General features: G+C 50.1%; 1 protein-coding gene across 1 annotated transcript; it reads left to right on the top strand.

Moving 5' to 3' along the window:
- The first annotated feature begins 26,395 nt into the window (after positions 1-26,395).
- VSIG2 (V-set and immunoglobulin domain containing 2) lies at positions 26,396-63,696 on the top strand. The gene is made up of 7 exons (XM_063943739.1): positions 26,396-26,644; positions 44,579-44,742; positions 54,702-54,909; positions 55,321-55,473; positions 60,839-60,958; positions 62,400-62,547; positions 63,391-63,696. Exons 1-7 carry the CDS (start codon positions 26,593-26,595, stop codon positions 63,491-63,493), a joined length of 948 nt encoding a protein of 315 aa, XP_063799809.1. The 5' UTR covers positions 26,396-26,592; the 3' UTR covers positions 63,494-63,696.
- The last annotated feature ends 8,393 nt before the right edge of the window (positions 63,697-72,089 follow it).

The raw sequence follows: 72,089 nt of genomic DNA, 5'->3' as shown, positions 1-72,089 counted from the left end.
GATAATGATGGCTGTAGTCGGTTGCGCTGATAATGATGGCTGTAGCCAGCTGCGCTGATAATGATGGTTGTAGCCGGCCGCGCTGATAATGATGGCTGTAGCCGGCTGCGCTGATAATGATTGCTGTAGCCGGCTGCGCTGATAATGATGGCTGTAGCCGGCTGCGCTGATAATGATTGCTGTAGCCGGCTGCACTGATAATGATGGCTGCAGCCGGCTGCGCTGATAATGATGGCTGTAGCCGGCTGCGCTGATAATGATGGTTGTAGCCGGCTGCGCTGATAATGATGGTTGTAGCCGGCTGCGCTGATAATGATGGCTGTAGCCGGCTGCACTGATAATGATGGCTGTAGCCAGCTGCGCTGATGATGACTCTAGCCGACTGCGCTGATAATGATGGCTGTAGCCAGCTGCGCTGATAATGATGGCTGTAGCCAGCTGCGCTGATGATGACTCTAGCCGACTGCGCTGATAATGATGGCTGTAGCCAGCTGCGCTGATAATGATGACTGTAGCCAGCCGCGCTGATAATGATTGCTGTAGCCGGCTGCGCCGATAATGATGGCTGTAGCCGGCTGCGCCGATAATGATGGTTGTAGCCGGCTGCACTGATAATGATGGTTGTAGCCGGCTGCGCTGATAATGATGACTGTAGCCAGCCGCGCTGATAATGATTGCTGTAGCCGGCTGCACTGATAATGATGGTTGTAGCCGGCTGCGCTGATAGTAGCCGGCTGCACTGATAATGATGGCTGTAGCCAGCTGCGCTGATGATGACTCTAGCCGACTGCGCTGATAATGATGGCTGTAGCCAGCTGCGCTGATAATGACGGCTGTAGTCGGTTGCGCTGATAATGATGGCTGTAGCCGGCTGCGCTGATAATGATGGCTGTAGCCGGCTGCGCTGATAATGATGGCTGTAGCCGGCTGCGCTGATAATGATGGTTGTAGCCGGCTGCGCTGATAATGATGGCTTTAGCCGGCTGCGCTGATAGAAGCCGGCTGCGCTGATAATGATGGTTGTAGCCGGCTGCGCTGATAATGATGGTTGTAGCCGGCTGCGCTGATAATGATGGTTGTAGCCGGCTGCGCTGATAATGATGGCTGTAGTCGGTTGCGCTGATAATGATGGCTGTAGCCGGCTGCGCTGATAATGATGGCTGTAGCCGGCTGCGCTGATAATGATGGCTGTAGCCGGCTGCGCTGATAATGATGGCTGTAGCCGGCTGCGCTGATAATGATGGCTGTAGCCGGCTGCGCTGATAATGATGGCTGTAGCCAGCTGCGCTGATAATGATGGCTGTAGCCGGCTGCGCTGATAATGATGGTTGTAGCCGGCTGCGCTGATAATGATTGCTTTAGCCGGCTGCGCTGATAATGATGGCTGTAGCCGGCTGCGCTGATAATGATGGCTGTAGCCGGCTGCGCTGATAATGATGGTTGTAGCCGGCTGCACTGATAATGATGGCTGTAGCCGGCTGCGCTGATAATGATGGCTGTAGCCGGCTGCGCTGATAATGATGGCTGTAGCCGGCTGCGCTGATAATGATGGCTGTAGCCGGCTGCGCTGATAATGATGGCTGTAGCCGGCTGCGCTGATAATGATGGCTGTAGCCGGCTGCGCTGATAATGATGGCTGTAGCCGGCTGCGCTGATAATGATGGCTGTAGCCGGCTGCGCTGATAATGATGGCTGTAGCCGGCTGCGCTGATAATGATGGCTGTAGCCGGCTGCGCTGATAATGATGGCTGTAGCCGGCTGCGCTGATAATGATGGCTGTAGCCGGCTGCGCTGATAATGATGGCTGTAGCCGGCTGCGCTGATAATGATGGCTGTAGCCGGCTGCGCTGATAATGATGGCTGTAGCCGGCTGCGCTGATAATGATGATGACAATAGTCAGGTGTATGGATAGGCATGATCTGACCACAGATTACGGGCGCATATGCATTTTAGTCCCATGCACGCAATGCAGGAGCCATTGCGGCAGAGGACAGACTGACTAGTAATAGGGAGGAGCCAGTGCAATGTAGGAAACACCCCAGACTTTTATTGCCATCCATAGCCACCCAGCCTTTCCCACAGGATCTGTGTTGCTATGGGAACAGGTTACACTGAGCCAGTAACCGGGAATATTTCCTTCCTGGGTGTCTAAGTGCTCATCATGATTAACATTATTTCATATAAATACTTCACCGAGTCTCGCATCTTATTCACGCTCTGAAGAGGAGATGGAGAGGAATCTGCCAACACATCCGCCCCCTCACCATGTTGTATTGTCAGCGCCGGAACAAACAGCCCCTAATGGCGGCTCCTGATTACTGTACACCCTGAGAGGATTGCATCATCCCAACCAGAGCAATACCATGCCATCCGTCATAGTGCAGATCTGCGAGAGGATGTGCCAATATCACCACTACGCAGCGCCATTCTGTGTGTACTCGCCGGATAGAGCAATCACTATCATTATTATTATTATTATATATTTATTTATGTTTAAAACAAAAAAAAAATACTTTTTATCTCTTCAGATATGCAATATATTCAGTGTTAGGTGGGAGGTAGCGTAATGCTGGTATATAGGTGGTAGCTTATATCCTACATACACTGAGGGAAATACTCTCTAGGTTCAGCCGATGAAGTAGAGAAAGAGAAAAAGGTGTAAAACAAGCATTATGCCAATGCGTGTTATTTACACACGGTAATGTGCGGCATGCAACCAACCACACAGCAGCCAGGACATTGCTCAGTGCTATTTTTTGTTGGGAAGGGAGATGGCTATATAAAGGGGGTGAGTAATGGCTGAAAATGACTTACAAAATATAATCTAATACTTTATATTAGTAAATGACCCAATCACTGCAGTTTGCTCACTTCTCTGTCCGGCTAGCCCCTGCTCTGCCTCAACCCCTTTCTGCTGCTCTTCCCTGTCCCGCCCCTGCTCTGCCCTGTTCAGCCCCTGCTCTGCCCACCCCCTTTCTGCTGCTCTTCCCTGTCCCGCCCCTGCTCTGCCCTGTTCAGCCCCTGCTCTGCCCCACCCCCTTTCTGCTGCTCTTCCCTGTCCCGCCCCTGCTCTGCCCCACCCCCTTTCTGCTGCTCTGCCCCTCCCCCTTTCTGCTGCTCTGTCCTATCCCACCCCTGCTCTGCCCCGGTATCCGTTCACATGGTCGACCATGTTATGGTCGACAGTCATTAGGTCGACCACTATTGCTCGACACATGAAAGGGCGACACATGAAAAGGTCGACATGAGTTTTTTAACTTTTTTTTCTTTTGGGGAACTTTTCCATACTTTACGATCCACGTGGAGTACGATTGGAACGGTAATCTGTGCTGAGCGAAGCGGTAGCAGAGCGAAGGCACCATGCCCGAAGCATGGCGAGCGAAGCGAGCCATGCGAGGGGACGCGGTGCACTAATTGGGGTTCCCAGTCACTTTACGCAAAAAACGACACCAAAAAAAGCAAAAAAACTCATGTCGACCTTGTCATGTGTCGACCTTTCATGTGTCGACCATTTCCATGTGTCGACCATGTGCCCATGTCGACCATGTCAATGTCAACCAATAGTGGTCGACCTAATGACTGTCGACCATAACATGGTCGACCATTCATACCGGAACCCTCTGCCCCACCTTCTCTCTGCTGCACTTCCCTGTCCCACCCCTGCTCTGCCCTGTTCCGCCTTCTGCTCTACCCACCCCCTTTCTGCTGCTCTGTCCTATCCCGCCCCTGCTCTGCCCCACTCCCTCTGCAGCGCTGTCCTGTCCCACCCATGCTCTGCCCTATTCCGCCCCTGCTCTGCCCACCCCCTCTGCAGCTCAGTCCTGTACCACCCCTTTTCTGCCCCACCTCCTCTCTGCTGCTCTTCCCTGTCCCACCCCTGCTCTTCCCTGTTCCGCGCCCTGCTCTACCCTACCTCCTTTCGGCTGCTCTGTCCTATTCTGCCCCACCCTCTCTGCAGCTCTGTCCTGTCCCACCCCTGCTGTGCCCCAACCCCCTCTCTGCTGCTCTGCCCTGTCCCGCCCCTGCTTTGTCCTGTCCCACCCCTGCTCTGCCCCACCCCCCTCTCTGCTGTTCTGTCCCATCCCGCCCTAATGCTTACCCCCTTCCCGGTGGTCCAGCGAGTTTTCCTCCTCTATATCTGTCCTGTCTCTCTAGCAGTAAAATTGCCATGAATACTTCCTCACCTTTAGTTACATCCAGGGGGAGATGTATCAAGTCTTTGAAGCGATAGATGCCAAAGTGCCAACCAATGAGTTTGTCACTTTTTGAAGCCTGTAACATGACAATTAGGAGCTGATTGGTTAGTACTTAGGGCGGGATGTACTAATGCACATCGCTGCCCATTGCCACGATGCTGATTACAGAGGACAGCTCTTCCGATAAGAGCTGTCCTCCGTGATGCGCCGCGGCTGCCTGCCTTCCGGGATTCGGCTCCGGGAGTCAGTCTGCGCATGCGCAGGATGACGGGGGCAGGCGCGAGGCATCCTGGGAGGAATCTGATCCCTCACACAATGCTGCAGAGAGAAGCCCATAGGCTTCCATGGGGTATCGCCAGCTAAAGCTGGCGCACCCTGCGGTGGCGCTCACCTGCCGGCCGGGGGATAGTGCATCAGGAAAATGCAGTAAACAGGGGGGTTACCGCATTTTCCGTTTAGTACATCCCGCCCCATATCTCTTTCCACTTTATCTCTCTCCAAGGTTCGATACATCCCACCCCCTCAGACTGATGGAAATTGAGCAATTCAGTATAAATGGGTCACATATAAGGCCACATAGACTCACAGATATAATTGCAGCTTGCGGGGGGGGCACCTCAAGCCGTAGGGTTTTCTGGCGCTATGATGTGCGATTTGCAAACCGAGCGATGTAAAAAAGGAGTAGTAGTGTCTCCGGATACGTAACATGAGTAGTAGTTTTATCCGATGCCCCCGGCTTCTTAATCGATGTTCAGCCAGTCAGGAGCGGCCTCTTATCTCTGATTGGTTGAACAGTGTAGAAGACCATCTGACTGACTGCTCATTGGCCAGGGATACCAGGACGGGCCTAGTGATGCTCTGCATTCGGTTGTCATGTCTAGATGTAGGGAACGCTCTCACACGACTGGACACGATGCTGGGTAGCTCCGGATATTTCGTTTTGTTATAGTAACATCACCTAGAATACGGCAACAGCATAAAAGCCAAACACAAACATGCTAAACGTATATACATAGGTTATATATTCACCGGGGAAGTGATGATCCCAACGCAGCCTGTAACATGGCAGCTAGGAGCTGATTGGCTGGCACTTTATCTCTCTCCAAGATTTTATACATCTCCCCCTAATTGAGCGGAGTATGACCTGGCAACACGCTGCAGCCGCCTATTTTAGAGGGAATTTCTGGACCCCTTGCACATGTGGCTCCGCCCCCAGCGTGTACCGATCGCTGCTGGTCTCAGATCACTGTGGCCAGCAGTGAAAGGGACACACGGTGCAGCAGAGTCTGCGCTACCGCCCCCTTCTGGCTGTGGCAGAGTTACTGTGCACTGTGTGTGGGGCTTGGGAGTGCTGCTGCTCAGTCTGGTTCTGTGGGGCGCGGAGTGAGAGGACTCGGAACAGGCAGCATGGAGGCCCCTGGGAGGATCGGAGGAAGCCTGATCTGCTGCATTCGGTGCCAGTGGACGAGCTGAGGGCGCTGGGGCCCTGGAGATGCACTCAACAGGTGGGACACTGTATCAGGCACTGGTTCCATCATTATCCCCAGAGTGTTCTAATTAGGGGCGTTCTGCATATTAGCATATTGGGCCCATCACCCAGTGTCTGCCCCAACTCGTCCCGTCCCGCCTTCCACTCGGTCTGGTCCCCATACACACGCTTTGTCATCATCACCGCCATGTCTGGTCTCTCCCGGGTCCCTTACTTGCACTGTCCAATGTCCATCACAATAGGAGCAGCTGTAGTGCACTATGCGCCCAGGCATCATCTATGCACGCAATTAGCAGGCTGGAATTTGTCACCTGCTGCCTCCCGCATGTCACTATCTCCCCATCACCCTCTGCCTTTCCAAGACCTCACCCTTCCCCATCACCCTCTGCCTTTCCAATACCTCACCCTTCCCCATCACCCACTGCTCCTCTCTGTCACCCACTGCCTCTCCTCTGTGTCACTATCTCCCCATCACCCTCTGCCTTTCCAAGACATCACCTTTCCCCATCACCGTCTGCTTCTCTCTGTCACCCACTGCCTCTCCCCTGTGTCATTATCTCCCCATCACCCTCTGCCTTTCCAAGACATCACCTTTCCCCATCACCGTCTGCTTCTCTCTGTCACCCACTGCCTCTCCCCTGTGTCACTATCTCCCCATCACCCTCTGCCTCTCCAAGACCTCACCCTTCCCCATCACCCTCTGCTCCTCTCTGTCACCCACTGCCTCTCCTCTGTGTCACTATCTCCCCATCACCCTCTGCCTTTCCAAGACATCACCTTTCCCCATCACCGTCTGCTCCTCTCTATCACCCACTGCCTCCCGCGTGTCACTATCTCCCCATCACCCTCTGCCTTTCCAAGACCTCACCCTTCCCCATCACCCTCTGCTTCTCTCTGTCTCCCACTGCCTCTCCCCTGTGTCATTATCTCTCCATCACCCTCTGCCTTTCCAAGACATCACCCTTTCCCATCACGTCTGCTCCTCTCTGTCACCCACTGCCTCCCGTGTGTCACTATCTCCCCATCACCCTCTGCCTTTGCAAGACATCACCCTTCCCCATCACCCTCTGCTTCTCTCTGTCACCCACTGCTTCTCCCCTGTGTCACTATCTCCCAGTCACCCTCTGCCTTTCCAAGATATCACCCTTCCCCATCACCCTCTGCTCCTCTCTGTCACCCACTGCCTCTCCCCTGTGTCACTATCTCCCCATCACCCTCTGCCTTTCCAAGACATCACCCTTCCCCATCACCCTCTGCTTCTCTCTGTCACCCACTGCTTCTCCCCTGTGTCACTATCTCCCAGTCACCCTCTGCCTTTCCAAGATATCACCCTTCCCCATCACCCTCTGCTCCTCTCTGTCACCCACTGCCTCTCCCCTGTGTCACTATCTCCCCATCACCCTCTGCCTTTCCAAGACATCACCCTTCCCCATCACCCTCTGCTTCTCTCTGTCACCCACTGCTTCTCCCCTCTGTCACTATCTCCCAGTCACCCTCTGCCTTTCCAAGATATCACCCTTCCCCATCACCCTCTGCTCCTCTCTGTCACCCACTGCCTCTCCCCTGTGTCACTATCTCCCCATCACCCTCTGCCTTTCCAAGACATCACCCTTCCCCATCACCATCTGCTTCTCTCTGTCACCCACTACCTCCCGCGTGTCACTATCTCCCCATCACCCTCTGCCTTTCCAAGACATCACCCTTCCCCATCACCCTCTGCTTCTCTGTCACCCACTACCTCTCCCCTGTGTCACTATCTCCCCATCACCCTCTGCCTTTCCAAGACATCACCTTTCCCCATCACCCTCTGCTTCTCTCTGTCACCCACTGCTTCTCCCCTGTGTCACTATCTCCCAATCACCCTCTGCCTTTCCAGACATCACCCTTCCCCATCACCCTCTACTTCTCTCTGTCACCCACTGCCTCCCACGTGTCACTATCTCCCCATCACCCTCTGCCTTTCTAAGACATCACCCTTCCCCATCACCCTCTGCTTCTCTGTCACCCACTGCCTCTCCCCTGTGTCACTATCTCCCCATCACCCTCTGCCTTTCCAAAACATCACCCTTCCCCATCACCCTCTGCTTCTCTCTGTCACCCACTGCTTCTCCCCTGTGTCACTATCTCCCCATCACCCTCTGCCTTTCCAAGACACCACACTTCCCCATCACCCTCTGCTTCTCTCTGTCACCCACTGCCTCTCCCCTGTGTCACTATCTCCCCATCACCCTCTGCCTTTCCAAGACACCACACTTCCCCATCACCCTCTGCTTCTCTCTGTCACAGACTGCCTCTCTGTCTCCCACTATATCTCCTCTCTCTCCTGTCACCATTTCCTTGTCATCCACTGCTTCTCCCTGTTATCACCCACTGCCTCTCCCTGTCACCTTTCCTGTTACCCACTGCCTCTCTGTCTCCCACTATCTCTCCTCTCTCTCCTGTCACCATTTCCTTGTTACCCACTGCCTCTCCCAGTCATGCTCTACATCACCCACTGCCTCCCCTGTCATCACCCCTGTCATCACCTTCCCCCCCTTTCCCCTTTGCGTCGGTCACCTACTGCCTCCCTGTCTACCACAATCTTTTCTCTCTCTCCTGTCACCATTTCCTTGTCACCCACTGCCTTTCCCTGTCCTCCTCTACATCACCCACTGCCTCCCCTGTCATCACCCTCCCCCTATCACCCTCTGGTTTCTCTGTCACCCACTGCCTCTCCCTGTCACCCTTTCCTATTACCTACTGCCTTTCTGTGTCCCATTATCTCTCATCTCTCTCCAATCACCATTTCCTTGTCACCCACTGCTTCTCCCTGTCATCACTCACTGCCTCACCCTGTCACTCATTTGCTGGAGACACCCACTGCCTCCCCATGTCACCCATTGTCTGGCATCACCCATTGCCTTTTCCTGTCACTCATTCCCTGGCATCACCCACTACCTCTCACTGTCACCCTCTCCTGTCACCCTCTGCCTCTCCGTGTCGCACTATCTCTCCTCATCATTCTCTGCCTCTCCCCTGCATCACTATCTCTCCATCACCCTCTCTCTCCTGTCACCCTCTGCCTCTCCAAGGCATCATCCTCTCCCCGTCGTACGAATATGGTATTCCCTTTGAAGCCACGCCCCTACTGCAAGGCCACACCCACTGTACCAAGCACACGCAAATAACACCCCCTTCTCCTGTCATGGTGCATGCCCTGTCCGTTTTGTTCTGGGTCCGCCCCTGCAGGCCTCCCCTGTACCTGGGGGCTACAGGGCAGGGAGGTCTAGACTAAAGGGAAGTGTTGGACCTATTAGGGGAACAGGGATGACTAGACATGGTATGGGGGTGGCACAGGGCAGGGAGGACAAGACCAAGGGGAAATGCAAGGAAGGCTGGACCTGGAAGAGCATAGGGCAGGGTACGCTGGACCTTAGTGGGGAGGCACAGGACAAGGAAGGCTGGATCTGGGGGGGTCACAGTGCAGGATGGTCTGTACCTTGGCAGGATGGCGCAGGCCATCCACTGAGGCATGTACCTTGCACAGAAAGACCGGCTAATGTAGGAGGCAGCCACCGCTGCTGCCGCTACTTCCACTGCCTGCCTCCTAGTACCCCCCAATCACCGGGAACAAGGTGTTGGTTCCATCAACCAGCAGACAGCCATGCATGGAGAGACAGCGGCAGCATGTCGAACTTGGCACAGCCGACCAGCAGCGGCCACTGCTGTCTCTTCATTCATGCATGTCTGCCGGTCCGCAATCTGCTGCCAGGCCCCCTCTCTGTTTCCCAGCAGCAGGACACGAGGACACCCCCTGAGGTTACAGGAGAGAACATTTCATACTCAACAAAGGAAAGGGTTCTTCACAGTAGGAGCAGTAAGGATTTGGAATTCTCTGCCAACGAAGGTAGTAATGGTGGACTCAATCAATATGTTTATAAGGAGAGCGAAATGACTGCATAGGAATAGAGAGAGTTAAACCTCCTGTGAGGGGTGGACCTAACTGTTAGGAAAGTACAGCCCATGGTAGAGAGGGGAGGGTTCAGTATATATAGGGACTTCTAGGCCAGCTTGGTCTCTCTTGCTGCTGAATTGCCTCTGGTGAGTGCTGCATTGCAGATTCACAGACTGTTAGCTGGTTAGCAATTTTAGCATTTGCAGTGCACCGTGTATTCTGTGTGCCACCCTCCTTTAATCCCACACTCTGTTCGTATGATGGCCGCTCGCCCCCGCCATGCCCCCAGCTCGCTACCGCTCATCAGGCGGTGAGGCTGGGCCAGAGGATGGGCCGGCTGGCCCAGCTGACGGCTGCCCGTCTTCCGGGGCCGACGTGGGCGCCGGTGCGGCGGTGGCTCGGCGGACTCGGTCCTCCTTGCCGCTGGTTTCCGGTCCGGTGTTACTGGCCGGCCGCGGGCGGCGGGGAGTCCTGGGAGCACGGGGGAGACGCCTGGAGGTGGCCGGGCATCGGCCTGCACCTCCGGCTGAAGCACCGTTGCCGGGTACGGGCGCCCGCGGGCGCGCCAGGTCGGGCGGCCGATGGAGGCTCCCAGTCCGTCTCCCCTCTCATCCCCCTTGTCGCGGCCGCGAGGTGGTGCCGGGCGAGGGGGGCGGATGGCGGCGGCGAGTCGGACGAGGCCCGTCGCGGTCCGGCGGTCACTTCAGGGCCCAGCAGTGGAGGGAGTGTGGCGGGAAGCGGCGGGCAGTGCGCACAGGGTGCGCGCGCGCCCGCGCTCTCAGACAGTGGCTTCGCGCACGTGTGCGCGCAGCAGCGCCGACAGTGTCCTCATCTCCCCTGCTGTCTCCCTTGCGGCCGGAGTCCGGCGGGGAGCGGCGGCGGGGGGGGGCGGTCCAGGGGCGAGCACGGCGGCATTGAGCCCCGCCGAGGCGCCTTCCCTGCAGACGGAGAGAGCTCCGGCCTGCGGGGGAGGGACGGTAGTAGCCGGAACAGCGCTGGTGAGGGCCTGCAGGCTCAGGTTAGAGTAGGGGACTGGTGGGGGACCACGCCACTTGTGGTCAGGGGGGCCAGCAGTTCCCCAGCGGGCCAGGCGGAGCATTGGCCGTCGGGTCCCCTGTTGGTGCCTACCGGGCGCCGGGCAGGGAGGCGTGCGCCGGCATCTGCGGGGGCTCCCGCGGGGGGCCGGCGGTGACTTTTGGGGAGGTCAGGACCCCTCCGGTCAGTTGGCGTCGGCTCTGTCGATGGTGGTGGCGGCATTGGTCCCGTTGGCCGCTGCAGCATCCCTGGGGACAGCTAGGCATTCCGGCGTGGACGCGGAAGCAAGGGCGTCCGGGGCGCGGCCCGGGTCGGCGGCTCAGCGAATTGCTCGCGCTTGCCGTGATTTGGGGGCGGCCGCGGCGCTGCTGGGACACTGTCAAGTGCGGGCCGAGCAGGCGCCGGGAGTGGTTTCCGGGTCCTTTGCTCTGTCTTCTTCTTCAGGTGATCGCGGAGAAGTTGAAGTGGTTGGGAGCGACGAGGAGGATGTCGAAGTTTCCACACCGGAGGATTCCCAGTCCGAGCAGTCGACAGCGTCAGGTGAGGTTGAGCAGTCGGCGTCTGGCTCCAGCACGCGCTCCAGTTCTCTCAGTTCCTCCTCTTCTTCATCCCTGTCGTCGCCGGCGTCCGACGTCAGTAGCACGACTAGGGCAAAAAAGCGCGCAACGAAGTGCGCAAAGAGGTCGGCGGGGCAGCAGGAGAGGCGGAAGAGACGTAAGCGGCTTAGCGAGGACGCTCGCAGGGCCAAGAAGCGCCGCGATTTGCCGGGAGTAGTACACTGCGATTACACGGCCGTGTTGAGGGGGTTGCGGGATAGCTGCCGTAGAAAGATCTGCAGGGGTGATTACGTTGATATGTTCGTCCTGACTAAGGACGCGAAGAAGGACTATAAGTCAGCGGCAGCTAAGAAGGGCATCGGAGCTGAAGCTTTCCGTACTTTCGACAACTGGCTGGCCGGTTTTTGCGTCTTTGCGGCGTGTTACCTGGAAGATAGGCCTGACGAACATATGAACGTCATATGATACCTGCACTTGATACACGATATGCAGCGCACATTGGCAGGCATCGGATGGCGGATGTATGACGAGAAATTCCGGGAGAAACAGGATTGCCTGCAGGTGATTGACTTTGGATGCAAAGACGTGGAAGTCTGGCTCCAGGTCACCCGGACTTCTCAACCCGCAAGGGAGCCCCGGAATCCGGGGGCGGACGGGCAACGCGCAGGGTCGTCCGCCCAAGGGAGCGGCGCGGACGGCGGAGCGGGCAAGACAGGTAGATTGGGCGGCCGCGGGGGAGGGCAGGCCGCCGCAAAAGGGAAGTGCTTCGCATTTACCAATGCGTCCTGTTCCTTCGGCAAGCAGTGTCGGTTTCGACATTTGTGCTTGCAATGTGGCGGCTCCCACCCGGCCTCGACCTGTTTTAAAGGCAATCGCCAAGGTGCGCGGGGTAAGCAAAGCTACGCAAGACCCGGCGCGAGCGGGATCGCTCCACAGGGCACCAACGCCAATTAATTTGGACGCCATGGCCAAATGGTTGGATTGGTATCCAAATAGTACGGACGCTCAGTTTTTGTTTCAAGGTTTTAAGTTTGGTTTTCGCTTGCCTGTTGCGAGCGATGTATCGGTTCGGGCTCTCCGGAATCTTCAGTCCGCTCGCGCCTTGCCGGCGGTTCTGCGCGAGAAGGTGGATAAGGAGGTACGGCTGGGTAGGATGGAGGGCCCGTTTAGCTCACCGCCGGTGGATGACTTGGTCATCTCCCCAGTGGGGGTTGTCCCCAAGAAGACTCCAGGTGCCTTTCGGCTCATTCAGCATCTTTCTTACCCGTCAGGGTCGTCGGTCAACGACGCGATACCACCGGCTCATTGCTCGGTGGTGTACCAGTCATTTGATGAGGCGCTAGAGTTGGTCCGTAGTTACTGCCCTGGGGCCCTGATGGCTAAGATCTATGTGGAATCCGCGTTTCGGTTGCTCCCGTTGCATCCAGACTCATTCCGTTTTATGGGTTTTCGGATCGGAGCGGAGTATTTCATCGACAAATGTTTGCCAATGGGATGTTCCGTTTCCTGCTCGTTTTTTGAACGGTTTAGCACATTTTTACATTGGTGCGTGGAGTCTTCGTCAGGGGGTCATGGAGTTGCGCATTACCTCGATGATTTCCTGTGTGTGGGACCGGCGAATTCGCCGCGCTGCAGCGACTTGCTGTTCAGCATCCGAGCGCTGTTTTTTCACTTTGGCGTTCCTGTGGCCGAGGATAAAACGGAGGGGCCGGTTTCCTGTTTATCGTTCTTGGGGATCGAAATCGGCATGGTAGCGGGATCGTGTCACCTTCCTCAGGCCAAGGTTGCGAAGCTACGCAAAGTTATTTGCCAGTTCGTAAGGTCGCGCAAAGTCACGCTGCGGCAGGCGCAGTCCTTGCTGGGCCTTTTGAACTTTGCTTGTCGGGTAATCCCGATGGGCAGGGTTTTCTGCCGGAAGCTGGAGAGGGCGACGGCGGGGTGTGCCAGGCCGCATCATTTCATCCGCTTGTCCTCCGAGATTAAGAGGGATTTGGCCGTATGGGCCTTGTTCCTGGGGGACTTCAACGGGGTGCGTATCTGGCAGGCCCCAACGGTCGATAGCGCTAGGTTACAGCTGTTTACTGACGCGGCAGGTTCCTCTGGGTTCGGTTGCTACCTAGAGGGATCTTGGGGCGTAGCCTCGTGGCCTGAGGAATGGCATCGCGAAGGTTTCACTAAGGACCTGTTGCTGCTGGAGCTTTTCCCCATTATGGTAGCACTGGAGGTTTGGGGCGAACGTCTGGCTGATCGCAGCATTTTGTTTAGATGTGACAATCTGGGTGTGGCGCATGCGATAAATAACCAGAGGGCGAAGTCGCTAGTGGTTCTGAGGGTGCTTGGGCGATTGCTGCTGACATGCTTGCATAGGAATGTATGGTTCCGCGCGCAGCATGTGCCAGGTCTTGAGAACGGAATTGCCGACGCATTGTCCCGTGGTCAGTGGGAGAGATTTCGTTTGTTGGCACCCGAGGCCGATGAGCGGGGGTTTCAATGTCCCGGTTATGTCTGGCAGGTTATCGGACCGGACTGGAGGGTCTAGCGATGCGATCAGTGGCTCCGAACACGCTCAAGGCTTACGGTCAAGCTTGGAGCGAGTGGGAAGAGTTTTGTCAAAGTCAGAAAAATATCTCTATACACACTGCCATATTTGCACCTCATACACGTCCGCGCTGCGCATGCGTACGCTCTCCCGTGCGTGCGCATACTCACAGTCGCGGGCACCCGCAGGCGCACGGTATGCGTATTTACGGTAGAGTTTATGTGATCGTAGCGTGCGACTCAATCGTTACATATTTTCACTATATAATGTATTTTGTAGATCATGGTCCCTTTGATAGATTCTGAAAGTTTAGTTAATATAGCATGTTCCTGGACAGAGGGATCCCTCTTTGTATTGTACGAAGGGTCTAACAGGAGTCATACAGTGGTGTTTAGTATCCATCAGAAGAACATTTAAAGAGCAATATTCCGGTGTTGGTTTGGAGCGGATTAATCGCTCGTGCGAATAGTTATGGACATAAGAAGTTTATGTCCATTTACTATTATTTACTCTTACTTAGCCATGCGGCGGGAAACCCAGTTTCCCTCCCACCTGAGCTGTTGGAAATCGTCACAGCCCACCTGTATGAATCAACCTATGACCTTTTGTTATAGTGCGAAGCCGAATTCCTGTGTCCAATGAACAATGAGATTGTAGGGACCATTGAATTGTATTGTGTGTGGGGCATAAATAGACAAGCCCGATCACATCCAGCTCACTCTTCAACGGTTATCATTGCTGAAAATCGGGAGCTGGATGTCCAGAGGCGCATGCGATCGTTTCCCCTTGTGCGTAAGTGTTTCTCCGCAATCATATTGTTCTTACTGTTATTGTGGGCCATTTCTCTCTCTCTCTCTCTCTTCTCCTCTTTCTCTCTTATTTTCCCTTAAAACGTAATTGTATTGTATTGTATTTCCTGTGTAGTTATCTGGTTAGGTAGTCTATGTTATATTGTAGTGTATGACTTGTATTGTATTAATTCTTTTGCAAGTATAACATTCATAATATATATATAAGGCGTTAGACCCTAAGCCCAGGTATCTGTGTATTTCTTATAGTGTTAAGTATTCTCAGAGCGTCGGTGACGCTCGAACAGCATTTGAGTTAATAAGGTTATACTGTGTTGCATTTACACTCTATCACTACACTAAGGTCTTACAGCATATTACATAGTTTATGGTTTAGATATAAAGGTTTAACATTGTGAGCGTCAGCGCCGCTGGTGATCTCCTCGTGGTCCCGAGCGTCCGCTACGCTATAGCGAATCATTACGATAGACGGCAGCCAATAGCGTGCCTGCCTGTGATCTCTCGGCCATGAGCGAACGTGACGCTTGAGCGTCTCGACCACGGCTAAGCGATCGTTACGCATCGAGCGTACCCTTACGGTACTTAATACGTCAATAGCGTACAGTGTTCTTAGACCTCATAAAGGGTTTTATATAAGATAAATATTTAGCTTTATCAGTTTGTCCGAGGACGCAGTCAAGAAGGTAAGAGCGGGCATCGGATGATGCTTTCTTTTATTTGGCAGCTGTTTGTCACGGGTAGGTCCAGAGCGGTGGTATCCCGGTACTTAGCAGGGATTTCGTTCTTTAATAAAATCAAGGGGGTCCCTGACGTGACAAAGAGCGGGCTTCTGGTTAAGGCGATGAAAGGGTGGGCACGCGTGGCGCCAGCGCCGCCTGATAGGCGGCGGCCCATCGATGCGGCCTTGCTACCGGCTGTCATCAAGGCGGTGGGCGGTATCGCGTCGTCTATTTTTGAATCACTTTTGTTCCGGTTGGCGTTCTCAATGGCTTACCACGGAGCCTTTCGGGTTTCGGAGCTGGTTGCACTATCTAAGCGGGCGGACTCGTGCATGCTGCTGGAGGACGTGGTGGTGGGTGAGAGGTCCTTGCTGTGCATATTGCGTCGCTCTAAGACGGACCAAGTAGGTAGAGGTCGATGGGTCACCTTGGTTTCGTCGCTGGAGGAGAGCATTTGCCCGGTGAGGTTGGCATCGAAATATGCAGCAGTTCGGCCCGGTGTGCGGGGGTCGTGGCTGCTGCATTATGACGGTTTACCTTTGACGAAATATCAGTTTCGTTGGATGCTGAGTCGCTGTTTGGCGAGCTTGGGCCTTTCACCCGCTGCTTTCGGTACGCATTCCTTCCGAATCGGGGCAGCGACGGCGGCTGCGTCGGCAGGGCTTTCCGTGGCGGAAATCCAGGCAGTGGGTCGATGGAAGTCGTCGAGTTACAGACGATATATTCGCCCAGTGCCATAAGTGTTTGGTTGATTAACGGTTCTGTTTATTAGTAGTTGTAGTCATGTTGTACAGTTCAGTACGTTCTTGTGTGGTGTGTCTGTTTGTCTCCCCTGTTTATCCTACTCAGGGATTAGCTACTCGCCGCTGCTGGCAGCGGGGGTCTGGAGCTCTTTTGCGATTTTTTGCCTGACTTGACGGACTGAATTCTAATCTACAATTCGGCTGATCAGTTCAAATCAAAGTCCCTCAGCAGGTCTTTACGCTTTCACCTCCAGCTGAGTTCTTACACGATTTTCCCATATTATCCCCCCCCCCCCCCCCGTTTTATTTTCCTTATATTAATTTGATTTTTCCCATTGTGTGTTTATGTTCTGCTTCGATTGGCTGAAAGCTTGTGCAGATCGGCTAGGCCGTGACTTCTGCAAGACACGAAAAACCCCTTTTTTCTTTTGGCAGATCCTTCAGGTTAATGCGTTTAATATACTCCTTTTCGGATACTTATTAACCAATTTTTTACTCCTTTCCTTCTCTTCAGGTTGGGTAGAAGATGACTTGGCAATCTGGGTGGTTGGCCACTCTTATGTGTACTGGGCAGCCAGGTTTTTGGCCTCGGAGGGGGCACAGATGTTTCCTAGGGCTCATGGCATTCGTTGGCTTGGTTGGCGGGGGATGATGTGGAAAGATCTGAAGAGTAGACTGGTCAGTCAGGTCAGCGAGCATGGAGTCCCTAGGGTACTGGTTGTCCATTTAGGTGGCAACGATCTGGGGAGGAGGACATCTTTGGAGCTGCGGTGGGCCATGATAAAGGATCTGGCCAGTGTGGCCGCAGCGTGGCCCAAGTGTGTCTTGGTGTTCTCTATGATGGTGCCAAGATTGAGTTGGCGAGGAGTGGTGGACGGTCGCCCGATTGATGAGGCCAGGCAAAAGGTGAATGGGGCGGTGGCGAAGTGGGTGTTGGCCCACGGAGGCAAAGTGGTTCGCCACCCTAGGATTCGGTTTCGTGACAGTCACCTTTTTCAGCCTGATGGTGTGCATCTATCCAATGAGGGGATGATGCTTTTCCTGGAGGATCTGTTTCTTGTGTTGCAGGAGTTAGGTTGAGGTTATGGTGGCGGTGCGAAGACTCTGGGGAGGAGTCTTTCGCTGTTGGCGGAAAAGAACGGCAGGTTGTAGTTTGTCTTGTTAGTTGCAGTGATTTACAGTTGGGTGTGGTTTAGGTGCACTCACCTCCATTGACTTTTAAGGCCGCTAGACTACCCGTCAGGGGGCAGCGTCATCACCCATCAGGGTGGGTAGTCAGCGTGGAGGTCTGAGTCGGGCACCTATTACCTATTTTATAGTTTGTGTTAAATTAGGATCGTTTGGAATTTTAATGTTTGAGGTTATCGTCAGTGGAATATAGCCGTTCTTTTTTCTGCCACCATATGCCGGCTGAATCGGCATGTTAAATAAATTTTCACTTTACAGGTTTGCTAATGGTTAGGGTACAATAAATAGCTAACAATTTTCTGCCAAATTCAAGTCTCCGTGTCATTATTTCTTGGTATTAAAGGTACTGAATGCTTTACTTTTGAATAAGGGTCCACACATTATCATTAGGAGGTTTAATGGATTATATAAATTCCCTAGCTGAAAGAAATAATCAAAGATAAAGCATTTAATGGAAGAGAATTTTAGAAAAAGCGTGAATTATAGTAGTTATTTAGACTCAAAAACATAACTTCATTAACTATGTTACCCCTATAACTGAAAAACATGGGTGTGATGTCACCATCCAACCACCTACCGCTGCGTAAGTGACCTTTCCTGTCTCTGTAATGTGAACGCTGGCCTCCCAGCATCCTCCATAGCTAATGATGAAGGACAAATAATTAGCACGGTGTTGGACATAATGAGACGACATTTCTCAGCCATCCGTCGCCCTAATGATGCCTCTAAATCATTCCCATCCCCGCACACACTTCTCTCCTCCATTCCAATTCTAAGCTGCTAAAAAATATTTTGATGCAGAAAATGTAAATAAGTGTTTGCACTGGAACGAGGGGCGATCAGATGGTGAGTGGGCAGCAGGAGTGAGTATCCGCAGCCCAAGGAATAAATCACAGTTCCCACAATTGTTGCAGAAAAACCATCCACAGGGAGACCAGAGAGGCAGACTGTCACCCGGGCGCTCCGAGCTCGCCGCACGGCTGCCGGGGAGCTGCTTCCAGAATAAAACAAAAAACACAGGGTGAGATGTATCAAAGCTTGGAGAGAAATAAAGGCCCTGATTTATCAATGATTAATTGCATGTTACAGGCTGTGTTTGAAAAATGACGGTTAGGAGCTGATTGATTGCTACTTTATCACCGTGCTATGTATCACTCTCCAAGGCTTGATAAATATGGGCCTTTTAAAGTACCAACCAATCATACAGGACCTAATTGGTTAGGGCTTTATCCCTCGCCAAGGTTTGATACATTCCCCCCCTTAATCTCAATAAGCCATTAAAGGTTACTCTACAGTCAAACCTTCCCAATAATTTGAGCAACTCCCCTCCGTGTTGTGACCACATACCCCCTATCCACAGATGGTGGAGGAGCAGAATGGGGTGACCCCACAGTACCCCCTCCCCCCATCCCAGCACCCCGGGAAGCTGCCTAGTGATAGCGCTGGGCCTGCTTTCATTAAATAGGTGACTTTAACTACGCATTTAAAGGCAGGGGGGCTGGACGGAAGTCTGAGCGTGGGAGGGTATCCAGCGGGCTGGACGGAAGTCTGAGCGTGGGAGGGTATTCCAGTTGCCGGGAGCAGTGTGGGATAAATCCTAGAGGAGAGAGTGGAAAGTGGGGACCAGTCAGGTTCAGGAGGAGGCGGCAGTTGCCGGCGGAGCGGTGCGGGCCAGAGGGAACATGTGAGGGAATGAGGCTGGAGATGAAGAGAGGGGAGGATTGGCTGACGGCTCTGTTGATCAGTGAGAGGAGTTTGAAGTTGATTCTGTAGGATTTAGGGGGACATGTACTAAGCAGTGATAAAAGTGGAGAAGTGAGCCAGTGGAGAAGTTGCCCATGGCAACCAATCAGCTGCTCTGTATACTTTTATAGTATGCAAATTATAAATGTTACATCAGTGCTGATTGGTTGCCATGGGCAACTTCTCCACTTTTATCACTGCTTAGTACTGTCCTCCTAAGGGGTCTATTCATGAGGCAGTGAAAAGACTGAAGAAGTGATCCTGTGGAGAAGTTGCCCTTGGCAACCAATCAGCTGCTCCGTACAATTGTATAGTATGCAAATTACAAATGTTACTTCAATACTGATTGGTTGTCAGGGGCAACTTCTCCACTGGCTTACTTCTCCACTTTTATCACTGCTTAGTAAATGTCCCCCTTAGTTCCCAGGGAATATAACAGAGGTGGAAGCAGCAGGATTGTAAATGGGCTGGATGAGTACAGCCTCCAATGTGAGCAATTAAGCGTCTGAGTTCACAATCCGGATATGCGCCGCGCCTGCAACAATCCCATAGCACACCCATAAGATGGCGCATCTTCACGTGTCCGCATAGCTGCGGCCCAGTCCCTACCCAGGAGCGGCCAGCTCGTTTCCATTACATTTCTAGGACTTTGTGTCTCAATCGGAACTGCGCCTCTGTGACGCTGTGCATCTTTTTAGCGTCTTAGACGCATGAGTAATTGAAACGATTGACCTTTTGCGCAAATATCATCGCTGGGTGCGACGCGGCGTCCTGAGTTAGGGTGCGCCCGCACCACTATGTGGCGCAGAGGTGTAAGTAAGCGTTTCCTGGCCCATCTTTTGGCTATCTAAAATCAGCTGGTGCCGGAGCACATTAATGATGAGGACTAGAAACACGGGCGTCCGGATAGAGAGCAATGAAACGCACATCTTGAAAAAGAAAGTTAAAGCCTCCGATGACCGCGGATTTATTTGTGCACCGGTTTTCCGCTTCACAGTCATATGTAACCTCTCCCGGTGCATTGTGAGACCATTAACTGCCCTGCAGAGCCGTCTCCATTCCATAGGGGTACCCAATTGCACAATGACCTGTCCTATTCCGGGGCGAGAGGGCTTATATCAATGAAACGCGCAGGGTAGGACGGCTGTGTGTGTAGAGTGGCTTCTAGCCACACACCTAAATATACAGTGTTACCGTCATGTAAATACGTGATGGAAGTCTCATCATCAGATGTCTCCACCACCCATATTCCTATCCTAAGCCCTTTTCCCTTCCTGCTCAGTCAGGACCTCTCCCGTCACCCTCCCACCTCCAATCTCCTGGGACCCCCACACCAATCTCTGACAGGTTGTAGTAAATTGGGCACAGCCCGGATTCAGCGCCTTGTACCTCCAGGCTCGCTCCATGTAATTAATAATTAACTTCTTGTCAGAGCTGAATCAGATCTCTTTGGTGGCTGCGGAGAGAAGGTGCGGTCACCAAACCCCGATAACACGGAATGTGAGAAGAACAAATACCATTTCTAGATAATCTTCTCAAACATCACGCGGGGATGGAAGGGAAATTCAGTTACCTGAACAAAAACACCCTCCGCATAAGAAGAACATACATTACACTATTCTGTAGTAAGACATAAATTATATTGTACAGAATAAAACTCCGTAACAAGAGCCCAGAGGTAGGAGGAACCTTCATCCATCCCATAGTAATCCTTTTGTATTTGTGATAAGAATTTACCATCGGTTCCTTCCAAATAAACTTCAGTCATACACACGTTCCTATGTCAACTAAAGAAAAGGGGGTGTATGTTGCAGCATTGGCGCCCAACGTTGGTTGCTGGGTGTGTTGGTCTATGGAATTGTAGGTGTAGATAGAGCAAGATAAACACAAAATACAATGGAATGGACCACATTGTGGTGTAAGGGCTGATGGTACATCAGCAATTGTGGTTGTTGGGTCAACATTCAAAATATATCTTTGTTGTAGATGATCATTCCACTGCCCCACATTCTAATAGGCTGTTTACCCATGTTGTCCAATAAGGAAGGCCAACGTCCGTCAATGGTTTTGCCATCGTTGGCGGAGGTTCGGTGCTACTCTGCATCCAATGGCAGAGACCTCATGGCGCGCCAATGGTTTTTTCCTTTTCATTGCACGTCATTAAGCTCCACCCCCAATCCACACTGCCTAGACCAGGCATTCCCAACCACGGTCCTCAAGGCACACCAACAGTACAGGTTTTAGTGATATCCAGGCTCCAGCACAGGTGACTTAATTAGTAGCTCAGTTATTTTGATTTAACCATCTGTGCTGCAGCCTGGATATCACTAAAACCTGCACTGTTGGTGTGCCTTGAGGACCGTGGTTGAAAATGCCTGGCCTAGACCCTCCCTGTCTCCCTGATTGACCCGCTGCATTCATGTGACCCACAGTAGTGGTTTTTCATTCATAGTTTTCCTGACGATGGAAAGCGTTCATGGTACCATCGATGGAGACCATCCACGGTGAACCAATTGATGGCCATCCCTTGTGTCTCATTGTCACCACCATGACCAAGGCTGGCTGTTACCCCAACCAACCCTCCCCGTGGGGTGTTAGACCCTCCATACTCCTCTAACATAGGAGGTACAGATTACATTTAGCTGGCCTACACTTTATTCCCGCATCACACAGGGCAGAAAAGGGTAAATTCCTGTTTCCCCCCCCTTGGATATTATGAGATGCTCTAGTATAAAACTGAACTAGAAGGAGATGGGGCCTAGCAGCCACTTTACTCCTGAAAGAGCTACGTTATGACTTAATATATAATTAATTCCATTTCTGACAGATTTCTGTAAAATGTAGATTTGTCTAATAGCAGCAGAGACCTGGGATAATAAGGCGGGCGCCAATCCCACACAGGGTGATATTTATATCCCGGAATTCATCTTTCATACATTTAATGCAGTACGGGACAGTTACATAACGGGACGGATTTAAAGGGAAATGTGTTCTAAGCAGCCAATATAGCAGCTGCCAGTCTGCACGCCCCAGTGTACTTCTATAGGAGTATACACACCTTCTATAGGTGACAGCAGGATGTGGGGGAGCAGGGGAGGTATAGAAGACACGGGGAGGGGGATCCTGGACTGCACACCCTCATTTCTTATATATTGGAAGGTGCTACCATGCTGGGACTTGTAGTTCCACAAAGAAAGGAAGTACAGACAGTCAATGGTCCGACGTGTGTTTTTTTAAAGGGGCAATCATTTAGAAGGCATGGTTTTGTCCCTTTAAATGATTGTAAATGAGAGTGAAATATATAAATACATCATTAGAGAGAGAGAGAGAGAGTAATTAAATATAATATTAGATTGTGCTGCGCTAATATGCTGTACTTATTACCAGTTGTTTATATATCGCACACATATTCCGCAGTAGTCATTCACATCAGTCCCTGTCCCAGTGGAGCTTACACTCTATAATCCCGGTCACATGGACACACACATATACACCAGGGTTCAAGTCTTTTTCGGTCGGCAGCCAATGAACCTCGCGTTATGCTTTTGGAGTGTGGGACGAAAGCGGAGGGCACGGAGGAAACCCATACAAGAATGGGAACGTACAAACTCCACACAGATAATCCATGACTGAATTGTACTCGTGACCTCAGTCCTAATATCACATAAAAGGGCATCGTTGTCACAATCCGCATAGCAGATGCGGTTGTGATGTGATAAATTCGTAATGCGATATTTGAATACATGGTTAGACTGTATCAGATATCGCATGCAGGGACACAGCGCCGTCCTGCGAATCCCCTCCGAGCAGTGATTATATAGCACTGCCTGGGGAAGGGTCTCTATATAACGGCATGCACTCGGGTAACGCAGAGCGGTAATAATAAGCACAACACCCCCGAGAGGTGACTGGATCTCCTCCACATCCAGCCGCAAAGGGTGATTTGGGCGTACGTCGGCACAATGAGCATTTAATGATAGGGGGTTAGACAGTGCGGGGTGTCTCCTTGTGTTATGTGTGTAATGGGAGGAGGGGACCCTCCTGTTACAGCTGCCTCATGTAGCTGAGACACCTACAACACAATCACTATTCCTGCGCCGGCCGGAAACGAAGAAATTCCAAATTAGAATATTAATGCGATGGGGTATTGTATGGACTTTCGCTGTACAGCGCTGTGGAGTAGGGTGGTGCTACATCGCAAACATTTAGGGGGGTATTCAATTGTTTGAAAAGTCAGTAGGATGTCTATTTTTTCCTATCTAATAGACAGGGGGGAAAAACAGACTCCCAACCGACTTTTCAAACAGTTGAACACCCCCCTTAGTATCACCCCCACGTGTAACAGAGGGAACACAGCAGATATCTCCGATCGATGTATTCAAATATTGCAATGTGATTCTGGGCGTATTTATCACATCCCGTCCGCATCTGAGACTCGGATTGCTATAAATATGCCCCAAAGAGCTCGGTAGGTGATGAGGTTACAGACAATTGAAGTGGTTTGTTTCCTACACAAAGTGGAGGTGTGAGGCACTGATGCCGCAATGGTAGCTCAGTGGTTAGTATTACTGCCTCACAGCCCTGAGATCAAGAATTAAATACTGACCAAGGCACTGTCTGAGTGGAGTTTTTATGTTTTCCCTGTGTGTGTGTGGTTTAACCCTGTACTCCTGATATCCTCCCACACTCCGTCCAAACATACACTGGAATATAGGGGTCTATGCACAGTAGTAAGCCGTGGACAGAGATAAAGTACCAGCCAATCAGTTCCTGTTTTTCAAACCCAGCCTGTAAGATGACAAGAGCTGGTTGGCTGGTATTTTATCTCACCCCACTTTATGTCTCTCCAAGGCTTAGTACATAGGTGGTCATTCCGAGTTGTTCGCTCGCTGACATTTTTCGCAGCGCAGCGATCAAGTGAAAAAACGGCATTTATGCGCATGCGCATGGTACGCAGCGCGCATGGTACGCAGCGCGCATGCGCTAAGTACTTCCACACAAAAGTTTGCAGTTTTACAGAGGATCGAGCGACGTTTTTCAGTCGCTCGAGTGTTCGTAGTATGATTGACAGGAAGTGGGTGTTTCTGGGCGGCAACACGGCGTTTTCAGGGAGTGTGCTAAAAAACGCAGGCGTGCCAGGCAAAGACGCAGGAGTGGCTGGGGAAACGGGGGAATGGCTGGCCGAACACAGGGCGTGTTTGTGACGTCAAACCAGGAACTAAACAGACTGCAGTCATCGCAAGATAGGAGTAAGTCTGGAGCTACTCAGAAACGGCATGACATTTTTCACGCGCAATTCTGCTAATCTTTCGTTCGCACTTCAGCTAAGCTAAAATACACTCCCAGAGGGCGGCGGCCTAGCGTGTGCAATACTGCTAAAAGCAGCTAGCGAGCGAACAACTCGGAATGAGGGCCCATGTGCACTGCAGGGGGGACAGATATAACATTTGCAGAGAGAGTTTGATTTGGGTGGGTTATTTTGTTTCTGTGCAGGGTAAATACTGGCTGCTTTATTTTTACACTGCAATTTAGATTGCAGATTGAACACACCCCACCCAAATCTAACTCTCTCTGCACATGTTATATCTGCCCCCCCCTGCAGTGCACATGGGGGGTAATTCCAAGTTGATTGCAGCAGGAATTTTTTTAGCAGTTGGGCAAAACCATGGGGGTCATTCCGAGTTGTTCGCTCGCAAGTGAATTTTAGCAGATTTGCTCATGCTAAGCCGCCGCCTACTGGGAGTGAATCTTAGCATCTCAAAATTGCGAACGACGTATTCGCAATATTGCGATTACACACCTCGTAGCAGTTTCTGGGGGTCATTCCGAGTTGTTCGCTCTGTAAAAATCTTCGCATCGCAGCGATTTTCCGCTTAATGCGCATGCGCAATGTCCGCACTGCGACTGCGCCAAGTAAATTTGCTATGCACTTAGGAATTTTACTCACGGCATTTTCATCGTTCTGGCGATCGTAATGTGATTGACAGGAAATGGGTGTTACTGGGCGGAAACAGGCCGTTTTATGGGCGTGTGGGAAAAAACGCAACCGTTTCCGGAAAAAACGCAGGAGTGGCTGGAGAAACGGAGGAGTGTCTGGGCGAACGCTGGGTGTGTTTGTGACGTCAAACCAGGAACGACAAGCAGTGAAATGATCGCAGATGCCGAGTAAGTCTGAAGCTACTCAGAAACTGCTACGAGGTGTGTAATCGCAATATTGCGAATACATCGTTCGCAATTTTAAGATGCTAAGATTCACTCCCAGTAGGCGGCGGCTTAGCATGAGCAAATCTGCTCAAATTCGCTTGCGATGCAACAACTCGGAATGACCCCCTCTGAGTAGCTTCAGACTTACTCGGCATCTGCGATCATTTCACTGCTTGTCGTTCCTGGTTTGACGTCACAAACACACCCAGCGTTCGCCCAGACACTCCCCCGTTTCTCCAGCCACTCCTGCGTTTTTTCCGGAAACGGTAGCGTTTTTTCCCACACGCCCATAAAACGGCCTGTTTCCGCCCAGTAACTCCCATTTCCTGTCAATCACATTACGATCGCCAGAACGATGAAAATGCCGTGAGTAAAATTCCTAAGTGCATAGCAAATTTACTTGGCGCAGTCGCAGTGCGGACATTGCGCATGCGCATTAAGCGGAAAATTGCTGCGATGCAAAGATTTTTACCGAGCGAACAACTCGAAATGACCCCCATGGTTTTGCCCAATTGCTAGCAAACTTGCTGCTGCGATCAACTCAGAATTACCCCCATAGATCCCATTGATTGGGGCAGGGACTGTTGCCAGTGATTGAAATAATGGGGGTAATTCCAAGTTGATCGCAGCAGGAATTTTGTTATCAGTTGGGCAAAACCATGGGCACTGCAGGGGGGGCAGATGTAACATGTGCAGAGAGAGTTAGATTTGGGTGGGTTATTTTGTTTCTGCAGGGTAAATACCGGCAAATACTGGCTGCTTTATTTTTACACTGCAATTTAGATTGCAGATTGAACACACCCCACCCAAATCTAACTCTCTCTGCACATGTTATATCTGCCCCCCCTGCAGTGCACATGGGGGGTAATTCCAAGTTGATCGCAGCAGGAATTTTGTTATCAGTTGGGCAAAACCATGTGCACTGCAGGGGGGGGGGGCAGATGTAACATGTGCAGAGAGAGTTAGATTTGGGTGGGTTATTTTGTTTCTGCAGGGTAAATACTGGCTGCTTTATTTTTACACTGCAAATTAGATTGCAGATTGAACACACCACACCCAAACCTAACTCTCTCTGCACATGTTACATCTCCCCCCCCCCCCTCCCCCCCCTGCAGTGCACATGACAAAATTCCTGCTGCGATCAACTTGGAATTACCCCCAATGCCCTCAGTGAAATGCAGATTTAAACCCCACTGACATTTGTGACCGTCCCTCCGGAACCTTGGCTAGGAGACGCCCCAGACTGCGAGTAGTGCTGTGCGTGTTTGCCAGGCTCACTATTAGTGTAAGATAGGTAAATAGCGTGCGCCCTTTACCAGCGGCCAGGCCGGTATCAGTGACTCACTGCTCCCCTGTCGCTGCACAATAGCTGTGTAGATAACAGGTTACAGACTTAGCTTCAGCGGACAGAACACAGGCTCCACGTTCCGGCCAAATGTTCCAGAAATGTCTCCTTCTTCTTATACCCGGCCTCCTGTCTCAGAGGGGTAAGTCGCAGCTTGGGATGGACTGTAATATAGATAATATTATTATTATTAAGCAGATAGAAGACAGGCCTGTACAGTGCTGAGAACATTGTTGTTGATCAGGACGAGGCAGCAAGTGGCGCGGTGTGAAACCCTCACTGACCCGCCCAGTGCTGTACCTGGCTGTCCCCGGAACCGGCAGAACGTTTGTGTTTATTCCCAGTCACTCTCCGGACACACCGCTGTTATCTGGGGCCAGTATATATATATACTGGCCCCAGTATATATATATGTAAGCGATGCCCGGCTCCCCGGCGATACTGGCAGTAGTAAGCGATGCCCGGCTCCCAGGCGATACTGGCAGCGGTAAGCGATGCCCGGTTCCCTGGTGATACTGGCAGCGGTAAGCGATGCCCGGCTCCCTGGTGATACTGGCAGTGGTAAGCGATGCCCGGCTCCCTGGCGATACTGGCAGTGGTAAGCGATGCCCGGCTCCCTGGTGATACTGGCAGTGGTAAGCGATGCCCGGCTCCTCAGCGATACTGGCAGTGGTAAGCGATGCCCAGCTCCCTGGCGATACTGGCAGTGGTAAGAGATGCCCGGCTCCCCGGCGATACTGGCAGCGGTAAGAGATGCCCGGCTCCCTGGCGATACTGGCAGTGGTAAGCGATGCCCGGCTCCCCGGCGATACTGGCAGTGGTAAGCGATGCCCGGCTCCCCGGCGATACTGGCAGTGGTAAGCGATGCCCGGCTCCCCGGCGATACTGGCAGTGGTAAGCGATGCCCGGCTCCCTGGTGATACTGGCAGTGGTAAGAGATGCCCGGCTCCCTGGTGATACTGGCAGTGGTAAGAGATGCCCGGCTCCCTGGTGATACTGGCAGTGATAAGCGATGCCCGGCTCCCTGGTGATACTGGCAGTGGTAAGAGATGCCCGGCTCCCCGGCGATACTGGCAGCGGTAAGAGATGCCCGGCTCCCAGGCGATACTGGCAGTGGTAAGCGATGCCCGGCTCCCTGGCGATACTGGCAGTGGTAAGCGATGCCCGGCTCCCTGGTGATACTGGCAGTGGTAAGAGATGCCCGGCTCCCCGGCGATGCTGGCAGTGGTAAGCGATGCCCGGCTCCCTGGTGATACTGGCAGTGGTAAGCGATGCCCGGCTCCCTGGTGATACTGGCAGTGGTAAGCGATGCCCGGCTCCCTGGTGATACTGGCAGCGGTAAGAGATGCCCGGCTCCCCGGCGATGCTGGCAGTGGTAAGCGATGCCCGGCTCCTCAGCGATACTGGCAGCGGTAAGAGATGCCCGGCTCCCTGGTGATACTGGCAGCGGTAAGAGATGCCCGGCTCCTCAGCGATACTGGCAGTGGTAAGCGATGCCCGGCTCCCCGGCGATACTGGCAGTGGTAAGCGATGCCCGGCTCCCCGGCGATGCTGGCAGTGGTAAGCGATGCCCGGCTCCCTGGTGATACTGGCAGTGGTAAGAGATGCCCGGCTCCCAGGCGATACTGGCAGTGGTAAGCGATGCCCGGCTCCCAGGTGATACTGGCAGTGGTTAGCGATGCCCGGCTCCCCGGCGATACTGGCAGTGGTAAGCGATGCCCGGCTCCCAGGCGATACTGGCAGTGGTAAGCGATGCCCGGATTCCAGGCGATACTGGCAGTGGTAAGCGATGCCCGGATTCCAGGTAATACTGGCAGTGGTAAGCGATGCCCGGCTCCCAGGCGATACTGGCAGTGGTAAGCGATGCCCGGCTCCCCGGCGATACTGGCAGTGGTAAGCGATGCCCGGCTCCCCGGCGATACTGGCAGTGGTAAGAGATGCCCGGATTCCAGGCGATACTGGCAGTGGTAAGCGATGCCCGGCTCCTCAGCGATACTGGCAGTGGTAAGCGATGCCCGGCTCCCCGGCGATACTGGCAGTGATAAGCGATGCCCGGCTCCCCGGCGATACTGGCAGTGGTAAGCGATGCCCGGCTACCCGGCGATACTGGCAGTGGTAAGCGATGCCCGGATTCCAGGCGATACTGGCAGCGGTAAGCGATGCCCGGCTTCCAGGCGATACTGGCAGTGGTAAGCGATGCCCGGCTTCCAGGCGATACTGGCAGTGGTAAGCGATGCCCGGATTCCAGGTGATACTGGCAGTGGTAAGCGATGCCCGGCTCCCAGGCGATACTGGCAGTGGTAAGCGATGCCCGGCTCCCCGGCGATACTGGCAGTGGTAAGAGATGCCCGGCTCCCTGGTGATACTGGCAGTGGTAAGCGATGCCCGGCTCCCCGGCGATACTGGCAGTGGTAAGCGATGCCCGGCTACCCGGCGATACTGGCAGTGGTAAGCGATGCCCGGATTCCAGGCGATACTGGCAGCGCTAAGCGATGCCCGGCTTCCAGGCGATACTGGCAGCGGTAAGCGATGCCCGGCTTCCAGGCGATACTGGCAGTGGTAAGCGATGCCCGGCTCCTCAGCGATACTGGCAGTGGTAAGCGATGCCCGGCTCCCCGGCGATACTGGCAGTGGTAAGAGATGCCCGGCTCCCCAGCGATACTGACAGTGGTAAGAGATGCCCGGCTCCCCGGCGATACTGGCAGTGGTAAGCGATGCCCGGCTCCCAGGTGATACTGGCAGTGGTAAGAGATGCCCGGCTCCCCGGCTATACTGGCAGTGGTAAGAGATGCCCGGCTCCCTGGTGATACTGGCAGTGGTAAGCGATGCCCGGCTTCCAGGCGATACTGGCAGTGGTAAGAGATGCCCGGCTCCCTGGTGATACTGGCAGTGGTAAGCGATGCCCGGCTCCCTGGTGATACTGGCAGTGGTAAGTGATGCCCGGCTTCCCGGCGATACTGGCAGTGGTAAGCGATGCCCGGCTCCCTGGTGATACTGGCAGTGGTAAGAGATGCCCGGCTCCTCAGCGATACTGGCAGTGGTAAGCGATGCCCGGCTCCCTGGCGATACTGGCAGTGGTAAGAGATGCCCGGCTCCCTGGCGATACTGGCAGTGGTAAGCGATGCCCGGCTCCCTGGCGATACTGGCAGTGGTAAGAGATGCCCGGCTCCCCGGCGATACGGCAGCGGTAAGCTCCCCACAGTGCAGGCCCCCTATGCTCATCCGCAGTAATGATGGGAGGATTACCACTGCCAGTCAGATCGGCTGAGTGTGTTCTCCCCCCAGCTGAGAGTACTTCTGTCATTAGCCTGGCTGCTACATTGTATGACGTCACATTACAGCACTGATATCTCCATCACTGGTTACCGGGGGAAACAACAGATGTTTGTGTGTTATTATGTCATTATATTGTATATGGTAAATGCAGCTTTAATATATATATATCTATATCTATCTATATATATCTATCTATATATATATATATATATATATATATATATACACACACATATATACACTGTCCCAGCACTGCTCTCCTGTGTAAGCGAGACTATGACCTTCCCATGTACTAACACTCATCTCTAAGCTTTCTCTACTCTCATACTACCTATCCTATTACTACATATCCCTATCCTATTACTATCACTGCACTATTACTGCGCTGTCCCTATCCTATTACTATCACTGCACTATTACTGCGCTGTCCCTATCCTATTACTATCACTGCACTATTACTGCGCTGTCCCTATCCTATTACTATCACTGCACTATTACTGCGCTGTCCCTATCCTATTACTATCACTGCACTATTACTGCGTTGTTCCTATCCTATTACTATCACTGCACTATTACTTCGCTGTCCCTATCCTATTACTATCACTGCACTATTACTGCGCTGTCCCTTCACTAATACTATCACTGCACTATTACTGCGCTGTCCCTATCCTATTACTATCACTGCACTATTACTGCGCTGTCCCTATCCTATTACTATCACTGCACTATTACTGCGCTGTCCCTATCCTATTACTATCACTGCACTATTACTGCGCTGTCCCTATCCTATTACTATCACTGCACTATTACTGCGCTGTCCCTATCCTATTACTATCACTGCACTATTACTGCGTTGTTCCTATCCTATTACTATCACTGCACTATTACTTTGCTGTCCCTATCCTATTACTATCACTGCACTATTACTGCGCTGTCCCTTCACTAATACTATCACTGCACTATTACTGCGCTGTCCCTATCCTATTACTATCACTGCACTATTACTGCGCTGTCCCTTCACTAATACTATCACTGCACTATTATTATTATTATTATTATTATTATTAATAATATTAACAGTTTCTTATATAGCGCAGCATATTCCATTGCGCTTTACAATCAGAACAACAGTAATAGAACAAAACTGGGTAAAAACAGACAGACATAGAGGTAGGAAGACCCTGCTCGAAATCTTACAATCTATAGACTATTACTACGATGTCCCTTCACTAAAACTATCACTGCACTATGACTACGCTGTTCCTATACTAATACTATCACTGCACTATTACTACGCTGTTCGTATGCTAATACTATCACTGTACTATTACTATGCTGTCCCTATATTAAAACTATCATTGCACTATTACTACGCTGTCCCTTCACTAATACTACCACTGCACTATTACTACACTCTCCCTTCAATAATACTATCACTGCACTATTACTACGCTGTTCCTATACTAATACTATCACTGCACTTTTACTACGCTGTCCCTACACTAATGTTATCACTGCACTATTACTACGCTGTTCCTATACTAATACTATCACTGCACTATTACTATGCTGTCCCTATACTAATACTATCACTGCACTATTACTACACTGTCCCTTCACTAATACTATCACTGCACTTTTACTACGCTGTCCCTACACTAATACTATCACTGCACTATTACTACGCTGTTCCTATACTAATACTATCACTGCACTTTTACTACGCTGTCCCTACACTAATGTTATCACTGCACTATTACTACGCTGTTCCTATACTAATACTATCACTGCACTATTACTATGCTGTGCCTACACTAATACTATCACTGCACTATTACTACACTGTCCCTTCACTAATACTATCACTGCACTTTTACTACGCTGTCCCTACACTAATACTATCACTGCACTATTACTACGCTGTCCTATGCTAATACTATCACTGCACTATTACTATGCTGTCCCAATACTAATACTATCACTGCACTATTACTATGCTGTGCCTACACTAATACTATCACTGCACTATTACTACACTGTCCCTTCACTAATACTATCACTGCACTTTTACTACGCTGTCCCTACACTAATACTATCACTATCACTGCACTATTACTATGATGTCCCTAAACTAATATTATCACTGCACTATTACTACACTGTTCCTATACTAATACTATCACTGCACTATTACTACGCTGTTCCCATACTAATACTATCACTGCTCTATTACTGCACTGTCCCTATATACTAATAGTTGAATACTATCCATATCCTACTACTGCGCTGCCCCTATACTTCTACTATCACTGCACTATTACTACACTGTCCCTTCACTAATATTATCACCCCACTATTACTACGCTGTCCCTACACTAATACTATCACTGCACTATTACTACGATGCCCCTTCACTAATACTATCACTGCACTATTATTACACTGTCCCTTCACTAATACTATTACTGCACTATTACTACGATGTCCCTTCACTAATACTATCACTGCACTATTACTACACTGTTCCTATACTAATACTATCACTGCACTTTTACTACGCTGTCCCTACACTAATACTATCACTGCACTATTAATATGCTGTCCTATGCTAATACTATCACAACACTATTACTATGCTGTCCCTATACTAATACTATCACTGCACTATTACTATGCTGTGCCTACACTAATACTATCACTGCACTATTACTACACTCTCCCTACACTAATACTATCACTGCACTTTTACTTGGCTGTCCCTACACTAATACTATCACTGCACTATTACTACGATGTCCCTACACTAATACTATCACTGCACTATTACTACGCTGTCACTACACTAATACTATCACTGCACTATTATTACTACGCTGTTCGTATGCTAATACTATCACTGTACTATTACTATGCTGTCCCTATATTAAAACTATCATTGCACTATTACTACGCTGTCCCTTCACTAATACTACCACTGCACTATTACTACACTCTCCCTTCAATAATACTATCACTGCACTATTACTACGCTGTTCCTATACTAATACTATCACTGCACTTTTACTACGCTGTCCCTACACTAATGTTATCACTGCACTATTACTACGCTGTTCCTATACTAATACTATCACTGCACTATTACTATGCTGTGCCTACACTAATACTATCACTGCACTATTACTACACTGTCCCTTCACTAATACTATCACTGCACTTTTACTACGCTGTCCCTACACTAATACTATCACTGCACTATTACTACGCTGTTCCTATACTAATACTATCACTGCACTTTTACTACGCTGTCCCTACACTAATGTTATCACTGCACTATTACTACGCTGTTCCTATACTAATACTATCACTGCACTATTACTATGCTGTGCCTACACTAATACTATCACTGCACTATTACTACACTGTCCCTTCACTAATACTAACATTGCACTTTTACTACGCTGTCCCTACACTAATACTATCACTGCACTATTACTACGATGTCCCTAAGCTAATACTATCACTGCACTATTACTACACTGTCCCTTCACTAACACTATCACTGCACTTTTACTATGCTGTCTCTACACTAATACTATCACTGCACTATTACTACGCTGTCCTATGCTAATACTATCACTGCACTATTACTATGCTGTCCCTATACTAATACTATCACTGCACTATTACTATGCTGTGCCTACACTAATACTATCACTGCACTATTACTACACTGTCCCTTCACTAATACTATCACTGCACTTTTACTACGCTGTCCCTACACTAATACTATCACTATCACTGCACTATTACTATGATGTCCCTAAACTAATATTATCACTGCACTATTACTACACTGTTCCTATACTAATACTATCACTACACTATTACTACGCTGTTCCCATACTAATACTATCACTGCTCTATTACTGCACTGTCCCTATATACTAATAGTTGAATACTATCCATATCCTACTACTGCGCTGCCCCTATACTTCTACTATCACTGCACTATTACTACACTGTCCCTTCACTAATATTATCACTCCACTATTACTACGCTGTCCCTACACTAATACTATCACTGCACTATTACTACGATGCCCCTTCACTAATACTATCACTGCACTATTATTACACTGTCCCTTCACTAATACTATTACTGCACTATTACTGTGATGTCCCTTCACTAATACTATCACTGCACTATTACTACACTGTTCCTATACTAATACTATCGCTGCACTTTTACTACGCTGTCCCTACACTAATACTATCACTGCACTATTAATATGCTGTCCTATGCTAATACTATCACTGCACTATTACTATGCTGTCCCTATACTAATACTATCACTGCACTATTACTATGCTGTGCCTACACTAATACTATCACTGCACTATTACTACACTCTCCCTACACTAATACTATCACTGCACTTTTACTTGGCTGTCCCTACACTAATACTATCACTGCACTATTACTACAATGTCCCTACACTAATACTATCACTGCACTATTACTACGCTGTCACTACACTAATACTATCACTGCACTATTACTACGCTGTTCCTATACTAATACTATCACTGCACTATTACTATGATGTCCTTATACTAATACTATCACTGCATTATTACTACGCTGTTCCTATACAAATACTATCACTGCACTTTTACTACGCTGTCCCTACACTAATACTATCACTGCACTATTACTACGCTGTTCGTATACTAATACTATCACTGCACTATTACAATGCTGTCCCTATACTAATACTATCACTGCACTATTACTACACTGTCCCTTCACTAATATTATCACTCCACTATTACTACGCTGTCCCTACACTAATACTATCACTGCACTATTACTACGATGCCCCTTCACTAATACTATCACTGCACTATTATTACACTGTCCCTTCACTAATACTATTACTGCACTATTACTACGATGTCCCTTCACTAATACTATCACTGCACTATTACTACACTGTTCCTATACTAATACTATCGCTGCACTTTTACTACGCTGTCCCTACACTAATACTATCACTGCACTATTAATATGCTGTCCTATGCTAATACTATCACTGCACTATTACTATGCTGTCCCTATACTAATACTATCACTGCACTATTACTACACTCTCCCTACACTAATACTATCACTGCACTTTTACTTGGCTGTCCCTACACTAATACTATCACTGCACTATTACTACGATGTCCCTACACTAATACTATCACTGCACTATTACTACGCTGTCACTACACTAATACTATCACTGCACTATTACTACGCTGTTCCTATACTAATACTATCACTGCACTATTACTATGATGTCCTTATACTAATACTATCACTGCATTATTACTACGCTGTTCCTATACAAATACTATCACTGCACTTTTACTACGCTGTCCCTACACTAATACTATCACTGCACTATTACTACGCTGTTCGTATACTAATACTATCACTGCACTATTACAATGCTGTCCCTATACTAATACTATCACTGCACTATTACTATGCTGTGCCTACACTAATACTATCACTGCACTATTACTACACTGTCCATTCACTAATACTATCACTGCACTTTTACTATGCTGTCCCTACACTAATACTATCACTGCACTATTACTGCGCTGTCCCTATACTATTACTATCACTGCACTATTACTACGCTGTCCCTACACTAATACTATCACTGCACTATTACTACGCTGTCCCTACACTAATACTATCACCGCACTATTACTATGCTGTTCCTATACTAATACTATCACTGCACTATTACTATGATGTCCTTATACTAATACTATCACTGCACTATTACTACGCTGTCCCTATACTAATAATATCACTGCACTTTTACTATTCTGTCCCTACACTAATACTATTACTGCAGTATAACTACGCTTTCCCTACAGTAATACTATCCCTGCACTATTACTACGCTGTCCCTATACTATTACTATCAGCGCACTGTTGCTACGCTGTCCCTATACTAATACTATCACTGCACTATTACTACGCCGTCCCTATACTTTTACTGTCACCGCACTATTACTACGCTATCCCTATACTAGTACTATCACTGCACTATTACTACGCTGTCCCTATACTAGTACTATCACTGCATTTTTACTATGCTGTCCCTATGCTAATACTATCACTGCACTATTGCTACACTGTCCCTATACGTTTACTATCACCGCACAATTACTAAGCTATCCCTATTCTACTACTATCACTGCACTATTACTACGCTATCCCTACACTAATACTGTCACTGCACTATTACTACACTGTCGCTATACTGGTACTATTACTATGCCAGCCTTACACTATTACTATGTTATCCTTACACTATTACTACGCTATCCTTACACTATTACTACGCTATCTTTACACTATTGCTACGCTATCCTTACACTATTACTATGCTATCCTTACACTATTACTACACTATCCTTACACTATTACTATGCTATCCTTACACTATTACTTTGGCATCCTTACACTATTACTGCACTCTCCTTACAATATTACTGCACTCTCCTTACACTATTGCTACGCTATCCTTACACTATTACTACGCTGTCCTTACACTATTACTACGCTATCCTTACACTATTACTATGCCAGCCTTACACTATTACTATGTTATCCTTACACTATTACTATGTTATCCTTACACTATTACTACGCTATCGTTACACTATTAATACGCTATCTTTACACTATTACTACACTATCCTTACACTGTTACTATGCTATCCTTACACTATTACTATGCTATCCTTACACTATTACTATGGTATCATTACACTATTACTATGCTATCATTACGCTATTACTATGCTATCCTTACGCTATTACTATGGTATCCTTACGCTATTACTATGGTATCCTTACACTATTACTATGCTATCCTTACACTATTACTATGGTATCTTTACACTATTACTATGCCTTTCTTACAATATCATTATTCCATATACACTATTACGATGCTATCCTTACACGGTTGCTTTGCCATTTCTTGCAATATTACTACACTATTACTATGCTGTCTTAGTACTATTATTATACCTTCCTTACACTATTACTGTGGTATCCTTATACTATTACTATGCTATCCTTACACTATTACTATGTTATCCTTACACTATTGCTACACTATCCTTACACTTTTACAATGCTTTCCTTACACTATTACTACGCTATTACTACACTATTACTATGCTGTTCTAGTACTATTATTATACCTTCCCTACACTATTACTGTGGCATCCTTACACTATTACTTTGTTACCATGCTATCCCTACACTATTACTATGCTATTTTTACACTATTACTTAACTTTTACTGTGCTGTCCTAGTACTATTATTATACATTCCTTACACTATTATTATGGCACTAGGTGATTCATCGCGCCCTACGGGCGCTCTTCACACCGTCGGTTGGGGCTACGCCCCGTTAACCCCTGCACGCCTTTGAACATACGCAGGCTGGTAGATAACAGAATCAGAAACGCAGGGCAGTATAGAGGGCATACAGAAATGGTGTCCGGTTGAGAAACGATAGAGAGGCGTGGGGGGGGGGGGGGATGTAGAGAAAAGCTGTGCGATCAGTAAAGGATAGGGAGAGGCAGGGTGGTAGGGAGAGGATAAAGAGAGGGAAGGTGTTAGAGAGAAAATACCATTGCAAGAGGCTATGACCGGTTAACACCTGCACGGGCTTCAGCTGTGCTATAATTGTTATTATATGAAGTATTACCTGAATGTTTTTTTATGGCAGTGGGTAAATATTGTAAGGGGGGAGGGCGTGCGATTGTCAAGGGGGGCGTAGCCCTTTGTGAGGGCATGCAGAGTGGCCGCAGGGCACAATGAATAACATAGTGTAGTATATACTGCTAGTGTCTGCATCATTTAGTACCAGATGACTAACAGCAATGCACTGTAGATAAGACACCAAAGTGCTGTGGCCACAGGTAGCAGAGCCGCTTATACACACAATGGCCACAGGTAGCAGAGCCGCTTATACACACAATACCCCCAGGTAGCAGAACCGCTTATACACACAATACCCAACAGGTAACAGTGTCGCTTATACACACAGTGCCCACAGGTAGCAGGGCAGCTTATACACACAGTGCCCACAGGTAGCAGAGGCGCTTATACACACAATACCCACAGGTAGCAGAGGCGCTTATACACACAGTGCCCACAGGTAGCAGAGACGCTTATACACACAATACCTACAGGTAACAGAGGTGCTTATACACACAGTGCCCACAGGTAGCAGAGGTGCTTATACACACAATGGGCACAGGTAGCAGAGCCACGTATACACACAATACCCACAGGTAGCAGAGCCGCGTATACACACAATACCCACAGGTAGCAGAGCTGCTTATACACACAGTGCCCACAGGTAGCAGGGCAGCTTATACACACAGTGCCCACAGGTAGCAGAGGCGCTTATACACACAATACCCACAGGTAGCAGAGGCGCTTATACACACAGTGCCCACAGGTAGCAGAGACGCTTATACACACAATACATACAGGTAACAGAGGTGCTTATACACACAGTGCCCACAGGTAGCAGAGGTGCTTATACACACAATGGGCACAGGTAGCAGAGCCACGTATACACACAATACCCACAGGTAGCAGAGCCGCGTATACACACAATACCCACAGGTAGCAGAGCTGCTTATACACACAGTGCCCACAGGTAGCAGAGCCGCTTATACACACAGTGGCCACAGGTAGCAGAGGCGCTTATACACACAATGGGCACAGGTAGCAGAGGCGCTTATACACACAATGGGCACAGGTAGCAGAGCCACGTATACACACAATACCCACAGGTAGCAGAGCCGCGTATAGACACAGTGGCCACAGGTAGCAGAGTTGGTTCTACACACAATGGCCACAGGTAGCAGAGCCGCTTATACACATAGTGCCCACAGGTAGCAGCGCCACTTATACACAATGGCCACAGGTAGCAGTGTCGCTTATACACATAATGGCCACAGTATTAGTATACTCACAAAAGTTTGGGGGGTTTGGAAAGGGGGTGGGTTCAGTGAGGTGCCTATCGTGCGGCTGATCAGCCCGATTCAGGGCATCACTTGTAGCGGCTGCGGATGGTGTCCGAGGTGCTACGTGTGGTGGAGGGGTGGGTGTGGGAGGGGGTCCAGAGGTGTTGTGGGTGGCGGAGGAGTGGGTGCAGGGGCACGGATGGCGGAAAGTGTGCAGAGGTGGTGGGGGAGGGGTAGGTGTAGAGGGGGCGCGGATAGGGAGTGTAAATGCTGTTGGTGGGGGAGGGGTGGGTGCGGGGGACTGTGGATGAAGGAGGGGGTATGGAGGTGATGTGTGTATGGGAGGGGTGATGTAGGGGTGTGTGTTTGGAGGTGCAGGAAGGGGGAGCTTAGGCGATGGGTTTCAGAAGTGCTGTGGGTGGGAGAGGTGTGGGTGTGGGATGGCACGGATGGGGGATGTAGATGTTGTGGATGGGGGCGGGGTTGATGCGGGGGAGCTGTGGATGGGGGAGGGAGTCCGGAGGGGGTTCGGGTGGTGGTCCAGAGGTGTTGCGGGTGGGGGAGGGGCAGGTAAGGGAGGTCCGCAGATGGGGAGGGTGTCTGTAGATAATGCGGGTGGGTAGGTGCTGTTGTTGTGGGAGTGGCGGGTGCGGGGGTGTTGCGGGTGGGGTAGGTGATCTGGATGTGCGGTAGCCAGGGGAGGGGCGGGTGCGGGGATGACACGGATGGGGGAGTGGGTCCGTGGGTGCTGTGGATGAGTGAGGGGTGGGTTACGGCGGTTGTGGCGGCCCGGGTGTGCTGCTGCGGTGGGTGGGGGAGGGTGCCGGTGCAGGGATACCGAGGTTGGGGTAGGGTGGGGGTGCAGCTGCGGTGGGTGGGGGAGGGGCAGGGGTGGGGAAGAGGCGGGTATGGGGATGCTGTGGGTGGGGTGCCAGGGGGGGGGGCGTGAGGGGGTGTGGATGGGGTCTGTAGATGCTGCTGGTGGTGGAGGGGCAGGTGCGGGAGGCTGTGGATGAAGGAGGGGTCTGGCGGTGCTGTGCGTGGGGGAGGGGTGATGTAGGGGAAGGTGGGGCTGCAGGGGTGTGGGGGTTAGGTGATGGGTTGTAGAAGTGCTGCGGGTGGGGGAGGTGTGGGTGCGGGATGGGGTATGTAGATGCTGCGGGTGGCTGCAGGGGAGCCGTGGATGGGGGAGGGGGTCCTGAGGTGCTGTGGGTGGTGGTCCAGAGGTGCGGGGGGTGGTGGAGGGGAAGGTGTGGTAGGTGTGCGAATGAGGGAAGGTGTCTATAGATGATGGTGGTGGGGGAGGGGCCGGAGGTGCTGTGGGTGGGGGAGTGGCGGCTGTGGGGGTGTGGTGGGGGTCCTGATGCGCGGCGGGGAGGGGCGGGTGCGGGGATCAGAGGGCGCTGTGGGTGGGTGAGGGGCTAGTGTGGGGTTAACGCAGTTGGGGAGGGCCAGCTGTGATGGTGTTGCGGGTGGTGGAGGGGCAGGTGCGTGGGTGTTGGGGGGGAGGGGAGGGGCAGGTGCTGTGTGTGGGGGAGGGGGCCGTTTGCTGGGGCGGTGCGGTTGGGTGGGTGGGAGGTGGGTGTGAGGGTGCCACGGTTGCGGGGGCGGGTGGTGCTGCAGGTAGGGGAGGGGTGGGGGTGCTGGAGCAGGGGTGCTGTGCGTAGGGGAGGGGCGGGGGTGCCATGGGTGGGGGGTTGGGAGCAGGGGTGATGTGGGAGGGGTGGGGGGGATGTGGGAGAAGCTGGTGTGGGAGTGCAGTGGGTGGAGGAGGGGGGGGGGGTGTTGCAGGTGGTGGGCTGGTGCCATGGGTGGGGGGACAGGTGCGTGGGTGCAGGGGTGCTGCGGTTGGGGGGTGGGAGGCGGCTGCGGGGATTTCCGAGGGTTGGGGGGGGGGGTTGTGGGAGCAGGGGTGTTGCGTATGGGGGAGGGGTGGGTGCAGGAGGGGCAGATGCGGTGGTGGTGCGGGTGGGGTGGAGGGTGCAGGGGTGTAGCGGGGGGAGAGGTGGGTGTCGGGGTGGGGGTGCCGCGGCTGGGGGAGGGGGCCGTTTGCCGGGATGGTGCAGTTGGGTGGGTGTGAGGGTGCCACGATTGCGGGGGCGGGTGGGGTGGGGGTGCTGCAGGTAGCGGAGGGCTGGGGGTGCGGGAGCAGGGGTGGTGTGCGAAGGGGAGGGGCGGGGGTGCCATGGGTGGGGGGTTGGGAGCTGGGGTGATGTGGGAGGGGTGGGGGGCTGTGGGAGAAGCTGGTGTGGGAGTGCTGTGGGTGGGGGAGGGGGGGATGCTGGGGGTGAAGGCGTGGTGCCATGGGTGGAGGGTGCAGGGGTGTAGCGGGGGGAAAGGTGGGGGTGGGGGAGGGGCGTGGGTGCCGCTGGTGGTGGAGGGTCAGGGGTGCCGCGGGTGGGGGAGGGGCGGGGTTTGCTGCAGGTGTGGGGGCGGGAGTGCTGCGGGTGGGAGTGGATGTGGGGGGATGCGTTGGGTGCCGCGGATGGGGGGGGGGGCGCGGGTGTCGGTACTACGGGCGGGGACGGGAGTGCCGCGGGTGGGCGGCCGCGGATGTTGGTGCTACGGGTGGGGGAGAGGGCGGGAGTGGCGCGGGTGCTGGGTGGATGCGGTTGGTTGCCGCTGGTGGGAGGGGGATCGAGTGCGGCTGTCAGTGTCAGCATTGTCCCCTGAACTCTGCAGCAGCCGTTAGTCTGTGAGGCGGGTAGTGTGAGTTCCGCTCACAATCAGCAGCTACTCTGTCACCAGGGAGTGTACGGGGAGGAGGGAGACAGGGGACAGGGCGGAGACGGGGAGGGGACTGGGCGGGGATGGGCGGTCAGAGGGAGAGGACTTCTGGTAGATCTGTGCCTGTGACTCCGCCCAGCGTTACGGCCAGGCACAGAATCACAGAGTTGGGCTAATATATAGGAGATTCTAAGGGTGTGTACACACGGTGAGATCCTTGCTATGCCCGATTTTCACTTGCGATTTCCCTTGAACTCCCCGGAGCCCAGCACCACAGATTTTGACTAACTTTTCTTGAGATATGTACTATGGGGGTAATTCCAAGTTGATCGCAGCAGGATTTTTGTTAGCAATTGGGCAAAACCATGTGCACTGCAGGGGAGGCAGATATAACATGTGCAGAGAGAGATAGATTTGGGTGTGGTGTGTTCAATCTGAAATCTAAATTGCAGTGTAAAAATAAAGCAGCCAGTATTTACCCTGCACAGAAACAAAATAACCCACCCAAATCTAACTCTTTCTGCACATGTTATATCTGCCTCCCCTGCAGTGCACATGGTTTTGCCCAATTGCTATCAAAAATCCTGCTGCGATCAACTTGGAATTACCCCCTATGTGTGCTTACGATTTTGGCTTATGTGAGATTTTGGCTTATGTGAGATGTCATTGACATGTGAGATGAACTAGATAGTACACCGATCTAGGATTGACTTGCCTGCACACTCTATCTTTTCTTGCGATGCCGACCTGGCGGGACCGCGCATCGGGATCGAATCGGGATTGCAAGGTGACTTTCACCTTGCGATCTGCACTAACTTTTCTTGCGATTTTGACTATATAGTCAAAATCGAAAGAAAATATCTCACCGTGTGTACACACCATTACACTATTACTATGCCATCCTTTCACTATTACCATAGCATCCTTACATTATTACTATGTTATCCTTACACTATTACTACGCTATCCTTACACTATTAGTGTGCTATCCTTACACTATTACTACACTATCCTTACACTATTACTATGCTATCCTTACACTATTACTACGCTATCCTTACACTATTACTGTGCTATCCTTACACTATTACTACGCTATCCTTACACTATTACTACGCTATCCTTACACTATTACTGTGCTATCCTTACACTATTACTACACTATCCTTACACTATTACTGTGCTATCCTTACACTATTACTACGCTATCCTTACACTATTACTGTGCTATCCTTACACTATTACTACGCTATCCTTACACTATTACTACGCTATCCTTACACTATTACTGTGCTATCCTTACACTATTACTACGCTATCCTTACACTATTACTGTGCTATCCTTACACTATTACCATGCTATCCTTACACTATTACTATAGCATCCTTACATTATTACTATGTTATCCTTACACTATTACTACGCTATCCTTACACTTACTGTGCTATCCTTACACTATTACTACGGTATCCTTACACTATTACTATAGCATCCTTACATTATTACTACGCTATCCTCACACTATTACTACGCTATCCTTACACTTACTGTGCTATCCTTACACTATTACTGTGCTATCCTTACACTATTACTACGCTATCCTTACACTATTACTATAGCATCCTTACATTATTACTACGCTATCCTTACACTATTACTACGCAATCCTTACACTTACTGTGCTATCCTTACACTATTACTGTGCTATCCTTACACTATTACTGCGCTATCCTTACACTATTACTGTGCTATCCTTACACTATTACCATGCTATCCTTACACTATTACTACGCTATCCTTACACTATAACTGTGCTCTCATTACACTATTACTACGCTATCCTTACACTATTACTATGCTATCCTTACACTATTACTATGCTATCCTTACACTATTACTATGCTATCCTTACACTATTACTTTGGCATCCTTACACTATTACTGCACTCTCCTTACAATATTACTGCACTCTCCTTACACTATTGCTACGCTATCCTTACACTATTACTACGCTATCCTTACACTATTACTATGCCAGCCTTACACTATTACTATGGTATCCTTACGCTATTACTATGGTATCCTTACGCTATTACTATGGTATCCTTACGCTATTACTATGCTATCCTTACACTATTACTATGGTATCCTTACACTATTACTATGCCATCTTCGGTGCTGGGAATGGAGAGGCGCACTAGGGAGATTGCGTTAATATAAGATCTGTGGGCCCTCATTCCGAGTTGTTCGCTCGCAAGCTGCTTTTAGCAGATTTACTCACGCTAAGCCGCCGCCTACTGGGAGTGAATCTTAGCTTCTTAAAATTGCGAACGACGTATTCGCAATATTGCGATTACACCTCTCTTAGCAGTTTTTGAGTAGCTCCAGACTTACTCGGCATCTGCGATCAGTTCAGTGCTTGTCGTTCCTGGTTTGACGTCACAAACACACCCAGCGTTCGCCCAGACACTCCCCCGTTTCTCCAGCCACTCCCGCGTTTTTCCCAGAAACGGTAGCGTTTTTTCACACACACCCATAAAACGGCGAGTTTCCGCCCAGAAACACCCACTTCCTGTCAATCACACTACGATCAACAGAACGATGAAAAAGCCGTGAGTAAAATTCCTAACTGCATAGCAAATTTACTTGGCGCAGTCGCACTGCGGACATTGCGCATGCGCACTAAGCGGAAAATCGCTGCAATGCGAAAAAATTTACTGAGCGAACAACTCGGAATGACCCCCGTGATTCACTAATTATCAATACTTGGAATTTACTCTGTATCTCTTTGGTGTCTCAGTTATTGTCAATTGGACAACTTACAATGTTCTAGGTCAGGCCTGTCCAACCTGTGGCTCTCAAGCCGTTGTGAAACTACAGGTCCCAGGGAATGATAAAACTGTGGCAGGGCATGCTGGGACTGGTAGTGTCACAACGGCTGGAGAGCCACCGGTTGGCTAGGCCTGGTTGAGGTAAAATAACTCATTATTTTCTGTTTCTGTCAGGCCTGGTACAGACGGTGACAGTGACTATACCTGAGAATGTGGTCGTGGGGAAGGCCGGCACGAGCGTCACCCTGCCGTGTACGTACTCCACCACTGTTAACTCTCAGTTTAATCTTGAGTGGAAGTTTGCCGCTGGCACCACTCCGGCAGCAACCGGGCAACAGGTAGAAATGTAATATATAATATATATCTTTTGTTCTTGTGGTATGAAAGTGTGTTTATTACAATATGAAATCTGTGTTGGAGTATAACAACAAGTATTGGCTAAGTATGACATGACAAACTATACTATAGGGACAGTAGGTGGCGCTGCTGCCCCCCCAGCCTCTCTTCCAGCTGGCACCGTATGTGTGCCGCACCGTATGTGAGCCGCAGTGTCCCCCCAACCTCCCCGCACCCACGGGACACTGCGGCCCATAGGTGGGACAGCCCCAGAAAAACTATACAGCTGAAATCGGAACATTTGGGAGGTATGTACTATTGCATAGATGGGTGCAAGTGACAAATGGGGTCATTTAGGAAAACTGGAGCACCAGAAAGTTGCAGTGACCATAACAGCATGGCCATCTTATCAGCATTGTAGGCCCTGGGCAAAATAATGCAGTGGGGCCCCTACCAACCCATTAACAGGAATAAACAACAAAAAACAAATTGTAACTTACCCCTCACGCATTCCTATGACGTCTCTCTACTTGCTTCCAATCACTGTCTGGCTGCTGGCTTGGAGGGAGGAAGAGAATGCTGCACTCTGATTGGCGAATAGCTCCAGCCATCCACCAATCCGCATGCTGACAGCCAATCACTGTAAGGCTGCTAGCTTGGAGGGAGTTAGAGAATGCTGCACTCTGATTGGTGGATAGTTCCCTGGTACAGCCCACCCCTGCTCAAAGGCCCATATAATTATAGTGCCCTAGGCAGCTGCCCAGTGTGCTTATATGTAAAGATGGCCCTTCATAACAACCAATCAGATTCTGTCATCTGTTTAGTCTACGGCAATTGCAGAAATTAAGGTAAACATCCCTGCCGACACTCCTGGAATACATACTTGCTGAATTGAACATTTCCTAACAGGATTACATAACATTGACGGGAGTGTATCTGACGTCACCCTGACGGGAGTGTATCTGACGTACTGATGACATTACCCTGACGGGAGCGCATCTGACGTACTGATGACGTCACCCTGATGGGAGTGTATCTGACGTACTGATGACGTAACCCTGACGGGAGTGTATCTGACGTACTGATGACGTCACCCTGACGGGAGTGTATCTGACGTACTGATGACATCACCCTGACGGGAGTGTATCTAATGACGTGACCCTGACGGGTGTGTATCTGACGTACTGATGACGTCACCCAGACGGGAGTGTATCTAATGACGTGACCCTGACGGGTGTGTATCTGACGTACTGATGACATCACCCTGACGGGAGTGTATCTAATGACGTGACCCTGACGGGTGTGTATCTGACGTACTGATGACGTCACCCTGACGAGAGTGTATCTGACGTACTGATGACGTCACCCTGACAGGAGCGTATCTCACGTACTGATGACGTCACCCTGACGGTGTCACGATCCGGGTATCTGGACGCCATTTCTTACCTATCAGATGCCTCCTAATGCTGGCTCAGCGCTCCAGGACCGGATCCCATCTGTTATCCTGATGTGCACATTCCCGCATCCTCTCTCTGGACGCAGTCACAGAAACGCCTTATACATCTGGCATGGCGTCTCCCGCGGCCTCCGCCGCCGTCCCTGAGCTTCTGCATTCAGAGTGGCGATTACGTCAGCCGTGGCCTCCGCTGTGTCCGCGTGGTCGGATGTGCATCTGTCAGCCTGGCGTCTCCTGTCTCCGGTGGCCGGCGCCGCCATTACTGTTTTCCAGACCACATGGATTACAATCCAAACTTCCCTCCAAGTGTCTGCATGGGTGCAGCCATATTGGATTCTGTCAGCTGATCATTCCTACCAATCCGTTGTCAGTATTATTAATTTGCATAATTGCCTAGCCAACGCCTTCCTTGCTGCAGGTATAAATAGGTTGTGCCTGAGCAAGGAAGGCGTCAGTGCTTTGGTTGTCAAACCTAGTTCCAGTTTGTCTCTCTTCTGTGAATGTCTTCCAGGTTCCAGCTCCTGTCTCCAGACTTCTGCTATAGAGACCCGCACCAGCATTCCATCTGCGGTGTAGCCTGACTCTCCGATCCATACTGGACTCACCTGTTTCCAGCTACAACATCACCTGCTTCCAGCTCAGCTTCCAGCAGTGTACAGCTTCTCTTAAAGGGCCGGTGTCCTTTCTGCAGTTTACCACTCTCCACCGGTATTATTATTTCTCCGCTCTCAAATTCTACATTTCATCTACATTGCATCGCTCTCAAGCTTTATTTATTATTTAACTGGTTCCAGCCAGTATCCACTCCGTGCCAACACCTGTCTGGTTCTAACCAGTACCCACAGCAGCATTTTATCTACAGCAGTCCAGCTTTCCCTGGAACACCAGCTGGTACGACCCTGGGCTTTCCTCATTGCTACAGTTGAGCCTGGTAAGGACTTTCCAACTTGCAAATAATAAGAACTGTCTCATACCACCAGAGCTCTGTGGCCCCTGCCACCCTGTAGTACCCAGGAACTGTATTATTATTTCTCTGCTGATTTTTATGTTACCTTTTACTGCTACTGTGATGCATGGAGTTTGTCATAAATAAATATCATTGACTTTTACTCAAGTTGTCGTGGTCACGCCTTCGGGCGGTTTCTCTTCATGTTACTTACATGTCCAGGGGTCTGATACAACCTCCCAGGTTCCGGTACATCTCAGCCCCTACAACTGAGGCTGCCTTCCGTCAGCTCAGGCCCTCAGTTGTGACAGTAAGCACTGACCAAATGAATCCAGCCGGAGACCAGGATCAAGCGGCCAGGCCGATGCAAGAACTGGCAGCCCGACTTGAACATCAGGAGGCTGCACAGGGCCACATCATCCGCTGTCTCCAGGATCTCTCTACTCGGCTGGATGGGATTCAGACAACTCTCCGTGGATCAGGCGCATCTGGGGCGTCAACCACAGTGACTCCAACTATAACCCCACCCACCTTACCCGTTTCTGCTCCACGTCTTCATCTTCCAACGCCAGCAAAATTTGACGGATCTCCAAGATTCTGCAGGGGATTTCTCAACCAGTGTGAGATTCAGTTTGAGCTACAACCTGGCAATTTTCCCAGTGACCGAACAAAAATTGCCTACATCATCTCTCTTCTCAGTGGCTCAGCCCTAGACTGGGCATCACCGTTATGGGAGAGGTCCGACACCCAGCTATCTTCTTACACTGCATTCGTGTCAACATTCAGGCGCATCTTCGACGAGCCAGGCCGGGTAACTTCAGCTTCGTCTGAGATTCTCCGTTTACGCCAGGGATCACATACTGTAGGACAATATCTTATACAGTTCCAGATCCTGGCATCTGAACTGGCATGGAACGACGAGGCCCTGTATGCTGCATTCTGGCATGGTTTATCCGAGCGTATTAAAGATGAGTTAGCTACCAGAGACTTACCCTCCAAGTTAGATGAGCTAATCTCACTTTGTACAAAAGTTGACTTACGTTTCAGAGAGAGAGCAATTGAGCGTGGAAGATCATCTGCTCCAAAATCTTCTGCTCCTCCTCCTCGCCAACTGTCACCAATTAAAGATGAACCCATGCAAATTGGCCGTTCCCGTTTAACTCCTGCTGAGCGCCGAAGACGTCTCTCTGAGTCTCTCTGTCTGTATTGTGCAGCTCCGTCTCACACTATTAATGCCTGTCCCAAACGTCCGGGAAAACTCCAAATCCTAGCTCGCCAAGGAGAGGGCCGGCTAGGAATAATGATCTCCTCTCCATCTCCTCAAGATTGTAATCTCCCAGTCTCGCTTCAAGTTGCTCAACGTTATCAGAACGTCATTGCCCTCCTGGATTCCGGAGCAGCTTGGAACTTTATTACCGAAGCCTATGTTAAACGGTGGTCCCTACCCACCGAGAGACTTCCTTCCTCCTTTTCCTTGACTGCCGTGGATGGCAGTAAAATTTTTGATACAGTTATTGCTCTAAGGACTCTACCAGTTCGTCTGAGAGTGGGAGTTCTTCATTCCGAACTTATTTCACTTTTAGTGATTCCAAGAGCCACACCACATGGTCCTGGGCCTTCCATGGCTCCGTCTTCACAATCCTACAATTGATTGGACGACTACGCAAATCCTGGCATGGGGTTCCTCCTGTGCTGAGACATGTTTGTTTAAAGTGTTGCCTGTCTGTTCTTCCTCCCCCAGGTCGTCTGATGTTCCACCTCCTCCATATCAAGATTTCACGGATGTGTTCAGTAAAGCTTCTGCTGATATCCTTCGTCCTCATAGAGAATGGGACTGCCCGATTGATCTCGTTCCAGGGAAGGTTCCACCTCGAGGCCGAACTTATCCGTTGTCTCTGCCCGAGACGCATTCTATGGAGGAATACATTAAAGAGAACCTAGCAAAGGGGTTCATTCGACCTTCTTCTTCTCCAGCCAGCGCAGGCTTCTTTTTTGTAAAAAAGAAGGATGGTGGTCTGCGGCCGTGCATCGACTACAGAGGTTTGAACGACATTACCATCAAGAACCGCTATCCTTTACCCCTGATTACTGAGCTCTTTGACAGAGTTAGCGGTGCTACCATCTTTACAAAGCTGGACTTGAGAGGTGCATACAATCTCATCCGGATCCGTGAGGGTGACGAGTGGAAGACCGCATTTAACACCCGTGATGGACATTATGAGTACCTCGTCATGCCCTTCGGATTGAGCAATGCTCCAGCTGTCTTCCAGCATTTCGTCAATGAGATCTTCAGAGACATTCTATACCGTCATGTCGTGGTTTATCTAGATGATATCCTCATTTTTGCCAACAATTTAGAGGAACATCGTTTTTGGGTAAAGGAGGTTCTGTCCCGTCTCCGTGTCAATCATCTCTATTGCAAATTAGAGAAATGCGTCTTTGAAGTCAAGTCCATTCCGTTTCTAGGGTACATTGTGTCCGGTTCCGGACTAGAGATGGATCCTGAGAAACTACAAGCAATCCAGAATTGGCCGGTACCCTTAACCCTCAAAGGGGTCCAGAGGTTCTTAGGGTTCGCCAATTATTACCGAAAGTTTATACGAGACTTTTCCACCATTGTGGCGCCTATTACTGCTTTCACCAAGAAGGGTGCTAACCCGTCCAAGTGGTCTGAAGAAGCCATGCAAGCTTTTCATCTTTTAAAACAGAGGTTCATCTCTGCGCCTGTCCTGAAACAGCCTGACATCGACTCTCCTTTCATCTTAGAGGTGGATGCCTCCTCCGTTGGAGTAGGAGCGGTGTTATCTCAGAGGGCTAAAGATGGCCATTTACATCCTTGCAGTTTCTTCTCACGGAAGTTCTCTCCAGCGGAGCGCAACTATGCCATTGGCGACCAGGAGTTGCTAGCCATCAAGCTCGCTCTAGAGGAGTGGAGATATCTGTTGGAGGGAGCTTCTCATTCAATCACCATCCTTACAGACCACAAGAACCTTCTATATCTGAAAGGCGCACAATGTCTCAACCCTCGTCAGGCCAGATGGGCACTTTTCTTTTCCAGGTTCGACTTTAAACTCCAGTTCTGTCCGGGCTCTCAGAATCGCAAGGCCGATGCCCTTTCCCGCTCATGGGAGCAAGAAAATGAGTCAGAGTCTTCAGACAAGCATCCTATTATAAATCCGTTGGCATTCTCCACGGTAGGGATGGACTCTACGCCCCCATCAGGGAAAAGTTTTGTGAAGCCGACACTAAGGAAGAAGCTCATGCATTGGGCCCATGCTTCCCGCTTTGCCGGACATACAGGTATCCAAAAAACCCTGGAGTTTATCTCTAGGTCCTATTGGTGGCCAACTCTGAAAAAGGAAGTTTTGGAGTTTATTGCATCTTGCCCAAAGTGTGCTCAACATAAAGTATCCCGCCAGTCGCCTGCGGGGCAACTGGTTCCACTATCTGTTCCCCGTCGACCATGGACCCATTTGTCGATGGATTTTATTACAGATTTGCCCATGTGCAACAAGTTTAATACCATCTGGGTGGTAGTTGACCGGTTCACCAAGATGGCACACTTCATTCCTCTCACCGGTCTTCCGTCAGCTTCCAAGTTGGCTCAAGTATTCATACAAGAGACCTTTCGACTCCACGGTCTTCCAGAAGAAATTATCTCAGATCGAGGAGTTTAATTCACAGCCAAATTCTGGCGAAGTTTATGTCAAGTCCTCCAAGTCAAGCTAAAGTTTTCCACGGCTTACCATCCTCAGACCAATGGTCAAACTGAGAGGGTGAATCAGGACTTGGAGTCCTTCCTCCGCATCTATGTGTCCTCCTCTCAAGATGACTGGGTTCAATTACTTCCCTGGGCCGAGTTCTGTCATAACAACCAGTATCATTCTTCATCTTCTTCAACACCATTCTTCACCAACTTTGGATTCCACCCTAAAGTCCCTGAGTTCCAACCGCTTCCAGCAACTTCTGTTCCCGCAGTGGATATCACCTTGCATCAGTTTGCCAATATCTGGAAGAGCGTACGATCAGCTCTGCTCAAGGCATCGTTCAGGTACAAGAAGTTTGCGGATAAGAAGCGTCGAGCAGTTCCTGCTCTCAAGGTGGGTGATCGGGTATGGTTATCCACGAAGAATTTGAGGTTAAGAGTTCCCAGTATGAAGTTTGCACCTCGCTACATCGGTCCTTTTAAAATTGATCAAGTCATCAATCCTGTTGCTTACAGACTCCAGTTGCCTCCCTTCTTAAAGATACCCAGGACATTCCATGTTTCCCTGTTGAAACCGTTAATCTTGAATCGGTTTCATTCCTCACTTCCTCCAACTCCGAAAGTCCAAACTCAACGAGGCGTTGAGTATGAAGTAGCCAAGATCCTGGACTCACGTCACCGTTACGGTCAACTTCAGTATCTTATTGACTGGAAGGGTTATGGCCCTGAGGAACGTTCATGGACCAATGCTTCTGATGTCCATGCTCCTGCCTTGGTCCGGAGATTCCATTCCAAGTTTCCTCAAAAGCCAAAGAAGTGTCCTGGGGCCACTCCTAAAGGGGGGGGTGCTGTCACGATCCGGGTATCTGGACGCCATTTCTTACCTATCAGATGCCTCCTAAGGCTGGCTCAGCGCTCCAGGACCAGATCCCATCTGTTATCCTGATGTGCACATTCCCGCATCCTCTCCTGTCTCTCTGGACGCAGTCACAGTAACGCCTTATACATCTGGCATGGCGTCTCCCGCGGCCTCCGCCGCCGTCCCTGAGCTTCTGCATTCAGAGTGGCGATTACGTCAGCCGCGGCCTCCGCTGTGTCCGCGTGGTCGGATGTGCATCTGTCAGCCTGGCGTCTCCTGTCTCCGGTGGCCGGCGCCGCCATTACTGTTTTCCAGACCACATGGATTACAATCCAAACTTCCCTCCAAGTGTCTGCATGGGCGCAGCCATATTGGATTCTGTCAGCTGATCATTCCTACCAATCCGTTGTCAGTATTATTAATTTGCATAATTGCCTAGCCAACGCCTTCCTTGCTGCAGGTATAAATAGGTTGTGCCTGAGCAAGGAAGGCGTCAGTGCTTTGGTTGTCAAACCTAGTCCCAGTTTGTCTCTCTTCTGTGAATGTCTTCCAGGTTCCAGCTCCTGTCTCCAGACTTCTGCTATAGAGACCCGCACCAGCATTCCATCTGCGATGTAGCCTGACTCTCCGATCCATACTGGACTCACCTGTTTCCAGCTACAACATCACCTGCTTCCAGCTCAGCTTCCAGCAGTGTACAGCTTCTCTTAAAGGGCCGGTGTCCTTTCTGCAGTTTACCACTCTCCACCGGTATTATTATTTCTCCGCTCTCAAATTCTACATTTCATCTACATTGCATCGCTCTCAAGCTTTATTTATTATTTAACTGGTTCCAGCCAGTATCCACTCCGTGCCAACACCTGTCTGGTTCTAACCAGTACCCACAGCAGCATTTTATCTACAGCAGTCCAGCTTTCCCTGGAACACCAGCTGGTACGACCCTGGGCTTTCCTCATTGCTACAGTTGAGCCTGGTAAGGACTTTCCAACTTGCAGATAATAAGAACTGTCTCATACCACCAGAGCTCTGTGGCCCCTGCCACCCTGTAGTACCCAGGAACTGTATTATTATTTCTCTGCTGATTTTTATGTTACCTTTTACTGCTACTGTGATGCATGGAGTTTGTCATAAATAAATATCATTGACTTTTACTCAAGTTGTCGTGGTCACGCCTTCGGGCGGTTTCTCTTCATGTTACTTACATGTCCAGGGGTCTGATACAACCTCCCAGGTTCCGGTACATCTCAGCCCCTACAACTGAGGCTGCCTTCCGTCAGCTCAGGCCCTCAGTTGTGACAGACGGGAGTGTATCTGACATACTGATGACGTCACCCTGACGGGAGTGTATCTGATGACGTGACCCTGACGGGTGTGTATCTGACGTACTGATGACGTCACCCTGATAGGAGTGTATCTGACGTACTGATGACGTCACCCTGACGGGAGTGTATCTGATGACGTGACCCTGACGGGTGTGTATCTGACGTATTGATGACGTCACCCTGACGGGAGTGTATCTGACGTACTGATGACGTCACCCTGATGGGAGTGTATCTGACGTACTGATGACGTCACCCTGACGGGAGTGTATCTGACATACTGATGAGTGTATCTGACGTACTGATGACGTCACCCTGATGGGAGTGTATCTGATGTACTGATGACGTCACCCTGACGGGAATGTATCTGACGTACTGATGACGTCACCCTGACGGGAGTGTATCTGATGTACTGATGAGTTTATCTGACGTACTGATGACGTTACCCTGACGGGAGTGTATCTGACGTACTGATGACATTACCCTGACGGGAGTGTATCTGACGTACTGATGACATTACCCTGACGGGAGTGTATCTGACGTACTGATGACGTGACCCTGACGGGAGTGTATCTGACGTAACCCTGACAGGAGTGTATCTGACGTACTGATGACGTCACCCTGACGGGAGTGTATCTGACGTACTGATGACGTCACCCTGACGGGAGTGTATCTGACGTACTGATGACGTCACCCTGACGGGAGTGTATCTAACGTACTGATGACGTTACCCTGACGGGAGTGTATCTGACGTACTGATGACGTGACCCTGACGGGAGTGTATCTGACGTACTGATGACGTGACCCTGACGGGAGTGTGTCTGACGTACTGATGACGTAACCCTGACGGGAGTGTGTCTGACGTACTGATGACGTAACCCTGACGGGAGTGTATCTGACGTACTGATGACGTCACCCTGGCGGGAGTGTATCTGACGTACTGATGAGTTTATCTGACGTACTGATGACGTAACCCTGACGGGAGTGTATCTGACGTACTGATGACGTGACCCTGACGGGAGTGTATCTGACGTACTGATGACGTGACCCTGACGGGAGTGTATCTGACGTAACCCTGGCGGGAGTGTATCTGACGTACTGATGACGTAACCCTGACGGGAGTGTATCTGACGTACTGATGACGTTACCCTGACGGGAGTGTATCTGACGTACTGATGACATTACCCTGACGGGAGTGTATCTGACGTACTGATGACATTACCCTGACGGGAGTGTATCTGACGTACTGATGACGTGACCCTGACGGGAGTGTATCTGACGTAACCCTGACGGGAGTGTATCTGACGTACTGATGACGTCACCCTGACGGGAGTGTATCTGACGTACTGATGACGTCACCCTGACGGGAGTGTATCTGACGTACTGATGACGTCACCCTGACGGGAGTGTATCTGATGTACTGATGACGTCACCCTGACGGGAGTGTATCTGACGTACTGATGACATTACCCTGACGGGAGTGTATCTGACGTACTGATGACGTGACCCTGACGGGAGTGTGTCTGACGTACTGATGACGTAACCCTGATGGGAGTGTATCTGATGTACTGATGACGTCACCCTGACGGTTACTGTATGTGACTGGCGCAATGTTTGCACTATTTTTACATGCGGCCTCGCCATCTCGTTGCTGACCTGTTATTCCTTTGCCCAGATTTATTACTACACAAGTGGAAATTCGTACAAACCTGGAACGCAGGCGTATCGGCTGAGTGTCGTCCAGAACCCCCCAACCTCAGGGGTTGCGTCAATACAGATAAATAACCTTGCTTGGTCTGACAATGGCACTTACGTCTGTGCGGTCAACAATCCGCCGGATTTCAGCGGCATCGGATCTGGGATCATACAGCTGTCTGTCCTGGGTAAGAGGCTTCAAGGGATGGAAACGGGGTTTTGGGAAAAGTTTTTCTTAATGAAGGAAGAATCTTAGAGGGAACCTTGCATAATTATAGGCACAACGTGATACTCTTTAAAAAAAATAGTTTTCTAATGGACAGGACAGAAATGGTGGATATAGGGGAGGGTGCCCGGCGCGTTCTGTACCCGGCTGCGCCATTTTATGTCTCACCAGCGGGATTTGGCCTGGAGTGTTCCGCGCAGAAATCCTCCTATCACGTATATGTTCCGCACAGCGTTCCATCCCTTCCCCAGCCACAGAAGGTGGCAGAATGAGTCGCCCATCGGCGTCCTGTTTCTTCTTGTCGTGTGTAACTACGTTATAATGTAAATGTATCATAAAGAAGTGTTTATGCCACAACCATTTTTTTCCCCAGTTCCTCCGACGTCACCAACTTGCCAGTCGAAGGGTAACACCCTCATGGGACAAGAGGGGTCCCTGACCTGCTCCTCCACCGGCAACCCCACTCCCATATACAGCTGGTCCCTGGTGGGCTCCAAGACGCCTCTGCTCCCGGGAATGATGGAAAGTGAGTTGTGTTATTATAGGTGATTGTTCTGTCACTCCTACAATGTATACACATAATACATCTCATTCCAAGCCACATACACAGGGAGTTCTCTGGCCCAGATCTCACTCCCGGCCCCCAGGCATGTTATTCCATGTGTAAGCCATGTGATCCCTCCGATATCAGCAGCACAGAGTATATCAGGAGATGAGTGATGTGAGGACAGGGCTGCATGTGACAGGGGCAGTGACATGATGTGAGGAGGAGAATGGGGGCAGCAGGAAGTCACAGACTGAGAGTTATATAGTGGGAGGAGCAGGGTCCCCAGCAGCACAGAGTATATCAGGAGATGAGTGATGTGTCAGTGGGGACAGGGCTGCATGTGACAGGGGCAGTGACATCATGTGAGGAGGGGAATGGAGGCAGCAGGAAGCCACAGACTGAGAGTTACATAGTGGGAGGAGCAGGGTCCCCAGCAGCACAGAGTATATCAGGAGATGAGTGATGAGTCAGTGAGGACAGGGCAGCATGTGACAGGGGCAGTGACATGATGTGAGGAGGGGAATGGAGGCAGCAGGAAGCCACAGACTGAGAGTTATATAGTGGGAGGAGCAGGGTCCCCAGCAGCACAGAGTATATCAGGAGATGAGTGATGTGTCAGTGAGGACAGGGCTGCATGTGACAGGGGCAGTGACATGATGTGAGGAGGGGAATGGAGGCAGCAGGAAGCCACAGACTGAGAGTTATATAGTGGGAGGAGCAGGGTCCCCAGCAGCACAGAGTATATCAGGAGATGAGTGATGTGTCAGTGGGGACAGGGCTGCATGTGACAGGGGCAGTGACATCATGTGAGGAGGGGAATGGAGGCAGCAGGAAGCCACAGACTGAGAGTTATATAGTGGGAGGAGCAGGGTCCCCAGCAGCACAGAGTATATCAGGAGATGAGTGATGAGTCAGTGAGGACAGGGCAGCATGTGACAGGGGCAGTGACATGATGTGAGGAGGGGAATGGAGGCAGCAGGAAGCCACAGACTGAGAGTTATATAGTGGGAGGAGCAGGGTCCCCAGCAGCACAGAGTATATCAGGAGATGAGTGATGTGTCAGTGAGGACAGGGCTGCATGTGACAGGGGCAGTGACATGATGTGAGGAGGGGAATAGAGGCAGCAGGAAGCCACAGACTGAGAGTTATATAGTGGGAGGAGCAGGGACCCCAGGAGCACAGAGTATATCAGGAGATGAGTGATGTAATAGTGAGGACAGGGCTGCATGTGACAGGGGCAGTGACATGATGTGAGGAGGGGAATGGAGGCAGCAGGAAGCCACAGACTGAGAGATATATAGTGGGAGGGGCAGGGTCCCCAGCAGCACAGAGTATATCAGGAGATGAGTGATGTGTCAGTGAGGACAGGGCTGCATGTGACAGGGGCAGTGACATGATGTGAGGAGGGGAATGGAGACAGCAGGAAGCCACAGACTGAGAGTTATATAGTGGGAGGAGCAGGGTCCCCAGCAGCACAGAGTATATCAGGAGATGAGTGATGTGTCAGTGAGGACAGGGCTGCATGTGACAGGGGCAGTGACATGATGTGAGGAGGGGAATGGAGGCAGCAGGAAGCCACAGACTGAGAGTTATATAGTGGGAGGAGCAGGGTCCCCAGCAGCACAGAGTATATCAGGAGATGAGTGATGTGTCAGTGAGGACAGGGCTGCATGTGACAGGGGCAGTGACATGATGTGAGGAGGGGAATGGAGGCAGCAGGAAGCCACAGACTGAGAGTTATATAGTGGGAGGAGCAGGGTCCCCAGCAGCACAGAGTATATCAGGAGATGAGTGACGTGTCAGTGAGGACAGGGCTGCATGTGACAGGGGCAGTGACGTGATGGGAGGAGGGGAATGGAGGCAGCAGGAAGCCACAGACTGAGAGTTATATAGTGGGAGGAGCAGGGTCCCCAGCAGCACAGAGTATATCAGGAGATGAGTGATGTGTCAGTGAGGACAGGGCTGCATGTGACAGGGGCAGTGACATGATGTGAGGAGGGGAATGGAGGCAGCAGGAAGCCACAGACTGAGAGTTATATAGTGGGAGGAGCAGGGTCCCCAGCAGCACAGAGTATATCAGGAGATGAGTGATGTGTCAGTGAGGACAGGGCTGCATGTGACAGGGGCAGTGACGTGGTGGGAGGAGGGGAATGGAGGCAGCAGGAAGCCACAGACTGAGAGTTATATAGTGGGAAGAGCAGGGTCCCCAGCAGCACAGAGTATATCAGGAGATGAGTGACGTGTCAGTGAGGACAGGGCTGCATGTGACAGGGGCAGTGACATGATGGGAGGAGGGGAATGGAGGCAGCAGGAAGCCACAGACTGAGAGTTATATAGTGGGAGGAGCAGGGTCCCCAGCAGCACAGAGTATATCAGGAGATGAGTGATGTGTCAGTGAGGACAGGGCTGCATGTGACAGGGGCAGTGACGTGATGGGAGGAGGGGAATGGAGGCAGCAGGAAGCCACAGACTGAGAGTTATATAGTGGGAGGAGCAGGGTCCCCAGCAGCACAGAGTATATCAGGAGATGAGTGACGTGTCAGTGAGGACAGGGCTGCATGTGACAGGGGCAGTGACATGATGGGAGGAGGGGAATGGAGGCAGCAGGAAGCCACAGACTGAGAGTTATATAGTGGGAGGAGCAGGGTCCCCAGCAGCACAGAGTATATAAGGAGATGAGTGATGTGTCAGTGAGGACAGGGCTGCATGTGACAGGGGCAGTGACGTGATGGGAGGAGGGGAATGGAGGCAGCAGGAAGCCACAGACTGAGAGTTATATAGTGGGAGGAGCAGGGTCCCCAGCAGCACAGAGTATATCAGGAGATGAGTGACGTGTCAGTGAGGACAGGGCTGCATGTGACAGGGGCAGTGACATGATGGGAGGAGGGGAATGGAGGCAGCAGGAAGCCACAGACTGAGAGTTATATAGTTTGAGGAGCAGGGTCCCCAGCAGCACAGAGTATATCAGGAGATGAGTGACGTGTCAGTGAGGACAGGGCTGCATGTGACAGGGGCAGTGACATGATGGGAGGAGGGGAATGGAGGCAGCAGGAAGCCACAGACTGAGAGTTATATAGTGGGAGGAGCAGGGTCCCCAGCAGCACAGAGTATATAAGGAGATGAGTGATATGTCAGTGAGGACAGGGCTGCATGTGACAGGGGCAGTGACATGATGTGAGGAAGGGAATGGAGGAAGCAGGAAGCCACAGACTGAGAGTTATATAGTGGGAGGAGCAGGGTCCCCAGCAGCACAGAGTATATCAGGAGATGAGTGACGTGTCAGTGAGGACAGGGCTGCATGTGACAGGGGCAGTGACATGATGGGAGGAGGGGAATGGAGGCAGCAGGAAGCCACAGACTGAGAGTTATGTAGTGTGAGGAGCAGGGTCCCCAGCAGCACAGAGTATATCAGGAGATGAGTGATGTGTCAGTGAGGACAGGGCTGCATGTGACAGGGGCAGTGACATGATGTGAGGAGGGGAATGGAGGCAGCAGGAAGCCACAGTCTGAGAGTTATATAGTGGGAGGAGCAGGGTCCCCAGCAGCACAGAGTATATCAGGAGATGAGTGACGTGTCAGTGAGGACAGGGCTGCATGTGACAGGGGCAGTGACATGATGGGTGGAGGGGAATGGAGGCAGCAGGAAGCCACAGACTGAGAGTTATATAGTGGGAGGAGCAGGGTCCCCAGCAGCACAGAGTATATCAGGAGATGAGTGACGTGTCAGTGAGGACAGGGCTGCATGTGACAGGGGCAGTGACATGATGGGAGGAGGGGAATGGAGGCAGCAGGAAGCCACAGACTGAGAGTTATATAGTGGGAGGAGCAGGGTCCCCAGCAGCACAGAGTATATAAGGAGATGAGTGATGTGTCAGTGAGGACAGGGCTGCATGTGACAGGGGCAGTGACATGATGTGAGGAGGGGAATGGAGGCAGCAGGAAGCCACAGACTGAGAGTTATATAGTGGGAGGAGCAGGGTCCCCAGCAGCACAGAGTATATCAGGAGATGAGTGATGTGTCAGTGAGGACAGGGCTGCATGTGACAGGGGCAGTGACGTGATGGGAGGAGGGGAATGGAGGCAGCAGGAAGCCACAGACTGAGAGTTATATAGTGGGAGGAGCAGGGTCCCCAGCAGCACAGAGTATATCAGGAGATGAGTGACGTGTCAGTGAGGACAGGGCTGCATGTGACAGGGGCAGTGACATGATGGGAGGAGGGGAATGGAGGCAGCAGGAAGCCACAGACTGAGAGTTATATAGTGGGAGGAGCAGGGTCCCCAGCAGCACAGAGTATATCAGGAGATGAGTGATGTGTCAGTGAGGACAGGGCTGCATGTGACAGGGGCAGTGACGTGATGGGAGGAGGGGAATGGAGGCAGCAGGAAGCCACAGACTGAGAGTTATATAGTGGGAGGAGCAGGGTCCCCAGCAGCACAGAGTATATCAGGAGATGAGTGACGTGTCAGTGAGGACAGGGCTGCATGTGACAGGGGCAGTGACATGATGGGAGGAGGGGAATGGAGGCAGCAGGAAGCCACAGACTGAGAGTTATATAGTGGGAGGAGCAGGGTCCCCAGCAGCACAGAGTATATCAGGAGATGAGTGATGTGTCAGTGAGGATAGGGCTGCATGTGACAGGGGCAGTGACATGATGTGAGGAGGGGAATGGAGGAAGCAGGAAGCCACAGACTGAGAGTTATATAGTGGGAGGAGCAGGGTCCCCAGCAGCACAGAGTATATCAGGAGATGAGTGACGTGTCAGTGAGGACAGGGCTGCATGTGACAGGGGCAGTGACATGATGGGAGGAGGGGAATGGAGGCAGCAGGAAGCCACAGACTGAGAGTTATGTAGTGTGAGGAGCAGGGTCCCCAGCAGCACAGAGTATATCAGGAGATGAGTGATGTGTCAGTGAGGACAGGGCTGCATGTGACAGGGGCAGTGACATGATGTGAGGAGGGGAATGGAGGCAGCAGGAAGCCACAGACTGAGAGTTATATAGTGGGAGGAGCAGGGTCCCCAGCAGCACAGAGTATATCAGGAGATGAGTGACGTGTCAGTGAGGACAGGGCTGCATGTGACAGGGGCAGTGACATGATGGGTGGAGGGGAATGGAGGCAGCAGGAAGCCACAGACTGAGAGTTATATAGTGGGAGGAGCAGGGTCCCCAGCAGCACAGAGTATATCAGGAGATGAGTGCTGTGTCAGTGAGGACAGGGCTGCATGTGACAGGGGCAGTGACATGATGTGAAGAATATAACATAGGGAAGAGACTGTAACAGAATGTATGACACTGCTCAGACCTGGATTCATGTATTTACTGCATTTGGTCTTTTCTCCTACAGATCAGGTTACAGGGTCGCTCATCCTCACTAATATGTCACAGGCGATGTCGGGGACCTATCTCTGTACGGCCTCCAATGAACTGGGACAAGCCACCTGCCAAGTGACTATAGCAGTTTCAAGTAATATCATAATCCGTTATTTCTATAGCACTAACCTATTCCCCAGAGCTGTACAAAAACACCATCTTTCCCCGCCTCAAGAACCATGGTTCTGCCTGTACTGTGGCGCAACGTGATATGTTTTCCTTCAGAGAAATTGATCCCACAATTGAGAATAACTTGTAGTGACAACTAGTAATTCGCACAGGCTGACGTCTGAGGAGTCGCTGTGCATCAATATTTACATCACGTTTCTGAAAGCATCGCACTGCTCAGACTATGGGGGAGAGATACGTATGTATCATCAGGGTATTACACACTGCAGTGCTGGCTGGGACGCTCCTACCCCCAGTGTAGCTGTGAGGTGGAGTGAGGACCACCATGCGCGCCCCATTCCCAGCACTGCAGTGATAGGACATGCTTTTGGAGAGGGGTAAGAGATACAAAAAACAGTATTGTGACTGGACCTATGGAGTCTTAACCATGCTATGGTCCACTGTTGGGGGTGGGGTGGGGGAGTGAAAGTGAGGTAACAAATTGAACCTGTTGGGCTTGCAGTTGGTGCACCTACATATTGGGCGGGCTGAATCTCTCGTCCAATCACAGCAACGATCCTTACCCACCTGCAGCCTGGGCAGTTTGGCATAACTGAGCTGCCAAATACGTCATGGTGTCTGGCACTGGGGACGCGTTTCACCGCAGGAAGCTGCGGAGTCCTCCATGGACGGGCTGTGGGAGAGGTGGCTGTTTAGCGAGGGGGGTATAAACCAAAAAAAAAAAAAAAGAGGACAAGCTACCCCAATATTTGAATATCAGCCAAAATGGAGGCTGAAGGATCTTGTCTCCTGGGGAAAAGTATTTTGTTATTATTAATTATTAATATTTTTTATTTATATGGCTTCATAAAAAGGGAGCCTACTGGATGCAGAGATAGTGCCGGTGAGAACCAAGAGTCCGGAGGGTCCTGCCTGTCAGAGCTTACAGACTCGGGAAATTGGCCGTACATGAAATAGAGAGGAGTAATTCAGGGCAGAATATATGCACGTATAATGCATCTGCTTCTACTGAATCACCACCATGTATCACTCTTCTGATAAATCTCTATAGTATTACTCCGCTAGTTCTGTGTGATGGGAATAATTCTCAGAATCTGCTCTTCTTCCATGGGGCTCATGCAATAGCCTGTGAGATGGCGCCACGGGTGCTATTCCGCCTGGATTTGTAAAACGGCCTTCATTTGAAAGGAAAAAACAACCTGGTTTGCGATTTTGCCGCTTTATTGCAGAATTGCGCTTGCGTCTGCATCTTGCAGGCTGGTACATAAGCCCCTCTATGTATAAGCCCCTGTATGTATGAACGGACGCACATCACCTCTGCTTTTGTGTTAAATGCTGGATGGAATTCTCAGTATCTGTTTTGATTCGGCGTTGTCATTTCATGTAGTGCGTTGCATGTTTTCCAGGTGTCAGTGAGGCTGGCACTATAGCTGGCGCAGTGGTGGGAGTGATTCTGGCGCTGATTCTGGTCGCCGCCATCGTATTCTACTTACTCTTCTACAGAAAGAAAAGGAAAAGCGTCCCAGCGGCCGACCATCCGGGGAATGATATCAGGTTTGGGAATGATCTGTGTATAGATACAATCAGCCTGGTGCACTGTGGGGTTCTACGGCAGGACGTACTGTTCCCTTTAAACACCATGGAAAATGCCGCTGTAGAAAGGCAATGGGTGGCCGCTACGGTGTTTTAGGTAGAAACATTTGGAAATGTTCCCTAGCACGGTACTTGTACTATAAATAGATGTCACATCAGCACAATCAGGGCATTAAAATACTTTCTAGCTGTAATGTGCAGCTCACATCTCAAAAATTGAAGGAACAAAATTTGAGTTTTAAAGTCCTGACCTATTTTCCATTTATAACACTGTACTTCAAAGGCGTACGCACAGCGTCAGGAGGGGGGCTGACAGCGAGCACCAGCCGCTGATGGAGAGAGTAATTGCACGTTACTTTCAGATCAAAGAATAAGGCTCTTTGATAATAACGTTAGGAAAATCAGGAACGGGGTTGTGGCCAATTACGAACTGGTTTTAGTTGATTGGATGAAGCTAAAATGAAGTAAAAGGTCCCTTATGTGTAATGGACATATAATGTATATTCCGAAACGTCTTCATTACGATATTGCACATCAGCGACCTCTGTTGCGGCACGATGCACCGCCACGCCCTGTTGCGGCACTGTTTAGGCGTAACATAACTATACACCCCAGGTTGTGCATGAAGAGTAAGATGGCATCACAAAATGCTCTGCGGTCAGCACAGACTGAGACTGAGTATAACCTTGCAGCTATAGACCTATTGTGTGTATTACTGTTGTTATGTTGCAGTAAGGTTGTGTACCCAGGTACTGCATTGTTACAGGACACAAAGTGACACATACATCCTTCCTATTCCCGCAGGGAGGACGCGGTCTCGCCGATGGTGCCTGAAGAGCAGAGGCGATCGGTGAATAGTTATAATTCACATGGATCGAGAGGGAGGAACCAGAACAGAGTTGTTTAGATATAAGGTGTCAAAGCGCTGTAATAAATGTAAGATGTACCTACTACCAGCCAATGAAATCCATTCAGGAATATTTACCAGGGCGGAAGAGGACATACCTACCTGGCCAACGCCCCTCTTACAGCTGGCACAGACGCATTGTTACCCGGCACAGTTACCGTGTACAAACTAAACCCCAAAATGTAAATGTTAATCTATGAAACATAAAGGTAAAATACATGTTCTAGGTTAAACTGATGTTTCACTGCAGCTCTGTTGTGTTTAATAGAGTATTTCCCAAATTACAGACAGCTGCAGCCAGTCTCCAATTGCTAGGACAGTGTCTAAATAGGACTGAGGGAAAGAAGAGGAGATCTCTGTAATACTGTGGCCAGGCCTTTTGTGGATGCACCTCTCCATACTCTGCACAGCATTCTGTAAGCTGCTCAGATACAATGGAGTTATAATGATGTAACATAGAGGAGCACCTCTCTCTGACACAGGCACCTGCTGTGAAGGGGTGGAAGACAGAATAATGGACAGTGAAGCAAATTGCTCTAGTACATTATTCCGCCTTTCATGGATATTAATGGCAAATTGTGGCTTCACTCTTCACAGTGAAAATGGATATTACAGTTCTTTCCTAATGAAGTCTACACTGGGGAACCAAGCCCAGCAGACCTCACTGGGAAAAAGATGGAGTTCCTTAAAGAGCTCACCTTTCAGTGCAGATACCATTGTTTCTCTTCTCTTCCCTTTATCATCTCCCAGAGTACTCTGTCAATAGGATTGTGCTGTCTAGACCTTTTACAATACAAAAGCATGAAGGGGGGGGGGGGGGGGGGGGGGAGGGAGGTAGGTGACACCATTGCAGGTTAGGTCAGACACTGCCCCCCTGAAGTTGTTCATGGTCTGCACACAGGGATGATATTATAATCTATGCCCACCGCATACACTTCCCTGTAATAGGCACGTTGATGAAGTTACAGTCCCTTTAAATGGATGCTTAGTGTATATTGAATATAACACATCATTTAAGTGGAAAGCTCAGGTCACTTGTACTGTTTATGTGACACTTGCTGCAATCAGCCCCATGGCCTTTGAGGAGCACCCCCTGGTGGACTGTCCTGTAAAGTACCAGTCAGCGTAATGGAGTACTGGGTTTGATAAATCTGCAGGTGGAGGCATGGTTACTGTATTAGGTATAGAGGATGCTATGGAGATTATTACACAGACCAGCCATACTTTATACATATGGTGCATTGGCCGGTATATACTTATGCTCATTTACAGGACCTGCCAAGAACGGAATGTATTTTACTTGCGCAGTGTCATATTATTATTAGAGATGAGCGCCGGAAATTTTTCGGGTTTTGTGTTTTGGTTTTGGGTTCGGTTCCGCGGCCGTGTTTTGGGTTCGACCGCGTTTTGGCAAAACCTCACCGAATTTTTTTTGTCGGATTCGGGTGTGTTTTGGATTCGGGTGTTTTTTTCAAAAAACCCTAAAAAACAGCTTAAATCATAGAATTTGGGGGTCATTTTGATCCCAAAGTATTATTAACCTCAAAAACCATAATTTACACTCATTTTCAGTCTATTCTGAATACCTCACACCTCACAATATTATTTTTAGTCCTAAAATTTGCACCGAGGTCGCTGTGTGAGTAAGATAAGCGACCCTAGTGGCCGACACAAACACCGGGCCCATCTAGGAGTGGCACTGCAGTGTCACGCAGGATGTCCCTTCCAAAAAACCCTCCCCAAACAGCACATGACGCAAAGAAAAAAAGAGGCGCAATGAGGTAGCTGACTGTGTGAGTAAGATAAGCGACCCTAGTGGCCGACACAAACACCGGGCCCATCTAGGAGTGGCACTGCAGTGTCACGCAGGATGGCCCTTCCAAAAAACCCTCCCCAAACAGCACATGACGCAAAGAAAAAAAAAAGAAAAAAGAGGTGCAAGATGGAATTGTCCTTGGGCCCTCCTACCCACCCTTATGTTGTATAAACAGGACATGCACACTTTAACCAACCCATCATTTCAGTGACAGGGTCTGCCACACGACTGTGACTGATATGACGGGTTGGTTTGGACCCCCCCCAAAAAAGAAGCAATTAATCTCTCCTTGCACAAACTGGCTCTACAGAGGCAAGATGTCCACCTCATCATCACCCTCCGATATATCACCGTGTACATCCCCCTCCTCACAGATTATCAATTCGTCCCCACTGGAATCCACCATCTCAGCTCCCTGTGTACTTTGTGGAGGCAATTGCTGTTGGTCAATGTCTCCGCGGAGGAATTGATTATAATTCATTTTAATGAACATCATCTTCTCCACATTTTCTGGATGTAACCTCGTACGCCGATTGCTGACAAGGTGAGCGGCGGCACTAAACACTCTTTCGGAGTACACACTTGTGGGAGGGCAACTTAGGTATAATAAAGCCAGTTTGTGCAAGGGCCTCCAAATTGCCTCTTTTTCCTGCCAGTATAAGTACGGACTGTGTGACGTGCCTACTTGGATGCGGTCACTCATATAATCCTCCACCATTCTTTCAATGTTGAGAGAATCATATGCAGTGACAGTAGACGACATGTCCGTAATCGTTGTCAGGTCCTTCAGTCCGGACCAGATGTCAGCATCAGCAGTCGCTCCAGACTGCCCTGCATCACCGCCAGCGGGTGGGCTCGGAATTCTGAGCCTTTTCCTCGCACCCCCAGTTGCGGGAGAATGTGAAGGAGGAGATGTTGACAGGTCACGTTCCGCTTGACTTGACAATTTTCTCACCAGCAGGTCTTTCAACCCCAGCAGACTTGTGTCTGCCGGAAAGAGAGATCCAAGGTAGGTTTTAAATCTAGGATCGAGCACGGTGGCCAAAATGTAGTGCTCTGATTTCAACAGATTGACCACCCGTGAATCCTTGTTAAGCGAATTAAGGGCTCCATCCACAAGTCCCACATGCCTAGCGGAATCGCTCCGTGTTAGCTCCTCCTTCAATGTCTCCAGCTTCTTCTGCAAAAGCCTGATGAGGGGAATGACCTGACTCAGGCTGGCAGTGTCTGAACTGACTTCACGTGTGGCAAGTTCAAAGGGCATCAGAACCTTGCACAACGTTGAAATCATTCTCCACTGCACTTGAGACAGGTGCATTCCACCTCCTATATCGTGCTCAATTGTATAGGCTTGAATGGCCTTTTGCTGCTCCTCCAACCTCTGAAGCATATAGAGGGTTGAATTCCACCTCGTTACCACTTCTTGCTTCAGATGATGGCAGGGCAGGTTCAGTAGTTTTTGGTGGTGCTCCAGTCTTCTGTACGTGGTGCCTGTACGCCGAAAGTGTCCCGCAATTCTTCTGGCCACCGACAGCATCTCTTGCACGCCCCTGTCGTTTTTTAAAAAATTCTGCACCACCAAATTCAAGGTATGTGCAAAACATGGGACGTGCTGGAATTTGCCCATATTTAATGCACACACAATATTGCTGGCGTTGTCCGATGCCAGAAATCCACAGGAGAGTCCAATTGGGGTAAGCCATTCTGCGATGATCTTCCTCAGTTGCCGTAAGAGGTTTTTAGCTGTGTGCGTATTCTGGAAAGCGGTGATACAAAGCGTAGCCTGCCTAGGAAAGAGTTGGCGTTTGCGAGATGCTGCTACTGGTGCCGCCGCTGCTGTTCTTGCGGCGGGAGTCCATACATCTACCCAGTGGGCTGTCACAGTCATATAGTCCTGACCCTGCCCTGCTCCACTTGTCCACATGTCCGTGGTTAAGTGGACATTGGGTACAACTGCATTTTTTAGGACACTGGTGAGTCTTTTTCTGACGTCCGTGTACATTCTCGGTATCGCCTGCCTACAGAAGTGGAACCTAGATGGTATTTGGTAACGGGGGCACACTGCCTCAATAAATTGTCTAGTTCCCTGTGAACTAACGGCGGATACCGGACGCACGTCTAACACCAACATAGTTGTCAAGGCCTCAGTTATCCGCTTTGCAGCAGGATGACTGCTGTGATATTTCATCTTCCTCGCAAAGGACTGTTGGACAGTCAATTGCTTACTGGAAGTAGTACAAGTGGGCTTACGACTTCCCCTCTGGGATGACCATCGACTCCCAGCAGCAACAACAGCAGCGCCAGCAGCAGTAGGCGTTACACGCAAGGATGCATCGGAGGAATCCCAGGCAGGAGAGGACTCGTCAGAATTGCCAGTGACATGGCCTGCAGGACTATTGGCATTCCTGGGGAAGGAGGAAATTGACACTGAGGGAGTTGGTGGGGTGGTTTGCGTGAGCTTGGTTACAAGAGGAAGGGATTTACTGGTCATTGGACTGCTTCCGCTGTCGCCCAAAGTTTTTGAACTTGTCACTGACTTATTATGAATGCGCTGCAGGTGACGTATAAGGGAGGATGTTCCGAGGTGGTTAACGTCCTTACCCCTACTTATTACAGCTTGACAAAGGGAACACACGGCTTGACAAATGTTGTCCGCATTTCTGGTGAAATACTTCCACACCGAAGAGCTGATTTTTTTGGTATTTTCACCAGGCATGTCAACGGCCATATTCCTCCCACGGACAACAGGTGTCTCCCAGGGTGCCTGACTTAAACAAACCACCTCACCATCAGAATCCTCCTGGTCAATTTCCTCCCCAGCGCCAGCAACACCCATATCCTCCTCATCCTGGTGTACTTCAACACTGACATCTTCAATCTGACTATCAGGAACTGGACTGTGGGTGCTCCTTCCAGCACTTGCAGGGGGCGTGCAAATGGTGGAAGGCGCATGCTCTTCATGTCCAGTGTTGGGAAGGTCAGGCATCGCAACCGACACAATTGGACTCTCCTTGTGGATTTGGGATTTCGAAGAACGCACAGTTCTTTGCGGTGCTTTTGCCAGCTTGAGTCTTTTCAGTTTTCTAGCGAGAGGCTGAGTGCTTCCATCCTCATGTGAAGCTGAACCACTAGCCATGAACATAGGCCAGGGCCTCAGCCGTTCCTTGCCACTCCGTGTGGTAAATGGCATATTGGCAAGTTTACGCTTCTCCTCCGACAATTTTATTTTAGGTTTTGGAGTCCTTTTTTTACTGATATTTGGTGTTTTGGATTTGACATGCTCTGTACTATGACATTGGGCATCGGCCTTGGCAGACGACGTTGCTGGCATTTCATCGTCTCGGCCATGACTAGTGGCAGCAGCTTCAGCACGAGGTGGAAGTGGATCTTGATCTTTCCCTAATTTTGGAACCTCAACATTTTTGTTCTCCATATTTTAATAGGCACAACTAAAAGGCACCTCAGGTAAACAATGGATATGGATGGATACTAGTATACAATTATGGATGGACTGCCGAGTGCCGACACAGAGGTAGCTACAGCCGTGGACTATTGTACTGTACTGTGTCTGCTGCTAATATAGACTGGATGATAATGAGATGTAGTATGTATAAAGAAGAAAGAAAAAAAAACCACGGGTAGGTGGTATACAATTATGGATGGACTGCCGAGTGCCGACACAGAGGTAGCTACAGCCGTGGACCACCGTACTGTGTCTGCTGCTAATATAGACTGGTTGATAATGAGATGTAGTATGTATAAAGAAGAAAGAAAAAAAAACCACGGTTAGGTGGTATACAATTATGGACGGACTGCCGAGTGCCGACACAGAGGTAGCTACAGCCGTGGACTACCGTACTGTACTGTGTCTGCTGCTAATATAGACTGGATGATAATGAGATGTAGTATGTATAAAGAAGAAAGAAAAAAAAAACCACGGGTAGGTGGTATACAATTATGGACGGACTGCCGAGTGCCGACACAGAGGTAGCTACAGCCGTGGACTACCGTACTGTACTGTGTCTGCTGCTAATATAGACTGGATGATAATGAGATGTAGTATGTATAAAGAAGAAAGAAAAAAAAACCACGGGTAGGTGGTATACAATTATGGACGGACTGCCGAGTGCCGACACAGAGGTAGCTACAGCCGTGAACTACCGTACTGTGTCTGCTGCGACTGGATGATAAATAATGATATAAAAAATATATATATATCACTACTGCAGCCGGACAGGTATATATTATATAATGACGGACCTGCTGGACACTGTCTGTCAGCAGAATGAGTTTTTTATTTTATAGAATAAAAAAACACCACACAAGTCACACGACGTGTGTTTAACTTTTACAGGCAGACATTCACAATACAATATAGTATACTATATACTGGTGGTCAGGTCACTGGTCAGTCACACTGGCAGTGGCACTCCTGCAGAAAAAAAGTGTGCACTGTTTAATTTTAATATGTACTCCTGGCTCCTGCTATAACCTAACTGCTCCCCAGTCTCCCCCACAATTAAGCTGTGTGAGCACAGTCAGATATTATACATAGATGATGCAGCAGCACACTGGGCTGAGCACAGATATGGTATGTGACTGAGTCACTGTGTATCGTTTTTTCAGGCAGAGAACGGATTATATTAAATAATATAAAACTGCACTGGTGGTCACTGGTCAGTCACTAGTATAACTAACTAATACTATCAGCAAAATTCTGCACTCTCTGTCTGAGTACTCCTCCTAAGCTCCAGTAAATGAAGTGTCACTGTCTCACTCTGTCACTAGTATAACTAACTAATACTATCAGCAAAATTCTGCACTCTCTGTCTGAGTACTCCTCCTAAGCTCCAGTAAATGAAGTGTCACTGTCTCACTCTCACTCTCCTATCTATTTCTTCTCTAAACGGAGAGGACGCCAGCCACGTCCTCTCACTATCAATCTCAATGCACGTGTAAAATGGCGGCGACGCGCGGCTCCTTATATAGAATCCGAGTCTCGCGATAGAATCCGAGCCTCGCGAGAATCCGACAGCGTCATGATGACGTTCGGGCGCGCTCGGGTTAACCGAGCAAGGCGGGAAGATCCGAGTCGCTCGGATCCGTGTAAAAAAAGCTGAAGTTCGGGCGGGTTCGGATTCCGAGGAACCGAACCCGCTCATCTCTAATTATTATAGAGTCTGACAACTCATTATGGGGTTTATACTGTAGATCACTTGCAATATCCTGCAAACCACAGATCGGCAGAGGCTATATAAGGGTGCACAGATCATTGTAGTATATATCTCACTACTGTAATTACTCCCCCTTCCTGGCTGCACACTCTATGGTGAGATTAACCCCTCTCATACCAGGACGTAGGAAGAATGCACATAAGACGCATGAGACTCAGCAAATGTATTCTACATTCAGAGTATAATTATATATATACACACACAATTAAAGCGTAAGCCCATTATCCTCCTGTATCGCCCTCCTCTTTCCTATACAGTGTAAGACTGTGAGCAGGGCCCTCTTACCTCTGTCTGTTCTCACACGCTCTCTTTTCATTACTGTTTTGTTCCCAATTGTAAAGTGTGACGGTATATGGTGGCGCTATAGAAATAAACGTTAATTCATAAAATAAGAATTTACTTACCGATAATTCTATTTCTCATAGTCCGTAGTGGATGCTGGGGACTCCGTAAGGACCATGGGGAATAGCGGCTCCGCAGGAGACTGGGCACATCTAAAGAAAGCTTTAGGACTAACTGGTGTGCACTGGCTCCTCCCCCTATGACCCTCCTCCAAGCCTCAGTTAGGATACTGTGCCCGGACGAGCGTACACAATAAGGAAGGATATTGAATCCCGGGTAAGACTCATACCAGCCACACCAATCACACCGTACAACTTGTGATCTGAACCCAGTTAACAGTATGATAACAGAGGAGCCTCTGAAAAGATGTCTCACTACAACAATAACCCGATTTTTGTAACAATAACTATGTACAAGTATTGCAGACAATCCGCACTTGGGATGGGCGCCCAGCATCCACTACGGACTATGAGAAATAGAATTATCGGTAAGTAAATTCTTATTTTCTCTAACGTCCTAAGTGGATGCTGGGGACTCCGTAAGGACCATGGGGATTATACCAAAGCTCCCAAACGGGCGGGAGAGTGCGGATGACTCTGCAGCACCGAATGAGAGAACTCCAGGTCCTCCTCAGCCAGGGTATCAAATTTGTAGAATTTAGCAAACGTGTTTGCCCCTGACCAAGTAGCTGCTCGGCAAAGTTGTAAAGCCGAGACCCCTCGGGCAGCCGCCCAAGATGAGCCCACTTTCCTTGTGGAGTGGGCATTTACAGATTTTTGGCTGTGGCAGGCCTGCCACAGAATGTGCAAGCTGAATTGTACTACAAATCCAACGAGCAATAGTCTGCTTAGAAGCAGGAGCACCCAGCTTGTTGGGTGCATACAGGATAAACAGCGAGTCAGATTTCCTGACTCCAGCCGTCCTGGAAACATATATTTTCAGGGCACTGACAACGTCTAGCAACTTGGATTCCTCCAAATCCCTAGTAGCAGCAGGCACCACAATAGGTTAGTTCAGGTGAAAACGCTGGAACCACCTTAGGGAGAAACTGAGGACGAGTCCTCAATTCCGCCCTGTCCGAATGGAAAATCAGATAAGGGCTTTTACAGGATAAAGCCGCCAATTCTGACACGCGCCTGGCCCAGGCCAGGGCCAACAGCATGACCACTTTCCATGTGAGGTATTTTAACTCCACAGATTTAAG

The sequence above is a fragment of the Pseudophryne corroboree genome, chromosome 10, assembly GCF_028390025.1.
Source record: "Pseudophryne corroboree isolate aPseCor3 chromosome 10, aPseCor3.hap2, whole genome shotgun sequence".
Lineage (NCBI taxonomy): Eukaryota > Metazoa > Chordata > Amphibia > Anura > Myobatrachidae > Pseudophryne > Pseudophryne corroboree.
This window is presented reverse-complemented; position numbering and strand designations above follow the sequence as displayed.

Bases quoted from the DNA above. Each gene is read 5' to 3' on its own strand.
- VSIG2 (XM_063943739.1), top strand. From the start codon at position 26,593: ATGTTCCAGAAATGTCTCCTTCTTCTTATACCCGGCCTCCTGTCTCAG. The intron at 60,959-62,399 runs GTAATATCATAA...CATGTTTTCCAG, and splicing joins AGTGACTATAGCAGTTTCAA to GTGTCAGTGAGGCTGGCACT. The intron at 62,548-63,390 runs GTTTGGGAATGA...CTATTCCCGCAG, and splicing joins CATCCGGGGAATGATATCAG to GGAGGACGCGGTCTCGCCGA.